Source organism: Seriola lalandi, unplaced genomic scaffold, assembly GCF_002814215.2.
Source record: "Seriola lalandi dorsalis isolate HSWRI2012SDOR001 ecotype SW California unplaced genomic scaffold, Sedor1 jcf7180002054927, whole genome shotgun sequence".
NCBI classification, from domain to species: domain Eukaryota; kingdom Metazoa; phylum Chordata; class Actinopteri; order Carangiformes; family Carangidae; genus Seriola; species Seriola lalandi.
The window spans coordinates 2,463,613-2,529,082 of NW_019525479.1; the positions used below are offsets into that span (position 1 = coordinate 2,463,613).

At 39.0% G+C, this 65,470-nt stretch overlaps 4 protein-coding genes across 13 annotated transcripts; 1 reads left to right on the top strand and 3 right to left on the bottom strand.

Annotated features, from left to right (window-relative positions):
- Positions 1-22,100: 22,100 nt before the first annotated feature.
- On the bottom strand, positions 22,101-29,910 carry znf217 (zinc finger protein 217). Of its 4 annotated transcripts, XM_087170082.1 has the most exons (6): positions 29,795-29,910; positions 25,785-27,166; positions 25,481-25,588; positions 23,963-25,354; positions 23,707-23,830; positions 22,101-23,554 (listed from the first exon to the last, which is right to left on the bottom strand). In XM_087170082.1, exons 1-5 carry the CDS (start codon positions 29,893-29,895, stop codon positions 23,718-23,720), a joined length of 3,096 nt encoding a protein of 1,031 aa, XP_087026208.1. In that variant the 5' UTR covers positions 29,896-29,910; the 3' UTR covers positions 22,101-23,554; positions 23,707-23,717. The 4 variants fall into 4 exon arrangements, with proteins under 4 accessions (XP_087026208.1, XP_023248746.2, XP_023248744.1 ...); XM_023392978.2 differs by having other exon boundaries at positions 22,101-23,830; XM_023392976.2 differs by lacking the exon at positions 29,795-29,910 and adding an exon at positions 29,135-29,253 and having other exon boundaries at positions 22,101-23,830.
- A 4,278-nt stretch (positions 29,911-34,188) lies between these two features.
- On the bottom strand, positions 34,189-48,531 carry bcas1 (brain enriched myelin associated protein 1). Of its 7 annotated transcripts, XM_087170069.1 has the most exons (16): positions 48,424-48,530; positions 48,216-48,296; positions 47,861-47,945; positions 46,671-46,984; positions 41,517-41,696; positions 40,448-40,507; positions 40,090-40,125; positions 39,565-39,780; positions 39,341-39,421; positions 38,118-38,156; positions 37,814-37,855; positions 37,584-37,649; positions 37,231-37,269; positions 36,544-36,666; positions 35,818-36,033; positions 34,189-35,361 (listed from the first exon to the last, which is right to left on the bottom strand). In XM_087170069.1, exons 2-16 carry the CDS (start codon positions 48,252-48,254, stop codon positions 35,281-35,283), a joined length of 1,617 nt encoding a protein of 538 aa, XP_087026195.1. In that variant the 5' UTR covers positions 48,255-48,296; positions 48,424-48,530; the 3' UTR covers positions 34,189-35,280. The 7 variants fall into 7 exon arrangements, with proteins under 7 accessions (XP_087026195.1, XP_087026196.1, XP_087026197.1 ...); XM_087170070.1 differs by lacking the exon at positions 40,090-40,125 and having other exon boundaries at positions 48,424-48,531; XM_087170071.1 differs by lacking the exon at positions 39,341-39,421.
- LOC147817638 (uncharacterized) lies at positions 42,109-45,513 on the bottom strand. The gene has a single exon (XM_087170068.1). It carries the CDS (start codon positions 45,477-45,479, stop codon positions 42,351-42,353), a length of 3,129 nt encoding a protein of 1,042 aa, XP_087026194.1. The 5' UTR covers positions 45,480-45,513; the 3' UTR covers positions 42,109-42,350.
- Positions 48,532-50,163: 1,632 nt separating the features above from the next.
- pfdn4 (prefoldin subunit 4) lies at positions 50,164-56,578 on the top strand. The gene is made up of 4 exons (XM_023393052.2): positions 50,164-50,268; positions 51,707-51,814; positions 52,467-52,607; positions 55,250-56,578. The coding sequence occupies exons 1-4, from the start codon at positions 50,179-50,181 to the stop codon at positions 55,379-55,381; spliced, it is 471 nt and encodes a 156-aa protein (XP_023248820.2). The 5' UTR covers positions 50,164-50,178; the 3' UTR covers positions 55,382-56,578.
- Positions 56,579-65,470: the final 8,892 nt, after the last annotated feature.

The following is a 65,470-nucleotide window of genomic DNA, read 5'->3' on the forward strand; positions in this document are numbered from 1 at the left end:
GAATCATCTTATGTCATGAAAGTATGTGAGCGCTGAAATTGTCAGGCAGCTCCCACTCCTAGCTTTCATCATCTCTTCCCAAAGCATTTCGATTTAATTTAAGTGTGCCGGGAAGTGCTTTCATTTTGTTTTAATGAAGTTTTAAAAGTTGGCTGATCTGTAATGTAAGCTGCTGCTGCTGCTCCAGTCCAACTTTCACTTACCTATCATCTGTTCTCCATGTGATTGTCACAGAATACAATGTGTTGACCTGTCAGGCATTACACCGTGTGTGGGATATTCCTGAGTTCACCCAGGAGTCAATCACTGCTGCAGAGGAATATGTCTGTCCTGCAGTGTCTCTGCTGTGATGAAGAGTCTTACACATATCTATCTATCTATCTATCTATCTATCTATCTATCTATCTATCTATCTATCTATCTATCTATCTATCTATCTATCTATCTATCCATCCATCCATCCATCCATCCATCCATCCATCCATCCATCCATCCATCCATCCATCCATCCATCCATCTAAACCTACCTACCTATTATTTTCGTATCATTTCAAAATGACTTTACTTTTGTTAAAGCTAAAACTGCAAATCCAAACTACCCACAGTTCATGTCAGCATCACGTCCGTCCTGACGATCCTGGATCTGAGCACCACACACTGTGGGAATTTGGCTCTTTAAGTCTCGCATTGCTGAAAGTGACCCAAGATTATGTGAAACAAAGGCACGGTAAATGCCGTCATCTACACAAAGACAATGAGATGTTACGTCCAATGTCATGGCATTATGTCGGAGAATTTCAACAAAGAATTGAACCATAGACAATATCTGCTTGGAAATGGAGAAGGGTCTTAGCTGCCACATCAAAATGGAGAAAAAAGGCATAGCATTTGAAAGCCTAAAGGCTTAAACTAATACAAAAAGTCTAATCAGACTAGCAATCCCTGATGTTAATGAAGGTGTCACACATTGCACAAAGAAAGTTGTGCCTGGCAATCTTCCATTTTTCGGCTGCCTACACCAGTGACATTTCATCTCACATTCAAAGAGCGCTGAGGCCCCTTAATGAAATGCATAATTAACATATTCTAATTGTGCTGAGCACAGTGATGGTTTTGACAGAGCTCACTTTCCATGTCTAATTCAATGCTAATTTAATCTGTTCTTTTCCCGCCGACATGACCTTTCTTGATTGAGTTTCACCGCAAAGAATTTTTTGATGGATTGATTTATCAACCTCTTGGAATGCAACAAAAGTGCCAGTTTTAGACAGACGAGAGGGGAAAATGACGAAGACAACGACGGCAGACGAGAATCAGGTGACTGTGGAGAAAAACAATTTGATATTTTAAAATTAAATGAAGCCGGGGCGAAGCCATATAGAATTATGTCCCGTGATACATTGTGGTATTAAGGCTCTCCTGTACAAAACATAGCATTTTGAATCCTGCAGGTCTAATGGCATCATTTCTCAGTCACAAGCAGAACATTGCTTAAGCCATTCAGCTGGCGTACCTTTAACACGGGGATTAAGAGGAATCTAAAGGCGTCTTTATGACAGAAAGAGCAAAAGATACCAGCACTATTCATGGATCTTTTTAATCTGAGTATTTACCAAAGGTTGATGCTGAGTAGGCAGCTGAGAGTATCTCGGCCCACTCAGCTGTTGAAATTCTCTTTTTTTTTTTTATAATGGGAAAGAGAGAAAATTATATTCAACAGAGGAAAAGACACTGACTACAGGAGACTTTGTTTAGCTTTGAGCTTTGGGTCACAAATTGTAGGAAATTTGTAGTATGCAATAATTTACTTTCCTTGTTCCTTTTTAGTCCTTCAGATGTCAAATAATCAATTTTTTTTGCACTATTCTAAATGGAAATCGAAATGACAGGAATTCACTCCAATGTCTGATTCTATGTCCCAGTATGAGGCAAAAACCTAGGTAGTGAAATTAGGGGAGAAAGCTGGGGATGAGGAGGAATGTGGAGCTGTCAGTCAGTCAGTCAGTGGGAAGGGGGATTATGCAGAGCTCAGAGCAGTAATTGAACACCGTCGGGCCCGCCCTCATTTACATCTCTCCCTTCTGCTGGCTTTGATTGGCAGCTGTACATGAAATGCCACATCAGTTGAAAGTATGTTGTGAGCTGGCACTAACAATCCTGTGGCTCCGGGGAGACCTGCCATATTGTAATTTGGTTATCAGGCATGAAGGAAATAATTCTAAGTGCCAGGAAATGTGAGGCAGAATAAATGCTTCATTGCTGCAAGTTGCCCAGGGTGACAGTTCTTATTTAATGTACAAGAGCGTCCCGTTGCCTGTAGATTTGGGGAGCAGAGAAGGGGAAGGGAGATGTAAACTAGGAGGTGGAGGATTTTCACAAAGGCAATGGGTAAATTGGAACCTGCAGAGAGCAAAAATACAGATAATCAATAAAAAAAAAAATCATTATGCATAATTTTGGGGTCAAGTTTGTATTCTTGATAAAACCAACAACAAATGCAGACTGGAATATATTTGGATTCAACCCCTATTTTTAGTCTCATACATGGAATTTCCAGACAAAAGGCATAAGCACAGAAGTAATGCAGATTTGTGCGTGCTGTTGCATCATTTGGTTGACATGTAGAGAAAATGGGTCCTGAACGCAGCCACTTCTCTTAAGTGGCTTGGGCCTTATTTGTTTTGATGCACTGTTTTTGCATGGGGAGTCTTTTCTCTTGAGATGGAGCTGTCACATTGTAAAAAAGAAGCCCCTGATGCTGGCAGCAGCCCCCGGGCAAAATGAAAACAAGTAAGTGGCATAGATAAATCATGCCAGCCAACGTCTTGTTGATGAATCAGATAAGACCAGAGCATCTCAGGAACACTGGGCCTAATGGAGGTCCCAGTGGCAGCTGTGGGTGGTTTATAATGACTGTAGAGTGTTTCTTTTGTTTACTCGCAATTATAACACAGACACAGGGTGAGATAGATAGATAGATAGATAGATAGATAGATAGATAGATAGATAGATAGAATTATTTGCAGTAATATTTGAACCCCCCCACATAATAACACAATAACTAAGTCAAATCAAAACACACACTGCTACCATCAGCAGAACTCACATTTTACAATGGTGGCATTGTTTCCAATGTCCATCGAAGATAAACCCTTATAAATCCATTTTAAAGGTGATCGTTACAACTTAGCTCATTATCATCGGATTCTTTTTCTTTTTCTTTAGTATCAAACTGATCCAGGTGATTGTCTGTGCAGTGTAAATGCTAGCAGCTAAAGCTAAAGGCTATAGGCATAAAGCATAGAGGTGTAGACAGTTTTAAGTTTGATAATTAGACATTTGTCAAGGTTGAGTTTTCATCACTTTTCCCCATAGTCTGTATATAAAGATGGCCGTAGCCTCGGTTATGTCACCCACAAGTTTCTGAAATACGATTTTGAAGCTTGGAGTGGACTGCTTTGCCGTCATCATCTTGGCAGTGCCTGACACCACTTTAACTCCTGGCTAATCCAGAAATGGGCGTGTGTGGAGCTGTGACCTGTTACTCAAAGCAGTCACACCCTCGATTATGCATAATTTTAAGCCTTTATAAAATTGAAATGGGTGGGTGATATACAAATTCACCCCTGTACAGTTATGAAGGGGGAAATTAGCCATAGAGACTAAAACCGTTTTTTGTACCAGGTTGTCAACATTATTTCTGCTGTAAAGTCAGGCATTTTAACATGGGAGTCTATGAGGATTGACTCACTTTTGGAGCCAGCCTCAAGTGACCATTTGAAGAACTGCAGTTTTTGTTTTTCAGCCCTGGAGGTTGCTCCCTTTTTTCCCCCAGATGAGTAGTGCAGTGCTGGATAAAGCTTGGCTGATGTTGCACAGCTGGTATTTTTACCCCATGTTTCCAAACTCGCACTGTGGTGACTCCGCAGAAGAAAAATGATGAGCTGAAGTTTAGGACAGACTGTCTTAAAAGAGAGCCAAGAGAGCTTTTTAGATTTTCATCAGTAGCTTTCTCATTTTTTTCATAGACACTAGAACAACTTCACATTCATCTTGTAACCCTGTCTCACAGAAATTACATTTATATACTACTAATTTCCTTTCCTAATTATGTTGTTGTACAAGTGTTTCTTTAAGGGAAGGAAGTGCTAAGTTTACATACTGCACAGAAGTCACAGAGAGGTGGTCAGCGTGGGTGGTGGTTGCATAAAGTGCAGGATTTTGACTCCAGAGTTCTTGGTTTGCATCACAAGTCCAGCATGTGGTTAGGTTTAGGTGGCAAAAGCACTTTAATTAATGTTAGAGAAAGACTGTGGTTTTGGTTAAATGTTAATCAAGTAAACACATTTTGTTTTGTGCTTCAAGTCAACTCAAATTATTTTCTTTATTAAACCAAGACCATGATCTTTCCCTAACCTTAACCAAGTGCTGAGAGTTCCTAAATATAACCATGAAAAACTCTGATTTAGTTGCTATGAGTGGATATCACAAGAAAAACAACTGGAATTTGTCATTAGTGAACACTTTGTGAATATGTTCATTAACAATGTTTCCACATTATGTTGATTAAAAAAACTTTATGTTTCCTCCAAATTGTTTTGTAGAGGTAAATTAAATTGTAAATTGGTGGAGACAAGGATGCATCTAGGCCTCCCCCTTTCATATATATAGGGTTAGGGTTATATATGTATATATACATGCAACAATGCAACTCTGACAAGTCTTCTCCCCAATGTTAGAAGGTGTTGGTTAAAATCATAGATAGATAGATAGATAGATAGATAGATAGATAGATAGATAGATAGATAGATAGATAGATAGATAGATAGATAGATAGATTGTATTCATTGCCACAGGGCTAATTATTCATAAGATAATAGCGTTAAGAGAAAGTGGCCTCTGCCATCATCTTTCATGTGAACGGACTGACTGAGAGACATGATGGCTGACATCTCCTGGCAGAGTGGGGATCATTTGTCCGCAGGAACAGGGGCCACTCAGTTCCAAATGCCATGGTGTGGGGTGCCCAGACAATGGGCTCAATGCTGGGCTATTATCCCCTGTGTCAGCAGGGATTGGCCTCCCATTTGAAGAGGTCCACTCGTCTGCATCCATGGCACTTTGAGGAGCATCATTAGGTGGGCCTGTCAATTTCCAACCTAGTGTTATCTGGATGCTATAAATACCGTGCATCCTTCCTCCATATATTTGCCTTCATGCCATCCATCCAACTGTCTGCAGTTCTGAGTAGATGGTCTGCTTGGTGCCAGACACTCTCTACCATTTGTTTTTTAATCCAAATGAACAATATAGTTAAGTCCACAGCTTAAAGAGAGCACAATATTTTTTGTCTTATGTGGAAAATTCAGCATATTACAAATCAGCATGCATCTTTACTTAGAGAGGTGTTTATTGCTCTCTCTAAGCGTCTCTCACTCTCGTAATTTTAGTGCATAGTCCAGCATAAATGGAGTGACAGGTGACAGGTGCGGTATTGTGAAGCTGATAAACATCAGTTTAAATAACACCTCTGTTGATCATCTGCCAAACTCATGATGCGATTCAAGCAGGTAAATACTGCTGAATGTATAGTGAACTTCACGTCACACTGGATTTCTACTGTACCTGATCAAACGGGCCTGTGAGGGGCCAAGACAGGCTTAGACCATCATTAGTCCATGGTGAGGTTGCAGACTACTAGTAGCTATCTCAGCTCATGGCCAAATTGGCTGGATGTCAGTCTGTCTGTGTCTTGTGAGGTGTTAAGAAGCCTAATGATGTCTGGTCTTGGCTGCTCCATTGTTTGGATGTTGATCTTCCTCCTGCAGGTGAGGTAGGCAGCTGAATGTTACTGGACTATAATCCAACACAGGGTGAATATAAGTGATAAGAGTTTTTTTTTTTTTTCTTCATGTTATATGACATGCCAGTGCGACATATGGATGCGCCTCAGTGGATAAACATGAATGCAAGAAAGGGCAATCACTGGATTTACAGTGACGCCTCAAACATTTCCATTAGTGTTTAAATTTGGTAATTCAGAGAAATGAGCCAGAGCAGGAGCGAGAAGGTGAGGGAGGATTTGAGTTTGTAATGTTTTTGTTTGCGCAGATTTATATACGGTGCTGTCTTCTGACACGTCTCTTACTCACGCTTTTGGCTTGTCTTTAAACCTCCCTTTGGCATTGCCAGACTAAGTTATGTGGATTGCCTGTGAAGACGTGATATCTTGGAAGCACTCAGACTGCCCCCAGAGAATTGGCCTGTAAACCATCATTAGCGAGCGGAGAAGTGTAAGTCTTTAAAACGTTAGATTCAGTTGACGTGCCATATAACCCTTTTTATTCCCAGTGACAAACCAAACCATCTAAAATCATGTATAATTATGGCGAGGTAAATCCAATTTACCAATTCTGAATGCAAGGTTTTCTGAATACCATGAATTATAGACTCAGAAACATAAAGCAACTGCAGGGTTTCACAAAGAATATCTCTGGATTTCCCACTTGCACATGTGTCGTGCAAATAAAAGATTAAATTCTAAGTGATTAATTGATTTATTTGATTTTAGAAGTGATGGATACGGCCCAATAGATAGACTAGTGGGATTTGTAACGTGTGTCTGATCTTATGGACTTAAAAAAAAAAAATGCCCTGACTTTTGATGCAGTCAGGGCAAGACGGAATTTCATATTTAGCTTTGACATCTTGACAATTGGGGGGAAAGAGAGAGAGAGAGAGAGAGAGAGAGAGAGGCAACCTTCACAACTTTCAAGCGCACATAAAAGTTAGATCAGTTGTATTTTTAAAGGTGCAAAGGGAAGTCGCCATACTCAACCGAATCAACATTTCAAAGTCTTCACGGAGCCCTTGACTTTTGTGGCAGATCACAGAGAAGTGGATTGGCAAGACTCATTTACATTGTTCAGAAATCTGCTGCTGGTCTGTCTTGAAAAGAAAGATACCCTTTACAAGGCTTAAATATAACCTTTTGTCTCATATCCCGCTGAGGGAAAAAGTAAAAAAAAAATACATAGTCAGGAACATAAGAAACGATATGAAATAAATAAGTGACGTTTAATATATACGTGCATGCAGTAAAACAAGAATAGGACAGATGCTTCTGTTAATGTTCTTTAATCTTTCCTCATTTTCATGTTGTAAAAATTGTTTGAGGGCTTAAAATAAAGAGAAGTTTGAGTGACTCCTTCAGCAAGCCAGATCTGTGGACCTGTCAGTTGATTAGTCCTCTTGATTACCATTTATAAGAGGCCCCAGCGCTCTATTATTTGCATTCCTATTTAGCCATGATTTTGCGGAGGGCACACCGTGATTAAACTTGTCAAGAGGCCTGATTGACAGGGTCAAATCTTCACATTCCATTCTGCTGAAATGAGAAAAAAAAAGAAAGTAAAATAGACACTGGATGTGTCAGCTTCCCTTTCCTTTCCCTTTTCCTCTCCCAAGCTCTCAGCAGACCACCCCCCCCCTCCCGCCCTCTTCCCTCCCTCTCTCCCTCCCTCTTTCCCTCTTACAATCTCGGTCAGGAATGTTTTAATTTTAGGGATAGATTCTGCCTGTCAAGCGAGGCTGGATGGCCTGTAGTTCAGACGATGAGATGTGATGGGTGTAAAACAATAAAAAAAAAAGAGCAGGAGATGGGAGAGAACAAAGAGGAAAAGAGCTCACTTTATTGGACAGATTTAATTACACTGAATAGAGATTAAGGCAGGCAATCCACTGAGGTGTGAAATTAACCCTTGATTACTGATGAAGCACTGAACAGAGGCTGAAAACAACAGTTAAAAAAAGATTGACCACTCAGTAGTGGTAATTATTTCAGATATCAGTTATAAAAAAGAAAAAAAAGAAAGAAAGAATCTGGATAGGTAATGCATAAATGGACGAGGCTAGGTAACTACATTATTAACCAGGCTGAAAATGCTAACAGAGAAAGGCTTGACATGATCTGAAATCTAGCAGCTTGCTTGCATCAGAGATTACTAACCTTTCTGTTAGACTGGGCTCTTTCCCTGAAGGGGAATGGGGGCAAAGAAGAAGAAGAAGCAGAAAAAAAAAAACAATTAAATATGCAGAATGAGTTGATGCAATCTGCTCACACTAAATGATGTTGTGGACTTATTTTCATTAAGTCTGAAATCCTGTTATACATTTTAGAAAATGGACACATGTGAACCGGAGATACCTGAAAGAAAGGATTTTATCATTTTAAAATAAATGATTGTGAAAGGCTTCAAATACTTGGTTCATTAAATATTTAAATATGTCTGGATAATTTGGTGCAATTCACAGAATGAAAAATAATAAACTTTATTCATACAAGGTTGCTTCACCAAAACGAGGTAAAAATAGTCAGATAAAAGAACGATAACTTTAGCATCTAAAAAAATTACAAAATAAAAGAATAAAACATACATACAGGTTAAGCTAGTAAAAAAGATAAGGGCTGATTTATGAATGAAGCCAGTGATGTTTATTCACCTTATCACCACCACACATTATCAGCCAGTCATCTGGGAGGGAAATGGGACATCCTCTCCTCTCGTTCAGACCTGATGTTCACAACTCAGAGACAGCCAAATGCACTGCCCCGCCAAGGCTAGCTGTTCGTATAATTAGCAGTAATTAATGAACAGGAAGCGAAGACTCGTTTGTATTTTAAATGATCTTAAATGATCCCATTAGCACTTGTCATAGTCCTGTACACTAAACAGCGTGAGTTCAATTAGATTTTTTGTCATATTTAAGTGCTTTCAAGATGCCACATTTGAAGTCCTCCAGTGTTGCTTTTTTTTTTCTTCAAATTATCTCTAAAATGGCTGCAACAAATCTCTCCCATGCTATAAGGTTTCAGGCCTGAAATTACAGATTTTGTGGAATATTTATATTATCTGGCTGTTTTCTCGAACACACTTTGCACTGTCTCTTATGACCAAAGTGTTTAGTGAAGTGTATTATATTGGGTAGCTAGACTATACCACCACTGCCTACCTCTTATCCCTAACTGTGCGTGCATGACAGCATGCATACAATAAAATATGTACCCTGTCTTGTACATTTCATTCCCGGTGCTGAACGGACAAGAGAGGAGGACAGAGAGGAGAAATAAAGTGCCATAATGAATCTAAAAGGCATAATTCATTCTGATCAAACGCACTCAGGGATGAGTCATGCTCCGGTGAACCCTTCTGACCACTGATGGGTCTACAGCAGAGAAGAGGATGGGGCGGGATTGACGAGCACACATAAATTCTAATTATTCCCAATATATGCGATCCTGCAAATGGCCGTCCTCACAGTGGTGGCCGATGACGGTTCTCTCTAACAAACCCCCCACCCCCTCCCTTCTCAAAATGTCCCCTCAGACTTTTTATGAAGAGCTCTGGCTATAAACCTGGGACAGGAGCTCTAGAGCAGAAGGAATGAAAGCAGCGGGTCGTGTAGTTGGTACAGAAGGGAGAAAAAAACACACCAGCTCCAGCTCTGGAGCTGGGAAAAGAAAGGTACGATGATCAATTAATCCAGGCAGTAATTGGATGAGTGTGTATGTAATGCGGTAATGCTGTAATGAAAGTCATCCATTGTGCACATTCTCTCTCTGGCCGGTGAACCATCCCCCTCATCATCCTCTGGATCTCAGGTGCTTAGCCATGCAAATCTGTCTGACAGCCCAGTACATCTCTGTCTGCCTAATTGGACAGTATAGAGTTGTTTATGGATATTGCAGACATTTAGGACTCAGTTGGGGGCTGCTCAAAAATCATTAGCAAACGGCCCCTGTTACTGGACTGTCAACTTCACTTCACCGACGTCAAAGCACTGCGATAAAAAAATGTTTGTCTCTGTCAACAACAGGGAAAGGCTCTTTTTAAATGGAGCAGTATACTTGCTGAACATTCAAACATGTTATGAAATGAGAGTATCTGGATTCGAGCAGCTTGTTATATCACTCCTGCCACTAGTTTTTGATGTGTAAGCGAGGTGGTGTTTTTGTTAATTAGAAGAGCACTCCATCTGTAGAAGTTACAGTGGTGGATATTTACATGTATCACAGATGAAAGGTGTAACTTGCATTGTAAGACTTTCCTCCTAGTATTTGGCTTCACTGCTTTGCACTCCCTTATAATCAATATTTTTGTGGTCTTAAACTTAAAGCTGCTATGATCAATATTTTTAAATGGATCAATTGACAAAGCATACATGTATGTGAAAGAAGTCACTCACCCACAGATAAGTGTCACCCAACTCTGCAGTTTCCCTTTCCCAGTTTTATCGTCTTTAAGCTCATTGTTTTGGTGTTATGGCCCGTAGATTGTTTTGGTTGACTCTCAGCAATCTAATTAGCATTCAGCAGAAAAAACTACCACTTAACTACAAAACCAAGACACACACTGTTAGAAACTAACTAGTGAACTCAGTGGAGCATTTAGCTGCTAAAAAGCTAGATAGTTCCCTTAGGAGTTGGTGGAGACAAAAACAGAGCTCAAAGGAGAGCAAAGGTTGGACACGAACGTGACTCCAAATTATTGCTAATGTTGCTCTGCTGGATGTGTAAATAGGTAATGGTTAGTTAAAAGGTTTGCCACATCAACTTCAAATTTGATGTCATTGTTTTGATGCCAGCTTGTTTCTGGTTTTGGAAAATATTGTAGACAACAACAAAACAAACAACTATTAAACAATTAATTGACAGCAATCCATCCAATAGTTGTCAAGATATGTTTCACACAAAACAAAAATGTCAACATCATGGTGGTGCTTGATAAAAGTTTAGGGGATTATGATTCATAATTATTATCATTCATCCTCTGGGGACCATGCATGTTCGTACAAAATTTCATGGCAATCCAGTCAATAGCTGTTGAGATATTTCAGTCTGGACCAAAGTAGTGGACTGATTGACAGACCGACATTGCCAAATTACCCCCAAGTGGCTCTCAATGAAATAAGCAAATACATACAGTAAGTAAAGATACAAATTTAAATCAATGCACATTTGGTTTAGAAAAGAACAAAGCATTTGTCCACCTATGCCGCACTCCTTTCACCAATATATGAAAGTTGCCCATTCTACATCAGGCAGTGCTGTGCCCCCTCCAAGCTCCCACTGGCTCTAAACACAAGCTGCAGGTTCGGCTTATGAATGTTCACATTGAAGGCACTCTGATTTGCATGGCTGAACATGGTGAGGCAGGGGAACAGGTCAGAGGGACTCCAGACTCAAGCTTTTAGAGGGATGAGGCTGTGCCAAGCTGCACGGAGGTGATGTGCTCAATGTGCTGATGTGACCTCACACACAGTGTGAACAAAAGTGGAGCTTGAGGGCTCTGCTAAGATCACACACCTCACAGATAGCCGGACGTACTGTAAACATTACCGAACACGCGGCGATGACTAAGATTAATCATCAAAGTTATTTATTAACGTTCATTAGCACAAAGCCATTTCAAAGACAAACCCCTCAGCCAACGGTAAAGGTCGTGTCATCAAGCGGTCGTCCATTTTTGCAGAGGAACTGTTTTATCATTGCACTTATCGCTGTCAGGATGCAAATGTACCGGACGATTGATCGGAGTGACCACAGAGGAAGACTTTACGCAATGCACAAAAACTGGTGACAAGACAAGGGTAAATTCAAAAGGTGGTGCTCACCCTAACTCTTTTTACCTCTCTCATTCTGTCTCCCCACTCTTTCTCTCTCCAGCTCTTTAAACCATTCCATCTTTATAGCTGAGCCAATCAATGGCAAACCAGTGTCTATTGTCTGTTCTGTGCTCAGGCCGCTGCCCTCCTCCAGCACCCCCCATTACAGAAATGTTTCTTCCCATCAGTGCCTTTACTTATCACTTCCCGGGTGACATTGAACTTCCTATGCCCCGGCCGCCGAGACACATCTCTGAACTCACACAATTACTCTTCATCCCCACTAACAATTTAGTAATGAAGTATTGATTTCCAGATTCCTCTCTTATGGATGATATTAGATTTTGTTTGATAAACTGTGCCTGGGCCTCTAATCTGCACTGTCCCTTTTCCCACTGTCTGTAAAACAAAGTGCCACTGGAGAGATAATGACCAGAGAACATCGATGAACTCATTTCATCAATTTGTAACACTTGACAATGAAAAAGGGCAGGCATTTTTCAAGCAGCAATGTCAAAGTTTATTGCTCTGGGTACGGTCTTATTGGAAGCCAGACATCTTGAGCAGCGTTCAGCTCTAATTTATGGGCCCCAGTGTGCCAGTTACTTTTAAAGGAAATGTTTGGATACTGGGAGGATATTAGTGTTGCACCTGGGTTGTCTGATTTCCAGGGCCACCGGGGATTCATGTGTCATGTTAGAAAATACAAAAACAGCAGAGGAGAGGCTGAGACTGTGGCTATTTGCAATGCAAGAAAATGCTGCTTAGGACATAAATCATGCTGAGATGTTACATGCGAGTCACATGTGCAAGGATGCAAGAGCCACATAAATGCTTGAATTCCAGTCGTCTTGCTTAAACTGTGTTCTTAGGTTATTTAATGCACCATTACAGATAAAAACAAATAGGTAAAGGTTAGAAGTTAATCTCTATTCATTTGTGTTGTGTATTTTTCAGTATCTCTTAGCCCACAAAAAAAACACGTTAAAAATACAGTGCTTGTGGTCTTTACAAACTGGAAATAAATAATGATACTTAGCCTTCAGCTGAAATGTGTTTCAAAAAGCAAGTTTACCAGTTAAACCGGTTATTACCATACATCAGTAAATCAGGTTTATTTCCCCTGAAGCAGGTTTAAATAACTCTGGGCCAAGCTACGATGGAAACATATCCCTTAGTTCAGACTATCTCTGGTCCTGGTAAGGATAGCTTTCAAGTGTAGCTACACCTCTGTCGCATTGTGAATCAGTTTGCAGTACATGTCAGTCAGATTCTGAGATGGGCAGTATTTACTTAAAATCCAAGCTGATATCTTTTTAAAGTATCTGCACAGTATTCGTATTAAAATATGTGCTTTTAAATGCACTACAATTAAAATAAGCGAATAAAAAACTCTGACCACTGACTGTAGTGTCAGAGAAAAAACATTTTCACTGTTTTGTCATTACTATAAAAATAGACTTTTTTTTGTTAGCAACCAAAATATGTATATTTAAATTCATATTCATTCATTCATTCCATAGCATTACTAGTGGTCAAATCTTCAACAAGGTGCCTTTAAATACAATTAAAGACACAGACACCCAGAAATCCATCTATTTAACAGAGCTTTCAACTAGCAGAGTTAGAACTAAAGGTCCCTATCCAACTGATGATAGAAAATGCTAACTCTCTTATTTTCTTTCTGTTAAATAAATAACCTGGTTGGTTGGAGAGTTTGATACGTCAAAGTTGTTCAATGTCACATTGCATCTTATACATCTTGCACATTCATTTTCAACACTTAATGATACAAATACAATGCATTACTGAAACCGGGATTGAACCCACAATGCTACAGAGTAGTCCAGCTGCACTGAGTTCATCTAATTGTGTCTATGTCTGGGCTCACTGCTGCTCTTCAACATGCTGCCAAAAGCACTTGTTTACTTTGGTAATCGCTGTGGTTTTGGTTGTTTTCCTTTCATTTTCTTATTCTTCATATTATATATTAGATATGTGCTGTTCTTTGGCTGCGATCATGGCAGCTTGATCCATGTTCATTGTCTTGGGTCATGAATGATGGATCGCCATGCAGACATTCATGGTCCCCAGAGGATAACTTAACTTTTCATCATGCGCCATCATCAAGTCAAAACTTCAGTTTGTCCAATTTTGGTTTTTGATGAAATACTAACCCAAACTAGTGACATTCCCATCAGCCTAGTTGTACTTTGTGCTAATCAGGAAATGTTAGCAGCAAGCTAACAAGCTTATGTTATACCAGATTAACATCAGCGTGTTAGCATATTGCATGTAGCATTTAGCTCACAGAGCCACTATCGTGGTAAACCAAACCAAAAAAAATCCACGTTGAGAAGTATCACCTGTATTTGGGTGATGAGTGAAAACAAACAGCGGAATTGTTGCTTCTGAATTAGTTTATGTCCATGAACATGATGGGGACAACTTTACACAAATCATCCGACAATTTTGTTGATTTTTATACTTGTATTATTGTATTAAATGTACATGTGTGGTGCACCTCTGTATGCTCAATAACCCTGGCATTGGTTTTTTAAACTACTGTGTTCCTCCTGTGCAGACAATTTATCTGGTGCAAAGTCAAATTATTTATTTCCCCTCATTCATCCTGATAAAATGAGAGACCTGAGGAACAACAGCCAATTTAGACCGAAAATCCCAGTTCAGCTCAGGGTAATCTGATTTCTCTGCTCCCCAGAAATCTACATGTATAGTGCTTATCAACTGGATTACTGGCAGGTAGGAAGAATAACCCAATTTGAGGTTACTTGTTTCTCTGTGTGTAGTATTCAGTGTCACATTGCATTAGAGGAGGAGGGCTATTGCTTTGTGGAATGGATGCGTAACTTCCTCGCTCCTCCTTTCCCAGATCTAGCTGCTCATTCATTCCCATGTTGTGTTTTTTTTCTCTTTTTTTGCATTGCACAACCACATAGAATAACAAAATTATCAAATGTAAATGTTCTGCAATCAGATAATGGCTTTAAGAGATGCATTTAAAAGAAAAACACAGGCCTGAGCATCAGCACTTCTTACTTTTTTCATTTTTCTTTTTGGAGGGCAACGGTGTTTGTCTTCCTCCTTACTACCAAGCATGTGGTGGAAGTGACAGAACTGAGATGGGTTTTCTGGAGTGGTCACAGGGCCAGTAGGCCACCTACTGTATGTGCTATGACAATGATAGGGCTGCTCTCAGACCTCCCACCCCTCCCCATTTGCAGATATTACCCAGGGTCGAGTATGGGTTGTGGTAACTGATGATCACCGTCCGCGTACCCTCATCACCACAGAGGTCAGTCTTTCTCGAACAAGACCAGCGCTCCCTCCTAGGTGATTATTGATAAAGGATGACACGCCAATGTAGACACAGGAGAAATTATACTCTGGGGCCAATCACTGCTCCTCTCTTGTTTCTACAGAGGGAGACCTTGCTTAATGTATAAATACTGTGGTGGGACACTATTCCCTTACCTATTGAGTGACTATAAAAGAAACGGAGTGGAAACCATCAGGGATGCAGGGAGCCATGTCAGCTTCCTTTAGATACAGTCCTCCTAATATCTTTTAAAGGAAACAATCATCTTTCCTGATGAACCAAAATGTCCTATAGCAGCCAAGGTCAAATACACCGAGACCACCCACACACACACACACACACACACACACACACACACACACACACACACACACACACAGATACAGTAAATGCATCATGTGTTCAACTGTGCATTGTGTCTCTCATTTCACCCTTTAGTCCAATACAGGGTATGTTGCAATCTCAAGGTGCTGAGAGGCAGATGCTTCACAGTGGTGGCTAGATATATTTTACATTAACATATTTAATAACATAGCATACAGGTTTAATACATATGATAGATTCTGTTTAAACCTGGAAATAGACAGTTTGTCATAGACTACAGCCGATCGGGCCTATCTATTAGAAGTATATAAATGATTCATAAATGTTTTGTATCACATTGTAAACAGCTGTAAACACATATATTTAAAGTGTATATTGATGTCTTTGTTAACAACTATAACTCATTATAGGCTTTTGTAGTTGATTTATAAACAGTTTTTATTAATAAAAATGTCAGACAGACAACATAACAACATACAATGATATGAAACATAAGAGGTTAATATAGCAAAACACTGAAAACATCATACAACGTAAAAATAATTAAAAAAATAAATAAGCCAGTAAAGGCATCATTTTAGTTGTCGGTTAATGAATGTTTGATAACACATTATAACATAATTGTAATCATATATATAATCTTATATCTTTATTAGTTCCAAACACATCACTAGACAGTTTTAAATTTCCTTGTGGGTGATCTGCACATATACTTTATAAACTTTAACATTCAATAAACAAGTAATTTATAATTAACAATTTATACTTAAGACTTCACTTTAGGTTTTGAGGAGGTTCAAGGTTTTTTTAGAAAAGTTATACAAATAGCTCAGAAAGCACGCTTATTGGAACAGGCCCTGCTTCTAAATATATAACACACCGGTATGATCAGTAGGAAATACACACTGATTCTGCTGTATAAATAATCAATGTATGGGCATGCTTTATTATGGTTTGAATTGATCACATATATGAATATTGAAATAGAAGACATACAAATAATAATTCATAGTTCTTATTAAACATTTCTTAACTGCTTTTGCACACCTAAAATTTAAATTTTTTTCCATGTCCTGATATGGGTTTGATTTAAAAAAAAGTTTACAATGTGCTATAAAACATTTATCAAACCTGTAGCAAGTTTAAATCTGTTTGTAAATGTAGGCTAATACTGATGATTTATGATTATATATGATGTTTTATAATCAGTATGTGTTATAAACACACTAATACTAATACACTTTGTTTGTTTATATGCTGTACATAAATTCACAGACAGAGATCTAGATTATTTAATATGGAGTGAAACAAGTATTTCATATAGATAGTTTAATGGGTAATGAATGCATCTGAGACATATCATTGGTAATAAATACACTGTATTGCATATATGATCAAAGCTGCAAAAAAACAGTAATTTCTTGGATGACATTGTATGCATATTTACTGCATTGTAGCTTGTTGATGAGAATTGTAACATGGGGAAACTCAGGAAAAAACAGTTGCTTAGGAGGTGCCATGTCCTACCAATCACTCTCCCCTTCTAAAGGAGCTCCAATGGCACCTGAGGGGGAATCTCATGGCTGTCATCCCAGAAAGCCTGCTGCACTGATGCCTGCTTACCATCTGCTCCCCATATGAGCAAAAACAGGCAATTGTCTCAGAGAAGGCACCTCAATCACACTGTCATTGAACTAATATACTTTAACATGTTTTTCGGTAGCTTTGGACAACATCTTGGTAGAATCTGCAGTGCTGGAAGTCCCTGTATGGTTTGTGGCGATAACATTAAATGATTGTGTGTGCATGCGGTGTAGGTCGAGTGCATTTGAAATGTATATCATAGCCTTGCCCTGTCTCAGCATGGACTTGGCATCTGACAGTGAAAAAGGCAGAACAGTGGGACCCTGTCAGTGTTACACTTCCTGTAAATAACCCCTCCATGCCTTTGGTTTTATCATTCCCTGCAAATGATTCCAGGCCCCTCCAGAGTCGACAAGAAATAGCATTATTTTATGGCATGGAAAAAAGAGGAGATAAAAAGAGGAGCCAGGGAGAGAAAAAGGGAGATGGGGCTAAAAAAGGTCCTTCAGGGAACATGGTGTAAATGAAGTTCCAGGAATGACACAGGCGAGCAATGAGGCGTGGATGGAAAATATACGCTGCACATCATCGGATAGAGATGCCAGTGGAAATGGCTTCATTGAAGTGTCAGCCCTCATCCATCAATCAATCATCCGCAAGAAACAATAACGCTGCGGCGATGGGGCAGCTTTTATGGGGCTTACTCATGGGTATCGGAAACAGCACTTAAGTGTAGTTCTGACACTGGGAGAAAAACAGAGGTGAGGTGCTCGGCTTATTCCACATGCAGGTAGAACAGATAGGGAGGGGGGAGGGAGGGACTAAGTATACAGTGCCCCCCTGGCAGGAGCGCTCTGGACAGAGGAATTTTTATATCCACCACACCAGTGGATGACTACTTTTATACATCTCCTTTCTCCTGAATCCCTGATATTGATATTTTTGGATATACAGTACATTTATGTTGCATTACAGTATGTACTGTACTGGTGCTCTGAGCTAAACGCTAACATCAGCATGCTAACATGCTCATGATGCTAACAAACTGATGTTTAACAGTAATGTTCATCATCCTAGTTTACTGTGTTAGCATGCTAATATGCACTAATATGTACTAAACACAAAGGAGAGCTGAGGCCTATGGGAATTTCATTAATGTTGTAGGTATTTGGTTACTGTATATAGGCTACTGCATTTTTGCTCTGAGCTAAACCCTAACAGAAACAGCACTTAAGGTATCAGCATGTTTAGCAGTAATGTTAACCATGTTCACCATCTTAGTTTAGCTACTGTGTTAGCATGTTAACATTTGCTTATTTATGCCAAACACAAAGTAGAACTGAGGCCTACGGGACTGTCATTCATTTTACAGGTATTTGGTTAATGTATGTACTGTACTGATGCTCTGAGCTAAATGCTAACATCAGCATGCTAACATACTCAAAATGACAATACTAATATGCTGATGTTTAGCAGTAAAGTTAAACATGTTCACCATCTTAGTTCACTGTGTTAGCATGCTAAGGTTTGCTAATTTGTACAAAACACAAAGTATTTGGTTACTGCATGTACTGTACTGGTGCTATGAGCTAAACGTTAACATCAGCATGCTAACATACTCACAATGACATTGCTAACATGCTGATGTTTAGCAGTAATGTTAACCATGCTGACCATCCTAGTTTACTGTGTTAGCCTGCTAACATTTGCTAATTTGTGCACATACAACAGAAAGTAGAACTGAGGGAGACAGGAATGTCATTAATTTTGTAGGTATTTGGTGGTGCTAAAGAAAAAGTTAGGCCATCAACAATGTCCATAAAAAATTTCATGTCAATTCATCTAATAGTTGTTGCAATATTTCTATCTGGGCCAAAGTACTCCACCTACCAGCACTGCCATCCAGTAGTGCTGAAAAAAGATTAGAATAGAGAACTAGAATACTATTGTTTCCCATATCTTGAAATAAGTCTTTGTACATTGTTTCCTATTGTCTTCTATTTCCTTCATTATTCCTTTAGATCAGATATGTCTTAGTTTCAATAAACCGGTGTTTGGTTCACTTTACTAATAGAGCATCTGCTGTGATATCACGTACAGTATAAGGCTTATATTTAGTAGCCAGCCAGAATCCTCATTGTGTTTACTTACACATAACCTCAATTGACCAAAGGCACTGAAAATAGAGCAACAAATCCTTCAAGGCTATATTTACATATATATGTTCAGCACTCTCCCACCATAAAAATAAACAAAAAAAATGCTAAATGGCCCACAGTCGCTTTTGCTGTATGTGAGCCTTTTGATTTCCCCAAACCAAATCTCTTGATGGCTTCTCGGCAACATGAAACATGACACGTCATCCATTATTCTGTACATGTGCCTTGCTATCTCAGCCTGCTCCATATGGCCCCTGTTGTCTCCAGACACCCAAATCCCTTTCCTTAGGCCAGGGGCTGTTTTTGTGGGAAACATTACATTGCTCCTCTTCCTCAGAGGAATGGGGTGATGATGATGAGCAATCACAGCCAGAGCAGACTTTCTGCCTCAAATTGTGACAGGATATTCAACAATTGACCGTATCCGCTTTGTTGGCCCAATTGCTAATTCATGCAAGTTGACAATCTGGAGGCAACAATTATGACTGACGAAAGGACTGAAAATAAGAGGAGAGAGCACTTAAGGGGAAGGAGAAAAACACTAAGTTTATTTCACAAGGAAGGAGGGAGGTAGGAGATTTGATATTCACACTACAAGAGAGAAAGAGAGTGGAACAAACACATCCTTGGCCACAGTTGAATATATTCACAACTCTTAAACAACATAACCTCTTCTAAAACCACACACACTAAACAGGTGAGTGGATAGCAATGCAAGCATGAAATGCCATTTGTGTATTGAATTGTGCGTTAAAATGGCTACTGTGTGAATCCTTATCAACACACAAAACCTAATGTGATGAAAGAAACTTGATAAGGAGCTGTGAAGACCTCAGGTGTTTCGTGCCAAAACATTTTGAGAGAAAAAAAAATACCATGTGAATTTGCATGAAACTTGCATAGTTGGCAATGAGGCGTGGTATTGAGGGATAAATATTTAAGATGTGGTAAAAAAAAAAAAAATAAAGAAATGAATAAATTTCTAATAGGATCAATAAAATCTGTTTTCTGTAACTTGTAAATAAAGAAAATATTTGAGAGAAACTCCATGTTATGAATCTATAAATTAACTTCTATGACATTACTGTATTAATCTAAAATTATTTTATGTTTCCAGGCCATAGGACGGCCCAGAGATGACGCTTTATTGAAAGGAAGGCCCACATTACCATACGTCTGCAAGGTTTACAAATGTAAGTAAAGGTAAGGACTAAATTCTGGCAGAAATGCACAAATTACTCTTAAAAAACATGTACAAAAGGAAGCAAACAGGGAAAATTCAATCTTTGCCCATAAAAGGGGCTTTTGACATGAAAACCCTCGCAGCATTCTGGACACGGGGGATAGAGAGTAACAGGACGCATGTCATAAGCTGTTCTCGACTTGCGCTCTCTGCCATGCGTTTGCACTAAGTTTGCCACAGTGTGGGGGGAATATGAGGGTGATGCTAAGTGAAATGCTCATTTTGCGTTTGTGATTACCAAGGCCCATGGGCGATATGCACTAATGTGAGCTAATGCAATAGATTACACAGTGCTGGCCCAGGGGAACAGACAGCAAACAGATGTGGTCTACTCAAAAAGGGAGGAGGGAAGAAGAAAAAAAAAATCAAAGTTTAAAGTGTTCAATGTGCTGAAGATTGTCCCTTGCAATTTATTGTTTACAGAATGCACAGCTATGATAGGCTTTGTCAGTCTTCTCCTTTTATAGAAATGAGGAGAGTCAACAATAGTGTGCTCATGTCTTGCAGATGTAGAAGCGATTCCCAAACTTCTCTAAGGAGACTTTGTGTGTGTTTTTTTAGGTCTACATGCTTGCTGAATGACAAAGAGAGAAACTGCTGCTGCTCTGCTCTGTTTGAAACTTTCTATCATAATGAGTGACGTCACAGCAGGTGTGTTGGCTTTCACAGCTGAATGGCAACACCTGTATGACATCACCAATTAGGGTGTGGTCACAAGTGTGTCTTATTACTGAACTCAAAAGATCAGTACAGCACCATGTTTTAATCCTGAGCTGGGGGGGGGGGGGGGGGGGGGGTGTATTTTTTTTAAAGTGAGATGATTGCGTATTTTAATATCTGTATCAGTATTGAGGCTAATAAACACTACTTTAGTTTTATAATTCCAATTTCAACCTGGCCACAATGCAGTTTTATCAAAGCTTACTGCACCACATACACACTGTAGATCTGCTTTTCAGACTGAGCTGTCAAGGCTCTGAAACCTGCATCTAACAAAGCTTTAATCTAGACCTTGTAAATACTGCCCTCTAGTGGTCAATCTGAAACATTGTCAGGGACAGGAAATATATGCCACATACCCTTCAGTCCAATGTCCATTCACATTTTTAACCAATGATAAAATCTCATGCCAATTATTATAACAGTCTTTTTGTGTGAAGGAGTTTCCTTTTGTTCATGTTGTAATGGAGATATATATGTGGATGATACTTGTGGCCTAAATCGTTTCCTGTTAGGACTGAAGATACTGGGAGAGTATTAGTCTGAAATTGTTACCGCAACAGCAAGTATATTACAGGTCACTGATGATTTAGCTGAAAACTTGAAGAGATGTAAAAGTTGGAAGATTGGATATGTATAAACAATCTAGTATTGAATGTATCCAAGTCACTCTCCAATCTGTCATCGCAGGGTGTCCCGTTGGACCAAGTTGAAGAAACCAGGGTATTATGTGTCATTTTGAACCAACTCTTGGTCTCAGCACATCATTTGCTCTAACCCACTTTGAATATTACTCTGTAGTCTATAGAGAGGTATGATACAACACCATAAAATGGCTGAGTTGTATGACAACAAATATTTCAGCTACAGGTATATATGACCTGCAAATGTCAAAATTAAAAGACAGGTTTGTCATACCAAACACTAACAATTACTGCCTCATTAAGTGCAGGTAAGGCCCTAAAACTACAGCTAAACCTGTTTTTCTGTGACATCCAACTGTGCCCAGAGAGTGGAATGTGGGTGACCAAGGAGCCTGTCAGTGAAGTGACAAATAATGCCAAAGAGCGCTTCGCATCTCACTTTATTATTCAAATGTGTCATACAAATCTCAAACAATATTTTAATTTTTACATAAGTACACATGTAATGTGAATACCAAACAAAAACAAATAACTTAACCAAAGACTTTCAAAGTGGCAAAATACTAAATTAAACAGTAGACTAAACTGCTTGTAAATATGAGTTAACCTGAGACTTTTTTTGTTCACAGTGTATAATTAATTGAGCCATTAACCAACATAGCTGCTTTTGTTTTTTTTTTTCCCCAAACCACACAGTAATACAACATCTAAAAGGCCACTTGATGATCAGCCGGGACCGACTGCTGTCACTTGAAACAAAACACCCCTTTCAAGACTGCATAGTAAAAGCAAGCTCCTGAACAGTGACTATATATGCAGCCTAAAAAAAATACAGCATGACTATTAAACACACAAACAGAACTCCTTGAAATTTGGTATATTTTACAGCTTATGGACTTTAGGCACCACTCAAGCAGATGATATCCCTTTGCCGTTTCAAAAGGATAAACATTAACCACGAAATCTGTTCTGTGTTTAAAACTGGGATTGTAAATACCAAGTATATCAGAGAAATCCACAACCCAAATTGTGTTAGTTAATCATGTGCCATCGGTCGATGTGGCCTCAGTAGTAGCTGCTTTTTGTCACCAGAGGAGCTTGTGTTTTATGTGTTTGACAAATACTGTGATGCCCAACAAACACAGGTCCATCTAGTTATACTCAAAACATGTCTGTAGTCAATAGACAACTAGATAGAGGTTCAGCTGATATGATAGCTACAGCAGCTTAACAAGAATAACAGTGTCTGGAGCACAACATGAGGTAGACCACTTCAACAAACAAAGGACTTGTTACTGTGGCCTTTTTGTAAACCACTGGGCCGAAGCCATCAAGTTATTCGACAGAAAATCCCCACCCTCCAGTGCTTTGGAAAAGGAAAACAAACAAAAAAAACTGAATAGTGCTTAATTACTGCTCGGACATCAACAATAAGTGAACCTAGCAGCAATTTTTCACACAAATTATTCTTCTTAGGTTTTTACTTAATACAATTTTTATGTACTGAAAGCTTACAGATATATTTATGTCAACCCACTAACAAATTTTACTGTTATGTCATAGACACTTACAGGTATCTGAATATTAGTGTGGGTCAAATATGGACTAAGCAACAGTTTTGAGTGGAAACAAACATCACAGTGCACACCAGTGGAATCATATCTTCAAAGAGAGATATCCTGCACTTTTTCATTCAAAAAAGAAAAAAATATACACGGAAAGCCTGAGCCCTGAAATGTCTACGCAACATAAATTTTCTTCTATTGAAAAAATATTAAATTAGGGGAGCCTAGACACTTTCTGAGCACAAACCATCTCTCCTCTTAAATCTGTACATTGAACAAATTTCCAAAATAAGGTAGCAGCACAGTTCAATCTAGAGAGAGGGAAAAAATGCATTTCACATATGACTTGATTCATTTATATCAAGAACAGGGTAAAACTTTTCAAAGATTTTTGTCAGAGTTTGAAAATCCAAAAAAAGGAAGCCCTGCTGTATGCATTTCAAATTATTTTTCAACATTTTACCTTGGTGCACTTTAGGTACTTTTGTCAGTAGCCCCATAGCGTTGATTAGGAAACGGCCCTGAGAGGTCTCTCCTCTGCAGGTTGGGCAGAGTGGGTAAGTGTTGGTACAGCACAGTTCTGCCCCCTGAGAAAAAAATCTTTTATGTTAACTCTACAAACTCCTAGAATATGCAGATTGTAAAATAGCCTATTTTAAATTTTTTTTAAATCCTACCACTGTATGCATCTCCTCTGAAGCAGCTAACCTAATACATACCTGCTCTTGGGTTGGACAATCCTCCGTGACTGGGGTTAGCTGGTGTGCTGTGATAGAGAGATGCCAGGTCATTGGTTGTGTAGGGCCGCAGAAGGTTCATCATGCTCCACTCAGTGTCCAAACCTCCTCCAATAGCTGTGGTTGTATTTTTTACAGGACCCAACATCTCAGGAACTGTGGATGGACCTGACCCTTGAGATGTGGTTTTCACACTTCTCCCTGAGATAATCATCCTGCTGGATCCATCCCCTGCTGGTCCTCTAAAGCCAGGCTTCTCACCGATGTCAGCTTCCCTGCCTGTAGGTACTGTGTACTTCAGTCTCTTGCTAGAGGGTTCACCAAAGTCCATCTGGGGGAGGCTCCCAAATCGGCTCGACAGGCACAGCCTGGCAGCTTCTGAGTGCCAAATGACACCACTTCGTGCTGGGTAACCCCTCTCTCCAATTCCAACTCTGTCTGGGGGGCCTGGTCGGTCCATTACAAACTTGCTGCCTGTGTTAGATTTCTTCATGAGCTCTGTGTACCTGGGAGATTCCTGACTAGGATGTGAATCAATGTTCTGTCTGTAACGCTGAGTCTCCTGGACAACATTGTGTAGGGGTGCGTGGATAGGGGACCGCTTAGGACCAGGAGGTGGGTTAACAGGTGTCTTCTCTTGTGGTTTTGAAGGTTGGGGGGGTGGGGATTTGGTTCGACGAGGGTGGCGCCTGTCAATCATCGGAAGTGGGCTGACATCTTTCCCATCAAGTGCAGGGGGGCAGCCTGTATAACGTTTTTGTTTCAAACTGCCAGCAAATCCATTCTTTTTTGTACTCTCTGACTTGTCTTTATGAGTCAGCTTTTTGTGCATTATCAGAACCTCTGGGTACATGGTTTTATATGCACAAAATGAACAGGCAATTGGACTTAATGCATTTCTGGGTTCTGCACTGGCAGGGATGGAGAGAGACACTTTTAAGGACAGATTTAATGGGGCCTCAGAGTTTTCTTCTTTTATCTCCTCCCTTTCTATCTTCAGGTTAACAGGTACAGGGCACTTTATGAGCACATCATCAGTCGGGGAGTTAGCGGACTTAGCAATTAATTTCTCATACTCAGCATTCATCTGAACGAGCGGTTTGCCAAGGTTGCTACCTACACTATCAAATCTGTCCTCTGGTGTTCCACTGGTGCACGATCTGGCTCCAGGAACCCAGAGTTTGGATCGATTTGGGGCAGGATTTTCAATGTCATTTCCAAGTTTTCCATCATTTGGAGAGGGCATTGATGGCACGGGTCTGCTGGGGATCTCAATATATGGTTTGTTCTTGTGACGACGATCCAGGTGATATTTCAGTGATGTTTTCTGGGCTGCAGCATAGTCGCAGTAAGCACACTTGAACGGTTTTTCACCTGAAACAAACAGTGAAAAATAAGCATAGTTATGAATTTCAAAACACACAATTAGACCTACTGGATAAAATAAATAAAGTCACATATTTATACATAAATTATTCAAGTCAAATGTATTGAAAATACCTGTGTGAGTCCTCAGATGAACTGTGAGGTAATAACTTGATCGGAATGATTTACCACAGTAACTGCATTGTTTTGATCTGACTTTTGATCGATCAAAACCATCTTCACCTTCAAAAATAGACACAAATACATAAAATTAATACATAAAAAGGAAGATGACAGAATAAAATCACACAAGATGTGTTCTCAACCCATACCAGCAGAGGGAGCAGTTTGTATCAGAGTTCATTAAATAAAACAATTCCTATATCACAATCAAGACAGTATGGGTCAAACATGAGTTTGAAATGATCCCTAAATTTACCTGCACCGAGGTTTTCTGTCAGTGCTGCCTCCTCGTAGCCCTCCTCAGAGCCTTCCTCTGCGTGCTCCAGTGGGCTTACTCTTGACAACTTCCCATCCAGAGAAGAAGTTGGGCTCTCCTCACCGCCTCTCTCACGCTTGTGCACCCTGGAGTGAAGAACTAACTGGTGGTATGTCCTGAAGGTTCTGTGGCATTCCTCACAAGTGGTTGGTCTTTCTTTGTCCTTATCTTTTTGCATTAGAGACCTCCGCTGTGGTCCTGGGTTTTCTGCTACAGTCTGCTGCTGAGACCGGAGCTCTCGCCCAAGGACCTCTTTCACAGCCTTGTCTCCTTGGCCTTCAGACCAAATATTATTCAACTCCTCCTTATCAGAGTTGCAGTCTTCATTGTCTGTGCTGGCTTCCTGGCCAATATCTTTAGTATTATTAGGACCAACTGCTATCTTGCCCTTTGTAGCAAGCTGCCAGGCCTGATAGGTGTTGAAGGGATCTAACTGGGGAATCCATTTTGATGATCTCTCATGTTGCAAACTATTTCCTGCAGGGCAAGGCAGAAGGTTTAGACTGTTGAGAAATGTTTCTTGTTTTGCAAGGGATTCAGTAGTGGCATCCATGTTCTCCTTGTCTTTACCTTTCCCATGCTCCACCTCTCTATTATGTACTTTACTATGTTCAACCAAACTGTCATGGTCAGGGAAGAAAAACCCACAAACCATGCACATTTTGTAAACAGTGACTACAGGCTCTGAAATAGGGTCTTGGACGATGCCATTGACTGTGACCGGGGTCTCCAGGTCTTGCTGGGCCTTGCTCTTTGCCCCTGGTTTTACATGCATTTTCATGTGGTTTTTAAGGAACCATGGCTCTCTAAACCGTCGTCCACAGACATTGCAGCAGAAAGTAAAGTAGTCCTTGTGCTTCCTCATATGGGTCTCCAGCTCACTGGCATCTTGCGATACTTGGCCACACACAATACAGCTGTGAACCTCCTCTTTTTCAACAGGGAGGCTGCTTGGTTTGGGACGGGGTCTCTCTCCCGGGATCCTGAATTCTGCTTCAACTCGAAGCACAGCGGGTTCAAAGAAAGTGGTGGGGTGCTGTGTTAATACGTGAGGTCCTAGTTCATCCTGATGAGTAAAAGTCTGATCACAGAACATACAAGATAGCGGTGCACTTCCTCCAGATTGCAACACAGCCTTTTCTGAGTTGGTGGTGTGTGGCGTCATGCTGGAGCCAGGCCCTGGGATGCTTGCATTGTTACTAATCAGAATGTCTTGGGCAAGTCCATCTGGGCTCTCCACAAGCGGCAGCAACGAGTGAGTTGGCATTGTCTTCTGAAGGTGGAGCAACAATGCTATATACAATGTCCAGACTATTAGGAACCTGGGGAAAAAATGGGATAAGTATCTTAAGGTTTTGCTCAATATCAAAATAGAATCAGGTAGTTACTACCTAATTTAAGATAAAATCTGTTTTAAACACACCACTGAGAAAGAATTGCCTTCCCTCACTGACACAGGAAATGTATCTTTTTAGCAATCAACTGCACAGACAAGTCATTTCCTCTATATGCAGGCCACTGATAAAAAGTATGAAAACAATGTTTTTCCTTCTCACAAGCATTATTTTTTTATTCTTAGTATCTATATAACCTTTAGCGTGTGAGCAGTCAACTAAACTTTAACAATCATACTACTTTAAAATGGTTAATATCAATGTTTAGGTTAATACTGACATTCCTATTCATATTTTTTTTTGTTAAAAACAAAAGATTTTGTAAAATACAGTACTTCAAATTAAGAGTAAATGGTTATAGCAGAATACAGTACATTGCAGTTGAATGAAAACACTAATCAAAGAGTAATACAGACTAATATGTTAAGCCATTATTGTAGTATCTGGCATTTTTTCTTATACAAAACTTAAAAGTATTATCTATGATACTTGGTTTGAATGGAATTTAACAGGATTAAATAACAGACAGAAAATCAAAAGCTTTTGTTTAAGAAAAAAAGTTATGTTACCCTATCCTACAATTCTTGTCAGCCAGGTTGACTCACATTCACGTGTGTAATTTTCTCTTTTCCTTTTGTTTTGTGACCACTGGGACTACTTCCTGGCAAGTGTTTCAGCAGGTGTTTCAGTATGTATAATGAACTTCTTATGTATAGAAAGAAAAAGATTAGGAAATTCAAAACCACAATATTACTTTGATTGGCTGAAGAGTGAAGAGTCACTGGACCAGCAAGTCCAAAGACTGCAAATGAAAGTTTTTTTTGTGAACATAGCATATAGCAGCCCATTGTAGCATCTATACATTATTCAATTTTAATTTCCCCCAATCGAAATTGTGTTAACAATATAATATTACAACTAGGCAATGTAGTTGATAGGGTGAAAATCCCAACTGCAAGTTTCTGGTAATTCCTGTAATTGAACCCTATTCTCCTCGGTAATATAACCTTTCATAGCCCGGTACCAAATTTACTATTTATTATTTTTCTGGCTGAAAATTACCTTGCCTGTGTGTTATTAGGACATAATCCAGGTGAGCACAGGCAACTATCGATAATGACAGTGTGGGTTATTTTAAAAGCACATACACGCTTTGTGTGAGGCAGCGTTAGCCACCTTGTTATTCAAGCAAGCACAGCCCTCATGAAGACCATTAACCTAATTTACTCGCGAGGGGATGCTCAAAGTACCAGCACAGAGTTCACAAAGTAACTTCACGTTAACTTCATCAAAGTCCTTCGTAAAATTTAACGGAGTAGTTATTACATTTCTATGTGTGCATAATAAGCAGAACACGAGGAATTAGGTTCTTGGCGATACAGATCGATATCAATCAAGTTACTGTTGCTGGCATTAAGTCTAATTGGTAACGCTTCAATTCATAAAAAGCTATCGTTTAGCTAGCATTAACTGAACTACCCGCACGTTCCGACAGCAATAACGTTATTTTCATGACAACAATTGTGTTGCAAAATCAACATCAACCATACCGTGTGTACTTACGCTGTTGCTTATTGATTTGTTTAAATGCCAGTTATTCAACTTAAACCTAGATGAGTTACTTAACGACACGCTAACGTCGCCAAATTACGTTAAACCACGAACTTCACAACTCGGTTCTAACGACATTAACGTTAGCTAAAAAAAAAACTACACTTTCTGTTGTCTCTCTCGACTTCGACCAAACTGTAGAAACTCACCAAACAATACCTACCAACTGTGAATTTCCGGATTAATAATGATACTGATACTACGAGCGACTGAAGTCAGTGAGCTTAAGCTGTTTGTGTGCTTGGCTTCTTCATTTCACAACGCGTTTGCTGGCGTACAGCTCACCTATTCAATTGTTTGAATGTGAATCATATTTGTTCAACTTGGCGAATCCTCACTGTGCAGCTGTTGAATCCTCACGCGCGCGCGCTCTCACACACACTCTCTCTCTCTCTCTCTCTCTCTCTCTCTCTCTCGCTCGCTCTCGCTCTCAACGATTCTCGAGGGGGAAGATGGGGCGCGTGCACGCCAGCCCCCAAAACCCATAGGGCAAGTCACGTGGTCGTGAGTACCAGAAAAGGATTAGTGCACATAATCTTAACTAAAAACACGCCTGTAAAAAAAAAAAAAAAAAAAAAAAAAAAAAACGTGCGTTGCTTTATAGTGAATCTGTCTAATGTATTTTTAAATGACATCCTTTTGAATCCCAGCTACTCACCACTTGTCTGAACAGGTATGCCCAGTCTCGGTCATTTAAACACTGTCATGTGGGCTTCCTTTTGTGTTTTATATCACCCAGGTTTACACTTCCATTTGTATACAGTGATGTCTAATATAGTGTTTTCCCTCCCGTTTAGTTTACTGGCCTTGGGCTAGCCTGTTGATAATACCTCTAAATGCTTCTTTAATAATCTGTAAACTGCAACAGAGCTGGTTAGTGTAATGTTTTAGAGCCACGGACTACATAACAACACCGTGTGATATGTAATGCTGCACTGAGCCTACCTAAAAGTGTAGCCCTTCTTCTTCTTCTTCTTCTTCTTCTTCTTCTTCTTCTTCTTCTTCTTCTTCTTCTTCTTCTTCTTCCACGCTCTCACGTCATGCATCAGCTACCATGTGGAGATGGGGGAGGGGTGCCTCAAACTTTTCACAGATACATGAGGTTTTTTTTTTTGCAGAAGCTGCTTGGTTGAGTCATAAGAAATTTCAGGTTCTTCCTATTTCCTATATATCGTGAAAAAAAAATACCCAGAGTAAATCCATTTTATATCCAGTTCGATTTTTCACTCTTGATAAACCCATATACTTCATGCTGTTGTATGTAAATGTGTATGTGTGATCTTAAAGAGAGTGGAAAGCTTTCTATTGCCTAGTAAAGAAAAAGTCTCAACAATACTATATATATATATATATATATAAAATCTTACTTTAACAGGGACACTATAAAGTCACAAATGGACACAAAAGAAAATATAAAATTAATACCCTAATGTTGAGAGATAAAGGCCATCACCTACAGTAGTACCCACTGGCTAATGTGTAGTTAAATAACAGCTCATCCTCCACTCTTAAACCCTTGCAAAGAAACAACAGGCAGTGCTGGAAGCTTAAAACCATAGTGTACACTGATTATTGAGACACACACATAACCTCCCCCTGAATGCCAGCAATGTCTGAAAGAAAAAAAACAACAACTTTATCAGTAACCACTCCCAGCTAATGGAACAGTGAACAAAGACTGGGAGACTCCATTTGCCAAAACCATCTCTCACATTAGGCTGGGCTGTTGCCTGATCCCTCTCTCTCTCTCTGTTTAAGTTATTTTGTGGTTAAATTAAAAAGTTTTTTTCTGATCCTTGTTGTTACCAAGCAGGTCAGACAAATGTGGTGTTCAACAAGTAGATCTGCAGGTTTGGCAAGCAGATGTCATCAAAATGCATCTATGAAGTAATGCATGTGATTATTGAGTCCATGCCAGATACTAATAAAGACATCAAATTGATCTTACATAATACATATTCTATTCATAAAAAACAATTTGTAATGTTTATCTTATCTTATCAACTCTTCTAAAACTGTTGGTTACAACCTATAATACAAAACAAGACAACTCTGTATGTGTTTTGCATTAGTACGACTCAATGACTTACATGTGCTGCCCTAAATTAAAACATTTTTCTACCCCCATTCAATACTCTGATTTAGTTTTTGGTATTCTTTCCTCACCCCGAGATCCTGTTACACAAACAAGTCTAGTATGTTAATCAAAGGCACCACATGTGACACATCGAGGCCTCCCGCTCATTTCCCATTGTTCTGTGACCACAAAGGCTGTGTGAAAGGCTATCAATCTGGAGCAGCGGTATGATGCCTCTGGATGATGAAATTGCCCAGAGATGTTGAGCTGATCATAAAAAAAAAATCTCTCAATGTGGATGGAGATGGTGTTTAAACTATATAAATATTTCTTTAAGTTGATGACAGTTTTATCATAGATTCTATTGCAGTTATTTTAGCGTTCATCATCTGCAGTGGCAATGACAGAAACAAGTGGGCAAACATAGTTTACTTTTAACTGATTTAATTAACTTTGTCCTATTGTTTGACTTTATGCTAATGTAATTTCTCTTCCAAAATCTTCCAAACTCATTGTCTCAGATTGTTTCTTCACAAAACATATATGTATGCATTCATCATTAAACCCAAAGCAGTAAATTCTAATTAGAGATAAAGCAGCATTTTTTGAAAAAAAATAAAATAATAAAAATTCTTGAATGAATAATGATGTATTCAGTAAAGACAGACAGCCTGATAGGAACTGAATCAACGGATGGGAAAAGGCTGTGCTGGCTTGTTTTTGTCTTGACGTGTCAGGAGCAGCTGACTGCATTGTTCTCCTCCAGATTCACAGCCTGGCTTCTTTCATAATCCTGGTGTCGCTCCTGAAAGACACTGATAATATATAATCTCCTCTCTCACCCCCATCGCCGGTAATGTTTATTCAGTGCAACCAGCTGTTGTGTTGCTGATCATCAGAGAAAATTTTATCAGTCACCGAAAGCATTCCTAGGTGCATCTTCTCTGCACATGTTTGAAATACTTTTGATTCTTTCCTGAGGAGAAATTGAGAAAAAGAGGAGTCTCTTTGTTCTGCTGCTGGTGTCATGCTGCTTTTAGGTATAAACTATTCAGACTTTTTTTTTTTCCAGACTTTTCAATGACCATACATAGATAGAAAAAAGTTCAAACAATATAAAGTAAATTGAAATAAGTGGGCAGCAAAACGTTTGGCAAATACAATATAATCAATATGAAAATGATACAAAAAGAAACAAATGAGCAAATAGTCAATAGATACTTTGCCATCATTATGTTTGTAGTGTTGAATATTTTTTCATATTTAACAGTACTTGGATTAATCCCGTTGTACAATTTGTTCTACTTCTTTTTACTTTTCAGGGGCCAAACTAACCAAATACAAAAAAAGAAAAAGACATTTGCTTTAAAAATCTTTTTTTCAGCACACCCTCGACCATATTATGTTTCAGTTGAGGTTAAATAATTTAAATATCAAGCAAACGTTTCAGTATTTTGAATGGCACAGTAAAGGTAGGACACGCTTTGTCCCCCAGGCAGGATGTAAAACTCCCTTGAAAAACCATCCCTGAAAATCACTAGAGAGCATCTGCATTAGAAAGCCTACAGCTAACACATATAAACATGCATGTTGTGCCTGCAGGACCTGATGAGTCACCCTTGGTTAAAGTGAATAAGACTTGTCCTTTAGAGGCTAGATCACCTCTATTAATTTGTTATCAGATCAGAATCAAGCAGAACAGACCTGTTACTAATGAGCGGTGCCGTGATGCACATTAGTCCTGACAGCAGGCCTCCTGTCAGGCCTCCCTGCCCACTGTTCACTTGTTCCACCCCCTCCGAGCTTTAGTGCATTCACACAGTCACATGCATTGTCCTGGGATGAACCGCAGCAACATGGTGGTTGAGCAGATCCTGTGCACTGTGTACAGTTATATCCATACCTATAACTGTTTCCATTTTCAAAACAGCCTCTTGGTTCATTATTGTGCAGAATGGATTGACCAGCCATCGTGAAATTTGATTGCGTTCATCATTTTACACAAAAGCCTTTCTCTTTAAAAGCTCACAATTCTGGCACAGTGCATGTAGGGAAATGCAGCTGTTATCTTTGTCTGCACTGTTTTCTGTCAGGACACACAGATACATAACATTTCTGAATAACAGTATAAGTAAGTGAAAACATCAGAAACTGGTGGTGAGGTTCAGTGTGGGTTCAGTGAAGATTTTCATTTCAAGATAATGTAGGTAAATGTTTGTAATGCTTTTCGGTTTGTTGAAATATTGTGTGAGCACATTATGTTTATAGAATATCCCAATTGATTTGACAAGAATAGATATTTCAAAAGCTCCCAGTTTCACAGCCTTCTGCCATCAGCTGTTTCCATTCTTTATGTTTTATCATGAACATGAGCTCTTCACTCATACCAGCAACACTTGCGGCAACAACAATCCCACTGCATCTTTATTTGAAACAATCCTCAGGGGGGAAAAAAAGCACAGACAATCGACCACATGCCTTAACTGTGCAAGTAATACCTCACTTTTTCACCTTCAGTGCCACGGCAATTACTTTGATGCACAATTTAAAATGATCACACCTATTATAGACGGTAATACAAGAAGAGTGTCTCTCATTGATAACAAAGGAGCAGTGTGAGTTATGCCTTGAGGGGGCTGAGACTCATCACTTAATGGCGGGTGAATGGTGGGTCTCAGACATTGCCATCTAAAACACATCCTTCCAAAGACTGCACACTGTGCCATCAATCATAGAAATTACACCATAAAAGGTAAAAGAAGATTTGAAGCGCTTCCTTAGCCTGAAATATACAATTCCTTAGATCTTGTTTTACATTTTTAATCCGTAAGGCGTGTCTCATCGACTCTAAAAATGTAAATTAGTATTAAATATTGATATCCAGCCGTCATCTCTCTGTCTGTCAGAGTTACATGGTCCATTTTCTTTTTTGTGACTGTGTCTGTCAGATAACTGTCACCTGTCTGTCAGTTCTACAAATCAACACATAGATGAGTAAGGCTTACAGTATGTGCCTCTACACCCAACATAGCAAAGTGTGACTCATGTGTCACACCTTACTAGCTCAAGTTTAGTACATTAATTTGTGTTCATGAAAATGATTTGTCTTGATGATTTATCAGTGGTAAAAGAATGTCATATTTAGTTTTTGCCAAACTTTCTGAGCCACATCTTTTTTTGCAGTCTCTACAACGCCCAGTTCTTCATGATTGAGTGTCTCAGTTCCACTGTGGTTTTACACTGACGGACACAACGGACAAAATAAATGGTGAACATATTTAATGTCTTCAAGATAACTGAAGTTACACAAGACACGCGTACATATAGGCAAACACAAGCATGATATCATCTGCACACATGCCAAACACAAATGACAAACACCGTAAGACGTCAATTAAATGACCTGACACAAAGTGCTGCTATCAAATTAAAAGCTACGACTGCAAAACATACCACAAAGGACACATTTGCACACAAATGACACCTTTTTTTTGCCACCTCAGATGTATTTGTTAACATGAATACTTTACAATCAGTTCCCCACAGAATACTTAAGATTGTGATTTCCTGAATGGCCCAATATATGACTGTTACATGTACATATACTCTACATATTGCTCACATTGAGTTAAAAAAAATCTGTAAGTGCAGTTTGAACACGCTCCTTTCATCAGCTCTAGTAGGAGCTGTCTATTTTAATGTCATATACATTTAAGTACTTTTGTCAATATCGTTTCATATTAACTTCCGCATTGCCACAACTGCATGATTTTCCTGATATGAACTGTAAAAATAGAGCCTATGTGACAATGTGTTGTCAGACAAATTAATTGCTAAAAGCGAAGTGTGGTACTGTATATTGCATAAGCCCAGTGTGTTAGGTTGCACGATTAGAGAAAGGTCACATTAAATGTCTGTAGAAAAGGTTTCACACTCGCATTGCGATACTTGTCAAGACATTTTTATGACCAAAATTATATATATATATATATATATATATGTGTGTGTGTGTGTGTGTGTATGTATATATATATATATATATATATGTGTGTGTGTGTGTGTGTGTGTGTGTATGTATTTCAACAGCCTCACCATCAAGTCAGTCTTTCACCATTTCCAATCACCACTAGTTCATCTACCTGCTCACTGCTCTTTTTCACTTGCTTTTATCATTTTATCCAGTATCCTTTCCTCTCATATTGTAACTTCTAAACAGTAACAAAAACAATTAAATAAAATAAATGTAGTTAAAGTAATTCAAGGGTGTCGAAGGGGTGATGAGAGAGAGAGAGAGATAAAGATTGAGTAAGAGAAAGGGAGTCTGTACATGGAAACTTTAGTGTTGCTTTTGGTTTCATTTGGCTTTCTCTGCTGCTGGAGCGACAGCAGCTGCCTCTGTCTGGACTCCTGCGTCTGTGGAATGACGTTTCTGACCCTGAAATTTAAAGGGAGATTTTGTTTTTATTTACAATATTTACCATACTACTCTTGTATGGTGCCATGAAATCCAAGCCAAATTTGTACTTAGTAGACATTTTATTTGTCTCCTTTCACTAAACTTCATCACTTGCAATGCAGCACTAAATGTGTGTCCTCTGAATTATGTTACACTTAAGACTTAGGACAAAGTCAGATTTATTAACCGTAATTTCTTAATATCAAACTGTGCAAAACAATTGTCAGGAAGTGTAACATGATGATGAGACCAACACCTTTATTTTCTCAGTGCGATGCTGCTGCCATCTAGTGGGCATGAAGTGACAACATAGTGCATACAGTATATGCAGGAGCATTCAAAATAAACCTCAATAAACACTACTTCATTAATGTGCATATGTGTTGTCTGGGTTTCAAGAGTTGTGGGCAGTTGGAAAAGTGATGCCATCCTTACCAGATTTTTAAAGAACAGATGGATGGAGTTCCTCTTCTCCAGTTTTTTGGGAACATTGGCTGCATCGTCTCCAGCTTGGGAGGCCACTGAAGCTTGTTTGTTATCTACAACTACCTCTGACGACTTGGCTGCTGCTTTAGGTTCCTCCTTGGTTTTAGCTGCCTCTGCTGTTGTTGCTGCAGCGGGGGCAGGGGTCGCCTTTTTGGGTTCAGCACCCTGAAAGTGTTGAGAAGCTAAATTATTCCAGTCCTGGAGCAACGGAGAATAACAACATCTCATGTGCTCCAGTCATTAAGCGCAGATGGACTCTGAGATGGCATTTAAAGTGTCATTAAGATGTACATCTGCTGTTAGGATCCAGTCTGTCTTAGTTGGTTGCAACATTATGAGGGATGATCACAGAAGCACTGATGCGTGTTGTTATGGTTCTCAAATATAAAAACAAATAGGTTTTAATACCAGATGTAATTAATGAAATCACTCTGGTTAATAATGCACCTGCTCTCCAGAGGTAATTTTACTGTATTTACCACTCCAGTCGATCTCCTGAGGAGCCGAACTCCACTTGTGGAGGCTGCCTGGACTTTTGTGGTCATGTGGTCTAACAGTACCTCAAATTCACATGAATCTGTTACTTTCTGTTTAGTAATTCCAGCACAATGCATACTCTGAGATGTTCAGATATTTCAAAGGCTTATAAAAAAAATGAAGTGAATAGGTCCTTACTTTAGGCTTGAAGAAAGAAAAGAAGGAAGATTTTGAGGCTGTTTTCTTCTCCTCCTGAGCAGGCGGTGGCGGCTCTGGCTTTGCGGCAGCCTCCAAGGTGCCAGCTTTTGAGGGATCCACTTTCTTTTATCAAAATGGCAGAGAGGAAAATACATATCATGAGCTATTTACAAATTAAAGGCATGACCATCATTGAAGCTGACAGATCTGCCACCTGCAAGTGAAAGAAGAGGTAAAAAGGGGGAAAATATCCAAGATCACAGAAGAGAGGAGGCAGAAAAAAAGAACCCCTGCACCATCATCCACAGCAACAAAAAAGAAGTTATTTTCTGTGAAAGAAAAAAGGAAGAAGACTCTGAGATTGTCTTTCTTTAAAGGAATAGTTTGACATTTTGGGAAATACTCTTATTTGCTTTCTTGCAAAAAGTAACATAAAAAGATTGGTACCACCCTCATATCTGTCCATTAAATACAAAGCTAAAGCCAGGAGATGGTTAGTTTATCTTAGCTTAGCTTAACTGAGCTTAGCATAAAGACAGGAAGCAAGGGGCAAACAGCTAGCCTGGTTCTGCTAACAAAATCTTAACTTGTTTTCATTTGTTTAAATTCATACAAAACCAAAGTGTAAAAACAAAAAAGAATGCATATAAGCATATTTCCCAAAAATGCTGAACTCCTTTAATTTACCTCAGCTTCTACCACTGGCTGTGGTGCTCCATCCACCATCTGCAGGGAAGGAAAAGTTATTTGTTTTCCCATCAATTCAAACACTATATGAAGACCTGACTCATTTGTCATGATGGAACACAGTTGAGTGCAATGTGAAATATTTAATTAATCAAACCATTAAAAACTGCTTTATTTTATTTCATTTTTTCTCAAACTGCAAATGTCAAGTTTGACGTTTTACTGAAATGCATGAAAGGTACTTTTGGTACAACATAATATTTAGTACATCTGTAACAACATCATGTCATTGGTGCCTGTAGAGTGAAGAAAAATTAAGAATTAATATTCCCAAGCACTTCTTGCTGATTTACCTGCTCTTCTACAACTGGCTGTGCCACCTCCTCTGCTGTCTCCTGAGGTTCAACCTTATTTTCAGTCTGAGTGAATGCAAATGAGTCAGAACATGTAAAAAAAAAAAAAAAAAAAAGACCCACTGAATTCAGAACATGGTGATGTGATATAATCAGAGTATCAGGCTTATTATTATTCCACTCCCTAAAAACAACAAAACCCCAATGTTGACAACTCTGCTTTGATTTACCTGGAGTTCTACAACTGGCTGTTGTACCTCCACTAGTGTCTCCTGTAGATTGAAACTGCTTGTTTATTCTGAACAGATGCTAATTTAAATAAGCATGCAAAATGCTGTAATTTACTATACAGCATGTCTGTTATGTAACACAGACTTTAGGCTTTGTAGATACTTGTGATAATTCTGTTCAAAGCAAGACCTACTGTGCTAGTGAGAGGTTTGAAACCCCTGCAGGTTGATTCAAACACACCAGTATATATTAATATAACAGTCCCTGAACACAACTGAAGAGGCTGAGCAGACTCTAGTTTACCTGTACTTCTACTGGTGGCTGTGGTTCGTCCTTGATTGTCTGCGGGACAGGTGAAGGAGTTTTTATTGTTAGTAAAAGTCAACAAGAGAGAAAGCAAATGTCCTCAGAACCTCAAAAATGCATGGAAAGATTAATATGTTAGTATGGCAGTGTATGACAACTAAAATGAACTGGTCAAAGGAACAGTTTGATATTTTGGGAATCACTTAATCACTTATTCATAGTTGGATGAGAAAATCGATGCCACTGTCAAATTAATATGGATTAAAGGGGCTATTTGTTCGTTTTCTCAGCTTCCTGAACGTGTTTTTTTACCAGGAGCAGGTGATGGTGATTGTCGTTTGACAAGAGCTTTGGCCATAATTGTCTTCATAATATGAGAGGTTATAATATGCCCTCTGAGCTGCGCTATGTCTACAGGGCAGATTGGCGGCAGCAGTGAGTTGCTAGCGGAAAGTGACGAGAGGGGCCGGGGTTAGCATGCTAACTTTAGTAGAAGAAAAGAAGTGATTGAGACAAGAGTTAACATTAGCATTGATTTCCACCGCTGGAGACAGTTGTTGGCGAGTAAGGAAATTAAGTTCGACACTAAATTCACAACGTTTCTTCTGGTAAGTTAACAGCTGTTAATGCTAATGTTAGCTATGTAGCAATAGCAAAACTTACAAATAGATCTTATAATTTAAGAAGATGTAACATGAGTGAGTGAGCTGTAGAGGTGCTTGTAGGCTTGTATGTTTGTGCTTGTATATATGTGCTAAGCTAAGCGAAACTAATCGCCTCCTTGCTCTAGCTTCAAAATGTGCACAGACATGAGAGTGGCATCGATCTGCTCATCAAACTTTAGGCAAGTAAACAAAAAAAAGTGCATGTCCCAAAATGTCAAAAAAGTTTTTTTTTTCATTTAAAGAAACACTCATGCCCTTTTCATGAAAAATGGACCGTGGTAGAAACACCGGTGCTAATTTTAAGTCTATTTTCCAGTGAAACCTTCTGACCAAAGTCACTATTATTGCATGTATAACTGAGGAGTCACAATTGTGACATAGTAATACAAAACCTGGTACTCCTGGGATGAATTTCAAAACAGGAAACAAATACTGCTGTTACAATTAAGAAACAGCAAATTGTTCAGTTTCTGCCACCTCCAGACAAATCAGCTCTTGTTCAGTTAGTACCAGGATGAGCCATGGTCAGTTTGAGAATATGATAATCTACTGTACCGCTGCTGCAGTCTTGGCCTGGGCATTGGCTCCACTTGCTGAGGCACCCTTGCCTTTGGATGCCTTCAAACCTAGCAGTACCTCAAATTCACATACAGCATGTTTCACACTATGTTATAATCTGACACCCTGTGGAACATGCACTCACTGAAAGTCTACATGAATACACATCCCTTAAAATAAGCATCTTATCTTGTCGTCTCCAGTTGGAGCTGTTTATTTACCTTTGGGCGGAAGAATTTGCTCAGAGTATCTTTGGCTGATGTTGCTTTTGAGGGCTCGGGTTCCTTTGCAGCAGCTTTTGGTTCTTCTTTTGGCGTGGGTTTTACAGGTTTGGCAGCTGGTTCTCCTTTGACTTCCATTTTTGGTGGCTCTGGAGGAGGTGGTGGTGGGATAGACATTCCTTTGAGTGCTGCAGGCGGTTCAGATACTTGTGCAGCCTATTCGAGAGGGAGAGAGGATGTTGAAATAATGGTTTGCTGAAGAAAAACCGCAAGTAACTGTCCACACTGTCACTCCAACAGTAAATACATTTGATCAGCAATTACATTTTCTTCCAACTTCAAATATTAAAAGTTTAATTAGTATGTAAAATGCAATCAAAATTCAAATTAAAATAAGTAAAGAAAATGTCCTTTCTAGAACTGATGGCTGAACTGAATGCAACCATGTATTGGAAATGTATGCCTTTTTCATGAATTGCAGGATCTGTCATAGAAATTAAAACACTTCATGGGCTATATGCTCACAGTAATGGTTGCTGCTGGTTGGGTCTCCTTCTGGGACTATTTGGCAACAAAAAAAGGAAGCAGTTAGAGAGGTAAAGTTAAACTGAAGCAAACAAAGATGTGCAAAAAGCTTTGTGTACATGTCCTGTAAATGCTGGTCCCTTAGAAAATAAAATGTACTTTTTAAAAAATCTGGAATATCCTCAATTTAAGTCACAAACAGAACAGAAACAGAAATTCACAGATATGGATGCGAGTTACAGCAAATTGCATCTGCATTTTCCAAACGTTATTGAATTCGCAGATATGGCTTTGAAAATGGAATTCAATTTTTTAATGTAATTTTATGTAGTGTAATGCTTTATGAACATCAGTTCACCTGCTCTTTTGTGGCATCAGGAGTAGCTGTTTCCTTTTTGGATGTTTTAGTGGAAGTCACCTGTGCAACAAGGGAAGGAACATTGACTGTCTTCAATAACTCTTTGCATATACCACACAAAAATTAAGAAAAAAACCCCAAAATGATTAACCTTCAAATGTTAAATGTGAAAGCATCATGGAGCAGTATGTTATTTAATGTAGCTGCAGAGTAAAATGTTCAGAAACAGAGGATGCAGTTGATGTGACAGGAACAGAAAAATAATTATTTAGATGAAACAGAAGCCTTTCATGAATGCAGACATAGGCCTTTATGGTAAGCTAACTAAGGCACACAGAGTGCACTCTGAGGTCCCTGGCAGAGCACATACAGTACATGTGCTGTCATTGTGACAGCTATTGTGCTCCGGAGATGGCGTAGGCCTGCCCTCGCTCTATCTTCACAAATCTCAACTTCCAACCGCACAGGCCTCCCTTGTGAGCTCACACTATGGGCCGAACAATAGGCCACCACATTCCCGCATGTTCAAAGACTTGATTAGCATGGGGCTAGGGCAATGGTAACTCTTTAAAACGGCATGAATCCAAAAGACAGCATGATGAAGAGGAAATACAATAGCTGCTTGTTGTGGGTTTTCCATAAGGCGCTGTCATTATGGCAGAATTTGTTATGGATACCTTTAAAACCCCCCTTTCACATACCTCGACATGCAATCAGAGGAATTACAGACGAATCAAAACTAAACATAAAACCTTCACTGTTTAATTTTTTTCATCACTGATCTCTTCTTTATCAGACAAATTACCAAATGTCTTGGCTTCAGTGGCTTTAAATAATAATTAGAACACACGCTAACTTCAGTTTCAGCTGTTTGCCTTCAGCAAGGTTCGATTTTTTTTTTCACTTTGACTACAGTAATTCTATTTATAATTATTGATTTGATTTAATTGATTTATTTAAAATAGTAATTAATTTTATTTTCCCCAAGCAGTCTAATTAAACATGAGAAGTAATTATAAATATCAAGAGCATATAAACCACAGTTGGTTTCTCAAATTGTGTCACTTACTAGTGTTTTGAAGAAGTTCATAACTGGATTCTCTTCAGGGTCACTCTCCTCTTGGTTTTCCACAGGCTGACTGTCTCCGTTGTCAGTTTCGGGAGCTTTTTCTTCCTCTGGACGAGGGTCTTGAGTCACACTTTCTGGCTCCGTTAATGATTCTGATTCTTGCTTTAGGGTAGCTGTCTCCTATACACCATCACAAAGAATTAGCCTTTGAGAATTATGTTAGAGCAGAGCGGAGCTGATATGCAAGCAGTGAGTGTCTTAATCGCAGCATTGAGATGGGAGCACAATTCCAACCATGCCTCTGCCTACTCGGGGCATTGTCAACAATCACCCTTTTATTAATGTGTGTGTCCCACCCCTCACTCATTGATATTCAACAATGTGTGAGAGTTATGCCCTGAGAAATGTCAGAAAACTAAAATACCTTGCTGTGCCCTTATGGTGCATATCTTTAAAACATAAAACTGACCTGATTTTAAAATTACTTTTTAGTGAATCTACTGTATTCTGATTTGACTTTACTTTTTACTTTGATTCTAAGCAAGTATCATTTGTCATTAAACACAAGATAATGCAAATAAATTAGGTGCAAAATCATGAAGGAAAATTAGTTTTCATTTTTCATTTTATTGGAAAATGTTTGAGTATTTTACAATGTGAACGTTTTGTTGATGCTATATACAAATAGAGGCACTTCGCATTATTATAAGACACAAATCATTTTACAACCCAGTTGCAATTCCTGCGACATATTATAAAGCACATGATATCCTAATGAGGTACAGCAATATTTTTTCTAGAGAAAAACAACATTCAGATAATTCTTTCAACATTTTATTGCTGCTCCGTCTTTGGATCCACATGGATGGTAAATGTAATAGTGTATCCCAGTAAAGATGTCTCTAAGCCAACAAGTCTATAGGCTGATTCTTCAACAACTGATGTACAAGCTGACTGCAACCTATCAAGTAAAGCTTCTATGTCTATACTGGTGACTGAGGTACCTTCACTAATTTCAGCACTTTGTGAGTCCACTGTTGAATCTGGTGTGTTCACACTTAATTCATTCTCTGCTTTCTCTTCAGTCTCTTCAGTCTCTTCAGTCTCCTCAGTCTCCTCAGTCTCCTCAATCTCTTCAGTCTCTTCAGTCTCTTCCTTGGCAATGATCTCTGGTCCTACCTCTTCTGAAGTCACAAGGTTACATTCAGCTTCTTCTGCAATGATTCCTTCTACAATAGTCTCAAGAACAGCCTCAACACACTCTGCCAGTGGCTCATCTAAAGTTTTAGTTTCAGAGTTTTCCTCAATCGTGGCTGAAACATCACCAGAATTGTCTGTTTCATGTATTATGTCTTCAGTAGCTTCATTTTCAGTTGTCTCGAGGATTACCACCAGCACTTCAGTTTGTGGTTGTTGCTCACTCTCCTCCGCGGGCTCTTCAGAATCATCAGGGTTGGTGGCAGTTGGTTCAATAGATTCCAAGACTTCCACATCAACCACAGGTGGAGCATCTTTATCAGGATTTTCGAAAAGAGCTTCAGCTTGGGCAATGTTCTCCTCCTCATGGACTGAAATGCAAGGCTCAGACTCTTCTTTGGCCTCCATTGGTGGCACATTGACTTGCTCATCTTTAGCTTCCTCAACTATTCTTTCAATGACTTCAAGCTCCTCTGAAATAGCTTCAATGACTGATTCTAGTGTGTTCTCCAAAACCAAAGCGATTGCATCTTCCTCACAAGGGCTTGGATTTTCTTCTACAGGTTCCTCTGAGATTAGAGGGATTTGTTCAGGTGTTTCAGTTTGTGCCAAAGTATCTTCAGATGCTTCAGTTTTTACCTCTGCCATGTCACTGTTTTCTACGGGTTCTTCAGAAATTGCAACCTCTGTGACTTCTCCTTCAGTGGATGATTCAGGTTCCTCTGAGATTATAGGAATTTGTTCAGGTGATTCAATGACTTCAAGCTCCTCTGAAATAGCTTCAATGACTGATTCTAGTGTGTTCTCCAACACCTCAGCAATTACGTCTTCCTCACAAGGGTTTGGATTTTCTTCTACAGGTTCCTCTGAGATTAGAGGGATTTGTTCAGGTGTTTCAGTTTGTGCCAAAGTATCTTCAGATGCTTCAGTTTTTACCTCTGCCATGTCACTGTTTTCTACGGGTTCTTCAGAAATTGCAACCTCTGTGACTTCTCCTTCAGTGGATGATTCAGGTTCCTCTGAGATTATAGGAATTTGTTCAGGTGTTTCAGTGCTTTCAGTTTGTGCCAAAACATCTTCAGATGCTTCAGTTTTTCCCTCTACAATGTCTACTACAGGTTCTTCAAAATTGTCAACCTCTCGGACTTCTTCAGTGGCTGATTCTTGGACAGCAATATCTTCCTCAACACTTTCGGGCACTGCTTCAAATTCTTTTGATAAAGCTTCGATGGCTTCTTCATTCATCTCTTCAGCAACTGTCTCATCTTTGGTTTGGATAATTGTCTCTTCCATAGGTTCCTTTGGAACGGTAAGGCTTACTTCCTGTTCCCCAGAGAGGGGCACAAAAACTGTTGCAATAACCTCTTCTACCAGAGGGCTGCCATTATTTGCTGCAGGCTCCTCAGGAATGGTAGCACTGAGTTCAAATTCTTGAGAGAGAACAAGAATTGCTGCCTCTGGTATCTCCTCATCACCTTCACTTACAACAGCAGGACCTGAATTTGATTCTTCAACTGTTTCTGCTCCCTCATCAGATGTTGCATCTTCACCAATCTCAGCATTATCATCTGTAGTGGTGACTTCAAGAATTGACTTGGGCTTGACTTCACCATCAGGAGATTCCTCAGTGGTGATAAGCTCACTGGAAGATATCTCCACAATGATAATTTCTTCCTCAGGGCAGCTATCGCACTTCTCTGAGAGCTTGTCATCTGTAACAGGGCTGAGTTCATCTTGTTGACTTATCTCTGGTACATCGCCAGCTTCAGCAGCATCATCAGTGGTGATCTCTTCATGAGTAGATTCCTCCTTAATTAGAATCTCTGTCTCGAGAAGGGCAGGAGGTTCTTCTTCAGATATGTCTTGGTTTGCATGTGTTGGATTTGGCTCCTCATGAGAAATCTCAAAGATTGTTTCAATCACCATTGTCACTGACTCTTCATCTAGGGAGGGAACACCATTTCCTTCTGCTGACTCTTCGTCTAGGGAGGGAACACCATTTTCTTCCCCGGCCTCAGGAGTGAAAACATTAGGCTCAGGTTCAGCGGTTTTAATCACCACTACATCGGCTAACATGTCTCCAGCTCCTCCACCGTTGTCTTCAGTAATTACTTCATCTACTCTTGGCTCTGACATGTTTACAGCAGTGTAGTCAGAGGATTCAGAGGCAGCAGCGAAAACCATCTCAACACAATCTGCCACTACTTTAGGAAGGCTGGAAGAAACCTCCAATGGTTCAGTTTCATTGCTCTTATTTTCCTCCGCAATCATTTCATTTTCTGACTCTTTAGGGATTTCTGGCTCAATTTCCTCAGGTCCAGTAATACTCTCTTCCTCAGGATTGCAGTGACGTATTTCAAAATCATCAGTAACTTCCACCCACTCCGCTCTGAACAGTATATTCTCATACACATTGTTCTCTGTGATGACAATATCGTCACTGATGATCACGGCTGTCTGATTGTCCAAGGGTTCCTCATTTTCAGTCTCTTCAACAGCTTCCTCAGCAATTACAACAACAGATTCATTCAGTTCATCTTCTTCAGTATTTGCTGACTCTATCATGACCACTTCCTCCTCTGGGCCCTCAGAATTTACAGTTGTATCGCCATCATCACCAGTTTGCGTTGAAATATTGGTTTCAGATTTTGTGTCCGTTTGTGTTGCTCTTTCAGCTTTTTGATGTGGATATTCAACCTCCTCTTGGTTCTCAGCGATGATCATGGTGGCAGCCTCTTCTCCACTTGAGTTCAAATCCTTTATCATGAAAATCGATATTAATGTTTAGATAAAATACATTTGGTTTTTGCCTCTGGGACACAATATAATAATGTTCTTGATCACATTATGAATACACTGAGACAAAAATAAACACCCCTCTACACTGAGAAAAACATTTTCATTTGTTGTTTAGACTGTCTCAGAGAGATGTTGATTAAACTCTATGGAGGTGGTAGCATGTGGTGTTGTTGTATTGGATTACATTATAATGTAGGGTGTCATTTATTTTTTCTTCTCCCTAAATGAGGGGGACAAAATAGTATAAACACCTTTCAGTATAATGCTGTCCAACAGAAAACCACCACATATATACCACATAATTGAGTCAAGATACTCCTCAATGTATCTATTGCAGGGCTAGTGTATGGCAGCGCATTACATTTTACAGATGTGTTTATTTTTGTGGTCTCTCAGTGTTTTGAGATTACACAAATTATTATTTCTTTTTCCTTTTGCAATATGTTTTGGAATGGTTTATGCACTGTTAAAAGTGAAATTATTAAGAAAATCTAATTCTCAGTGATTTCAAGCATTTTGACAGGCAGATTGTTTGAGATTAGTGCAAAAAAAAATAAAGGGTAAGACCAAAACCAAGAATTTGTTAGTCCCTCTCTTAGTATTTTATGGCGAAAATACACTGACAGAGCCCCATTTGCATTTACTGAAAATGTAATTCTTAAAGATGTGTCACAAATAAAAAAAGTTATATTTTTTACAGGCTAAATTTATTTTCAGCCTTTTAAAGGCTTAATAATTTCCTAAAACAGTTGGGGACTCTATTTTTTAGCTAAAGTTACTCAAGCGGGAGGAAACATTGGTTGGGGATTATTTTCAGTTGCAGATTAACGCACATTTGTTTAAAGTCAATATTTCAGGCAGCAGGACAGTGTATGTGGGATTGACTCATAATAGACTACAGGGTTCATTGTAATAAAAGAGTACGTCACCCAGTGTGATTATGTGGCTCACTGATGTGTTTTAAATGGACTACAATGGAGCTCTATGGTAAAGAGGAAGATGATATACTGTATCAGGCTTTGGCCTCACAGGCAATACTTGTTACTAGAATCAGTTCTTTGTTGGTTTTGGTCTTTTCATGGTAGTTGTTGACAATAAAAGAAATTGAGAAAATCACTGGACTTATTCTTTAAAAATAAACACAAAAAGTGTACTCACCAGCTGTGGATCAGTGGCAGGAGGACTTACAGTCTTTTGATCTTCATTTGATGTCTCTTTTTCTTGAATGTTCTCGACATCAGTTGGAGGTTCTGCTTTCTTTTTGAACATTTTGCCAAAAAGATGAACTTTTTCTTCTTTACTTTTCTTGACCTCTTCCTTCTGGATGGTGGGTTCAGGGAGTTCCAAAATGACTTGGGCCTCGGCAGGTTGACAGTCTGATTCAACTATCACAAAATCAGGCTCAGTTGATTCTGTGGCGAAGTTTAAAGAGAACGGTTCGCCATTTTGGTGGACTATGGTCTCCCCGTTAACTGCAAAAAAAGAAAAAGGTGTGAGTAAGATATAAACAAAAGGTTTAGTTCATGCACCAAATTTCAAAATATAGGATTGGACCTGCTGTCACCAAACTGACTGACAACTCTTTTAATACACAATTCATTTATTAGTCAAATTGTATATGTAAAAATGTTCTTTATATTGTCAAAATGTTACTGATTGGTACTTAAGATAAGTTTTGATTTCTGTAATATTAAGTTTGTGCTGCAATAATTGACTTTATTTAATAACATATGTGAGACCTGTGCACTAGTTCACAGTTGTTATTGCTGTTAGATGTTAAGCTCTTTGTATTCAACATTAAACCCATGCATGATATCTACTTGTGCCATGCTCCATGAAGTAAACATGGGCTAGTCAATTGAAGAAGGTTACATTATCTCCAGCGTCAACATGAGCTCTTAGACAAACTCAGGCGCCAGTGAGAATCAGTATTAGTATTATTGTCACTGCAGGGACACAAACCACATCATGACAGGTCAAATAGTGGCTCCCTGTCAATGTCTGAGACTACGCCTATAGTTTACATTGGAAAACTCAAGATGCAGTCCAACTGGGAGTTACTGTGTTTACAGAGTATTATAAGAGTCCAAAGGACTAATCCAACATGGACATAGAACAATCAGCTGATTTTGTCTGTCGCAGACTGATATACAGTATTTTCCCAAGAAAGATAAGATACGATTAAACAGAATAAAGGAGAGTGAAAACCCATTCTCTCATACAGAGATACTACTTAATTAGTGACCGCATTTATGTGTTACCACTGTTATTTTACAGATAAGTCATTATGATTTATTACTTTCCAGTTATTTATCTTAATGAGAAAAGGCAAAAAACATATCACTCACCAACAACCTCCAATCCATTAGATGTGATGTTCGCGGAGAGGCCATTCACTGATCCATTTTCATGCTTGTCATGAATTGTCCCATTCTATGAAGAAAATAATAAAGCAAAAATAATGTATTGTCTACGAGGGGGATTTCATTTCAAGAGAAGCATTGGTTTTGACTGTAAACAGACACCTGAACGATCCAGCATTTTGGAAATCTTTGGGTTTCAACAATGCAAGAAGCAACTACCATTTACTTTTTCCATGTGTGCCATGCGACTGATTTAGAGACAGTAAAGCTATAGATACTACAGTTATAGCATTACGGGTTAGTTATAATATATAATATAATATAATATTCATCACTTTACCTTGGTTATCTCTTTGTTCTTGGAATGCTCGTTTCCCATATTTTCCCCAGATCAGACCTACAGCTTTCAGCTCAAATTCAACTTAAAAAAATTACAAAAACAGAAACACGGTTTTGTTATGTTGCACTGACAAGCAAAGATTTACAAGAAATAACGACTAACTTACATGTGACTATGGCTCTCTCTTCATATGTTGGTTACGTCTTACCTTGTTACACCTCTGCAAGTCAAGCAGGTAATATCCTCCTCAAGAAAAAAAAATATGGAAAGTGTCACTGGAGTCACTGATCCTGTCCAACTGTGTACATAGGCTGTTGTTAACAGGCTATTATATGTGTGCTTTAAAATGGGTGGGACTGTTTTTAAGTAATCAATTGGATTCCCTCCAGTGAAAAGCCCGCCATCCGCCCAACAGACTGTTGGTAAAAGCACATGATTAGCTCACAGTAATCTCTCTGTGAACTCTCTGAAATTCACCTGACAGTTATAATGTGGTTACGCTCCAATCAAGGACACTATGATAAAGTAGGGCATCACACTTTTGTTTACAGTTGTAGCTGAGAAGTAACAGGATGTGTATTAAGGATATTGGGCTGACACACTTCCACACTGCCAAAACAAAAATAAGTGTTTGTACTTGTAACCCTGTCCCTTAAATTTTCTCATTGTAGTTTTGAGAGAAAACTTTTAAGCATTTTTATCATTTAGGTCATTACACTCAAAGTTGTTTTAAGATTCAGATTCAGAGTTTGTTGAAAGAACGCAATAGAAAATTGAATCAAAGTGACATGTGCCTCAAAATATCCACTGTATTACTTTGATATTATTTGATAAAAACCCTTTTTTGAGTTGCAAGGAGCAAGCATCTGCTTTATTATCGCAGTTAATCAAGACAGACAGAGAGTGCTGTAATGAAATCATCTATCTTCAAATGCCTCCACATGGTCACATTTAAATGCCTTTGAAGGCCTGTCAATGTATCAATACACACAGACCTATCTGAGAGGCATTCAGTTATCAAAGACAAACTGACAGAGGTCCGTCATTTGCTTTATTCCTTCTGTTATTATTCTCATCTTTATGTTTTGTTTGTTACTTTTTTGAGTAAATGTGCAGTGATCAAAGCTCCTTAACACTCATTTTGTTTTACTCCTTATAACCTCAAAAGAACCCAAGCCTGTTTATGCAAATCAACCAAACCACAAAGTGGCCCTATCTGTGTTTTACCCCTGCTGTATTCATTGAATGTATTATGGCAAGGCTTGGAATCCTTGAACACAATGTCCCAATTGTAGCCTATAGCTTTGCACATCGAGGTGGGAGTTGGATTCCCCTGTTTGGATTGTGCACTTCTGACTTCATGCAAGGCCTGCAGCTGAGAGACGTCAAGCAAACTCTTCATGATGTACCAACGCATAACAGCCTACTAGTTTTATTAGTGGCATGACCCTTCACAAAAAGGCCATTGATTTTTAAGACTTGTAGGAAGAAACAACATATGAACTCAGGTCAACACAGTATGATTTCTCATTATACTGCCCAGCTGCAGATACTGTGTAACAGCACTTACCTATCTTTGATGATGTATTCAGTAAATATTTGAAATTGGGTGCAGTACTGTTTGCTGTAGAAATATTTACAGAGCAGCAGTTCCGGTTGATATAATAACTAGTCTGACATATTCTAAGCAAGGTTGCACATTTCTTTAGATAATTAATTATAACAGTAAACTAAACTGGCTGAATTGTCACCTATGGTGCAATTGATAAATTGTCTTAGCTCAGTGGGTGTTCAGCTGTGAGTTAAGGGACAACTTCCATACTATATTAAACCTTGTTTATTTGAAAAGCAGCTATGCGATCGAGTGACAACAAGAATATGCAATTAAATGGACAAAACTGACGAAATTAAGCATTTCACTGTCATATTTTACAGTAGCACTCCAGATGTTTCATACCGCTAGATGGCGGTACAGCTATATTGTCGTGTTCAGTCCAATTGTCTTTGTGCAGTCGAAGAAGCCAAGATGGCAGCCACTGTGAAGGGACCTGTAGTAAGTTAAAGATATATATTTAAAATAAAATCTATCTTTTGTTCGGGGCATTCCGTCGCTTTCAAGTCTGGGGTCGCAAATAAAGATGCGTACAACTGCATGTGGAAAAGAAACAGCCACAGTAAATGGCGTCAGTGATATTTAACGTCCCAGTCACACCCTCGTGTAGCTCAGCTCAATGATAGCAGCTACTGTTATGCGTTAGCTTGATAGCTAATGTAGTGTCTCTAGATTAAGCCTGCGATTAGTTGACTCTTTACTTTCTGACCTAACTGAGAGTTAATCAGTCTATTGATAATGATGAGTAGACTAATGATAATATTAACGATTGGTAACTTGCTAAACGAGGGCAGTGATACTCGATAACGGTGACAGGAAGCCACTTGCTAGCTAAGGTTAGCTACACTGACCATTCATATTTAGTGAATGACAGGTTTACTGTGATCAGTTTAACCGGATAACAAGAACATTAACCATACATTTAATTCATTTCCTGAGGTTGAAAGTCACTGATAAGATTTACTCAAGTGCTGGACTTAAGTACAAATTTCATTTATATGTACTTTAGTCGAAAATGTCCATCTTATGGCCGTTTATACTTCTACTCCACTGTCTTTCAGAGGGAGATATTGTCCTATTTACTACACTACATATGTTAAACAACTTAAATTACTTGTTTCTTTGCGAATCAACATTTTTGCATACAAAACATGTGAAATACAATGCTTTGTTAAGATTTAAACTACCCAACAGAATAGACAAGTAGCTAGAGCACAAATGATTAGTTGATTGAATAGTCTCATCACAAATAAATACATGTGTTTTTGTATTGGGTTGCATCATGTGTTTCTGTCAGTTTTTCTGCCACATACACAGTACGTGGTGGACAAAATATTATGAACACTTCTCAGTACAATGCTGTCCAAAAGTCACCAAAGCGTACCACAGAATTCAGTCAAGATACTCCTCTATGTATTTTTTTGCTTTGTAAGAAGTTTGAGAGATGTTTTTGTAATGGTTTATGTGCTCAAAGTGAAATTATTAAGAAAATCTAAATTTGATTTCATGCAAAAATCAAACTTCACCCCCACACACTGACATGACTTGATTTCAAGCAATTTGGCAGTCACATCTTGCCACATTTTAGAGGAAATGTTGTACTTTTTACTCCACATGTATTTAATAGCTACAGTTTCTAATTACTTAACAGATTAAAGATTTAAAAAACCTGTTTTGAGAATATAAAATATGATGTATTGCTGTACAACCATCTATCTAAAATGGGTAAAATTAGCGTCACTGGAGCCAACTACAATGCTTATATACTGAATGTGAATGTGTTAGTAATGATAAGTCCATGGTATAATAATGTAACACAACACAAGCTATTTTTCCTGCATTCTATTACCCACCACAGCTAATTTCCTCTTGTTTGCAGGCGGTTGAAGATGTAAATGTCACTTTTGAGGACCAGCAGAAGATCAATAAATTTGCCAGGAACACAAGTCGGATGACAGAACTCAAAAGTGAAATAGACGCAAAGAAAGTAAGCACCATTTGTTGTGAATGCAGTAATATCACAGAGTCTGGTTTCACTGTGTGGTCAGCCGAGTTTACAGAAGTCAGACTTTGATAATCATAATGGGCTTTGGGCATAATAATTTGTTTAGACCTGATACTTCTCATACAATTCTGTGACTGTTTAACAGATTGATATTGGATAATGCACTTACATTCAGTTGCGTGTTTATTTTGGTTCACATAGATCGGAATAACTTTGTCTGAAGCACAGGTATTATTTTCCATAAGGGTTACAATGTTTAGTGTTTGCTGAAACGGTTAAAGAGAGGCATTGATTCAACTTAATGGTTATTTTTGTTAATTTCTTTTTGTGTAATTGTGGCACTGTTGAACTTAATTGCATTATTGAACGGTTTTTCTAATATTCAGCTTTCCCTCACTGATACAAAATACTGGAAAACACCTCTCAGAGTACAACAATAACAATATAATTCATCAGCATTGCAAATTACAGCCTCCAAAGTGACCATAAGGTTAAATCAACACTTCCTTTGTAACACAGTTTGTTCAGATGAGTCACAGTTACGTGTGGTCTGCAGAGTATTGCATCTGCTACATTACTAGTACTAATTTGTTCATTGAGACTCTGTAATGGTTCTGCTAATGTCTCCATGCAGAAATCGCTGCAGGACTTACAGGATGCCAGCGATGACCTGATGATGTTAGACGACGACGCTCTATTGATCCCTTATCAAATTGGTGATGTCTTTATCAGCCACACCCAGGAAGAAACACAAGAGATGCTGGAGGCTGCTAAGGTGGGTTTTTTAAATGTTTTTTTCATGCTCTTCAGACTTGTAATCATCAGTTAAATGCCCACATTAAGACAAAGTCATCAAGTTAAAGGACAGTGAGGGAAATTTAACATATAATGATAGATATAAAAACCAATTTGATGAGCAGTTAGCCTCAGATCACAAGCTGTGTTTTGTCTGCATCCTGGCAACGGAAGCTTGTGGTTTGTTTATTTGGTACTAACATTGTCTTAATGTGAATCATCTTTAATGTAATTGCTTTGAAGCAACATGAGCTCATGATCAATTTAAGCAAATGAAACATCAAAGCTATTTATTTAAACAAATACATTGTTTACAATAAGTTGTACTAAATAAAAAAAATAACAAGAAAGCTCTTTTCATGACCAAGTTGGACTGAAAAAAGAACCACACTACATGTTTTCTAATTGTTAAAGTTATATTGAGGTTATTTTGCATAGATTCCTGACTGGTGTAGGATACAAAAGAGTATAAACATTTTAAATCAGTGAGTAGCTGTTGATTACACACATTACAAGAGGGTCTAGGTGGTAGAACAGCAAACAAAATCTTATGTCATGTCTCACTGCGAGTGAGGTGTTCATGTAATTTTCTTGCAACCGAATATTTTTGAAATCAATGTGCTGTTTTTAAGCTGAAAAACTGGATTGCATTGAAAATAATAATTTTGGTCAAAAGAGTTACAGTTGCGTGTTATGTGAAGGACTTTGCAGCCACAAAAGGCTCTGAAATAAAAGGCGGTTTCACATGCTTCACGCGTCTGTTCACACACTATATTAAAATTTATTTTTGCTGTGCTTTTCCACTTGTGCTCTCATGGAGAGAGCTGTCATAGTCTTCCAAAAGAAATTCTGAAATAAAATAAGTAAGGTATGCACAACACTCCAAACCCAACTAGAATCTTTCACTGACAAATTTGGCTGAAATATAGTTGATAATTACTTTCATTGCAGGGACAGATACAGCTCAATGCTCATTCATTTAGACTTAATGCTACATTATTTATGATGATTTCCCTGCAGGAAATCGTGATCTGTTGAATTAAAAATGGTTAACACAATATCAAAACGTGTAATAGACTTTGTAGATTATAACAACTTGTTGCCAAAGTGAAAAACATATTTTCAGTCAAAAGTGTTTTGCAAAATATATTCACATTTGGAGATTGCTGTTTAGACCAATAGATACATAAGATCATAAAATGTTTTCACACACACACACACACACACACACACACACACACACACACATTCTTCATCTTTACGGATTGCATTACAGATTCAGTGTAAGAAAAACTCACACGTCCTAGCATTCAGTCCAAAGAGCTGTAATTGTAATTTCTGCCTGCACAACACTTTTGAACACCCCCCTAAAATTGTCTATATTAAGACCTTAGAAAAAGCAGGAGATTGTGAGTCCAGGTTGGCTCTGTATCAAGTACAGATGTTAAATTTGAAGGGAGAGTTCAACAGCTGTAGAGTCTTAAGCAGACAGAAATCACAAAGGTTAAGATGTTCCAATATTTCCAGATTTGCAATTGTGCAATATTTCAATTCAGTTCGTTTCTATTTGTATAGTGCCAAATCACAACATAAATTATCTCAGGGCACTTTACAGATTAAGGAGCGAGAAACCAAACAGCTCCCACAATGAACAGCACTTGGTGAAAGTAGAGAAGAAAAACTCCCTTTAACTGGAAGAAACCTCCAACAGAACTGGGCTTGTTAGGTAGAAATGAGAGAAATGGGGGAGAGAGGAGAAAGAAGGGGGAACATTTATCAGATGATATTTACTGATGGAAGCAGAATATGTACATACTGTGTATGTGCCCATAAATAGGTTTAAAGCTTCAACATTTTGTGAAAATTTCTTATTTGCTTTCTGGCATCCTCACAGTTACGCAACTAGACTTCAGACATCCGAGTGGTAACGATCTTCTCGTCTAACTCCTGACAAGAAAGCAAATAAGAGCATTTCACAAAATGCAGAACTGTTCCTTTAAGTGTACGTGAGGGTGAAATTAAGTAGAACAACAAAGTGCAGATTGTCAGCTCAGGCTTGGGCCTCGTTGTCAGAAGACATTGTTTAGGACAGATGGTCGTTTCCATAGAGGGGCGCTTGAGATCCTCCTCGCTGCACCTGTGGGAGAAGAGCTGGGCAGTGTCAGTGCTCCACAGATGTTAAATAGATATAGAGACGACGCACATTGAACAAGATGTATTTTAGATTAGACCTAGTCCTCCCTTCTGTCACCGCAGCACATCTCTGTTAGTCCTTGTGTTTACACCTTGATCACACAACAGAAACACACTGCACAAGCCTGTGCTTGATTGATGTGAAGTTGTCTGCTACACACAGTGAATGGCAAGTGTGTTGAAAACAGTTCACTCATTATATCTGCTGATTATAATCATGCACATTTCTATACATAGTCATTTTAACTTTTTTTCTTTCATCATAAAAGTTTTCTCTCGACTTTAGAATGTGTTTTTGATGATACAACTACTAAAAGTCATCTATTAAAACCAGTTTATGTAAATTTCTTAACCCTGTATTTTAGTTGCCTTCTGTGGGGAATTTGCAGTGGCTGTCGTATAATCAGAGTTTCCATGTTCTGTAAACAGGAAGCACTGGAGCAGGAGGTCAAAGGCCTTGAGGCGCAAGTGTCAGCGATACAGCAAGTGTTGGGGGATCTGAAGGTCCAGCTCTACGCCAAGTTTGGTAACAATATTAACTTGGAGGCAGATGAAAGTTGAGCAGTGAAACAGACATTGACAGCTGCCCCAGCATGGACTTTTTTTCATGCAGCTCTCACGTCACATCCACAGGACACATTTGCCAAACAAAGCGTCAACATGAACAGCTTAGGTTTGTAGCTTCTGGCTTTTGTTTACACTGATGTTGTGTGTATGCGTTAAGTTTTGGAAAATAAATTCACAAAGACAACAAAGGAGATTAAATAAATGCACATAATTTCTGATGTATTTTAATTGGCTCCTTATTTAATGTTAATGGAGTTTTGTTTGTTTTTTTTTAACTTGGTTGATCAAGATCAAGTAAATACATGAGGAACAAAAAACAGCTATGTTGCATTTTAACTTCTAGCAAATTTAACAGTCTGCAATATTCTGCCCAAGAACTCATTTCATTTGTGACCCTGTTGCATATTTGTCTACCCTAAAGGTTTGAATGAAATTAACCAAAGTCCTGTCTTTGACACAGCAGTGCTCTCTGCTTGGTGACTATGTTGCTTTAAAGTGAAAGTGTCAGAAGTATCCGACCTGCTCACCCTTGTTAAACATTGTGTGGTGTTAAGACTAATCAAGTTAACGTTGATTAAATTAGAACCCTTGTCACTGTTTAATTCATTTGGAGAAATCCTAAAAAAGTTTGAACCAATTAATATTTAGTCACAACCGTAACTTACATACATCCAGATCTCTTAAGGTAAGGTATCTCATCTTAAACTGTCACCACATTGTTTAATTATATGTGATTTGGCAAATGAAGTTGTAGAAACGTAGTCTAAAATAAATCTGAAATTACACATGCGCTTTTCTAGACTCGGTCATTTGTGCAGTTGTGGGTGAGATGGAGGCTTTGGTTTGTGGTGGACATTTTTTCTAGAGAGACAACAGTCAGTGAACTTCTTTTGAAATCTTCGCAGCTGAGTGGTCACAGGCACCTCATGCAAAACCACCTCATGACAGGCTGAAGGGGGGGGGGGGGCAGACGAATCTGGTGTTTTATCATGAATCTAAAACTGAATTCTTGAGCTGGAGAGTGACACGTGGGATCAAAATGAAAAGTCAACTTTTGTTTGTGATTTCAAACTACACTCATTTTACTGTGTAATTCTAATTCATTGCCATCCACGCTAAAACAAATGTGAAGATTACATGTAAGTGTTTGTCCTAAGACAAGTCGTTTATTAAACTAAACTGATCAACACATTTCCCGAAGGTTTTCTCTCACATTCTCATTGGGACTAATTACTCACCCTGTTGACAAAATCTTCATGAGTCCTCACATGGCTCAGATAAAGTGATGAGTTGATATCAAAGTCACCTTTAATGGTAAACTTGTGATACAAAGGGAGAAAAATGACTTCCTGTGTTCACATTAGATATAAATTTATCCAGGCTTGTGATTCTCAGTGAACTGCTAATGCTCACAGTGTATTACAGCTGAAATAATCAGTTAGTTGATTAACACAAAATTGATTGACCACTATACTATTCTGATCATCAGTTGATCATTTTTAATCATAAAAAATAAAAATCTGCTGTTTCCAGCTTCTCAATTGTTAATATTTCCTGGTTTTGTTCATCGAATGGGATATTTTTTGATTTTAGACTGTTGTCAGAATAAAAAGCACATCTTTCATTTTATACACCAACAATTTGCACCAGCCATAGAACAACAAATCACACACTAACATTTTTTTTTCTGATAGAGAATCCACTGAGTCAATGCCTTGGAAGAAGCATATAATTTCCAAATTTGTGTCTGACAACTGAAAATATGATAACCAAATCAGGCAGAAACACAGACTTGTAGTGAGAAATATGTTTATTTTAGTTGGAAAGTGATGTCGCAGCAATTCAGCAAATCAATCCATGGATCAAAGTAATGCTTAGTCACCTTAAAGTTCTTCTTACAAATAAAAGAATAAATAATTGTGGGGGAATTGTACACTGTGCTCTCTGAATATCTCTACTCCATTGTCAGATAATTCTCTGTATGCAGTGGCATGAATAAGTAAGCGAACCCCTGGGAATTATGTATAAATGTATTATTATATACATTTTATTTTCTAAACACGTGGTAAGATCTTCATCCATCATACAATTATGAACAAGCACAATCAATTTTAACTAATAACACACAAATTGTTGTATTGTATCTTGTCCATATTGAAAACATTCACACATTCACAGTTAGGTTGGAAACTGTGTGAACCCCTCGGCTAACGGCTTTGACAAAAGCTAACTGGAGTCAGGAGTTATCAAACCTGGTGTCCAGCCAATGAAACCAGATTGAAGTTGTGTGTTAGAGCTACTTGGCTCATTTTGAGTTTATTGTTCACAAGAAGCATTATTCCAAATGTAAGGTGGAGGGAGCATCATTGCTGCCTCTGCGCCTGGACAGCTCGACATTATCGAGGGGAAAATGATTTACAGGATAATGTCAGGGTGGCTGCTCATTAGAAGCTAGGTAAAGCAGCTCTGTAAGAAGAATGGTCCAAAATTCCTCCTGAACATTGTGCAGGTCTGATCAGCAGCTGCTGGAAGAGCTTGTTGGAGGTTATTGCTGCCAAAGTAACTTCGATCAGTTATTAAATCCAAGGGTTCACTTACTTTTTTCCACTTGCACTGTGAATGTTTAATGGTTGTTTTCAAAAAAAGACACAAAAGCTTAAAATGGTTTGTGTGATATTAGCTCTGGGACACTGTTTGTCAACATATGCGGATTAGATCCAAAATCACATGTTATGACCAGTTAAAGCAGAAAACAGGTCATTTTTAAAGGGTTCACATACTTCTTGCCACTGAATGCTGCATAGCTGGTGGAGCCCAAAAATATCAACAATGCACAAACCTCATTAAATTGTGCCCTCAAGTGTGGCCTGCATGAGCTAATAAAACATCTGAAAAAAGAAATGGAGAGCTTGAAGTTATAGCAGACACCTCTGGAGGATCAAGATCTCAATTATCAAGTTTCTCCTCCCGGTAGGTTTCCTGCTGAACATTCATAGCTATGATTAAGAGGAACTCCGCCCACACAGGCTTGTCTTTATGCACAGCTTGTTAAACCCCCAGCTCAGAGGAACACACATGGAAATGACTGGACTTATTTCCCTGATGGCCTTGTTTACTCTGTGTCTCTGCCCCCAACCCTCCCCTCTCTCTCTCTGTCTTTATCTGTTCATTTCTATCTGTCCTCTCACTCCCCTGCTTCCTTTGATGACACAGATGTTGATATTTATCCACTGTGCAGTTGGAGAGAGCTTTCAGAGCCTTTAAATTGGTATGATTTCCACTCAAGAAGCCAGTATCACTTAATTGTTAAATAAAGTGGGATGTAATCTGACGGAATATATTCTATATTTTCTAATTTCTTACAATTGCAGCAGTAGTAATGATAATAATTGGGCTAAAATATGATATAAATATATACACTGAACACTGTAATTGGATACTAAAGTGTATGTCAGTCGCTGCCCTTATTGAAATGTTAAGATATATTGGCTAAAGGAACAAAATTTTACATTTTATTAGAAAATAAAGTATATAAATGTGATATTCACTGATTCTTTTTAAGCCCAATCTGTCTGCAATGGCAGAAACAGACCAGAGAGTGTCTCTGTCTCCCCAGTAATATTACAATGAAGTCAAATAGCTTTAAGTAGCATGAAGAGAAGCTCTGAGTTTACTGGATATTTACAAATATGTCCAATGGGGTCAAGAATTATGAGTGAGATGAAGAGAAAATAACTAACAATTGTAAGATGCTTTTTTAATTATAGTAAAGAGTCACTACAATCATGTGATTTTGGATCTAGGTTCGGTGTGTGATTATTCCACAACCACGTTATTCACATCCAACTATTCCACTTTCTTAAGAAAGTATAACCTAGTGGTCGGCGCAGGTTTGGCCAGTGGGCGATGTCCTTCTCAAAGAAAGAGTTTGTGCTCATTTTGTCATTTTCTGCACTGGTGCTACAGGGAGGGATTGTGTTTGCTCACTGTCTCTGTATGTTAGCCTAAATGTCAGGAGAGTCAACCCTGAAGGTTTGAAAAATCCATAGCAGCTACAGCCATTCTTCATCGCTTTACAGCTGTTCTCTCTCTCTCTCAGCCAAGTTTTTATTCATTACAGGAGAAGAGCAATCATAACACTTCTCAAAGGCACAATGTTAACACTAGACCATTAATTGTATTTGCAAAAAAAAAACATGCATATTGGTCTTTTATCATAAGAATGCAGGTCTAGTTTCCCCACATGTTGATTCATTTTATTATCTTGCTTCATTGAATTATTAAGTCACTGTAAAGAATGACATGTGACATAAGGAAAGAGTTAAATGCAATGAAGACTGCATTGTCCAATTTCAACTGCATCGTTTAGCTTTGGGTTCACAGATTAATCGATATTGAACATTAGTTGCAGCCCTAGTCTCACACCACTGGGCCACCTGGATGCCATAGTCAGCTAGATTTGAAAACCCAGCTGAGTCTATGAGTGGTGGGGCAAGATATGAGGCTCCTTAGCCTTGACAACTTTAGTGCAACAATGAGAGAATGTCAAGTAAGATACAGTATATCATGGGGATTAAGAAGAGAATCCTAAAAAGCACAAAGCAAGATTGAGTGCAGTTTAGAGACCATGTGTCAGGGGCTGTGAGAGGCACAATGCAGCGACACATCATTTAGGAAGCAGATCTTTAACTGCAGATGGACCACAGGCCCGATAAGTTTTGTGTGAGACTTTTAAGACTGATTAATTTGTTGATAATGAATTCCTACCCTACACCTCCGATGGACAGGGACTCTGGGTTGCTCTGTGTGGAGGTTGCACACTATGCTGGGAAATACACTGTCATTCATTTCATTACTGTCCGTCAAGTTGATCAGCCAAGACAATAAAAGCACAGTTCCACTGCGGCAGTGCATGAATCATCTGAATGATGAAGACAAGTCTTTGTGTGGACTCATCCCTCTGTGAGCATGAGTGAGCATCTGTGTGTGTGTGTGTGTGTGTGTGTGTGTGTGTGTCATCAGTGTAGCAATCAGGACTTATAAGTGCTTTGAAAACAAATTGGTGTCCCAGAGCCAACATCCAGTGGTTTATTTAAAGATTTGTTTATCTTTCATTTATGAATTGCTGAATTGGAAATTAAAACATTCACCCGTGTTTCATTGAGTCCCTGTGTAGAATGCCTAAAAAATGTGTGGGAGTCCAAGCTTGTAAATTTCCATCACTTATCTACTTTAATCAGAGGCTCCTAAAACGCTGAGAATATTACTCCAGAAATACATTTCCATATCCAGCATGAAACAATGGACCAAATAACTCACTGTATGAAAGACAGTAGAATGCTTCAAAATATTTAAATGAATATAATTACATTGTAAAGAAACAGACACATCCATGCTGTTGAAAGACTGAATTGCTCTAAAATCTATAAGTGAGAAGCAACAAATGACTTAAATCTTACACAATATTTTTTCAGTGATGCTACATGAATTTTATGGAACCAGTAGACTACCTTTAAAACTCACAGCCACACTCCTGGTGGTGTTGCATACTTTGGTCCAGTCTCAATTTTCAAACTACCGAATGGCTTGCCATGAAAATTTGTATAGACATTAATGGAACCCAGATGATTAAGTACAGTGACTACAGTGATGCCCTTACCTTTCCTTGAGAACCACCATAAGGGTGTCATATTTAGGTTTTAATTAAACATCTCAACAACTACTTGATGGATTGCAAAGGGATTTGGTTTGGATACCCATTGGGCACAGAGGACGAATCCTTCAGACTTTGGTGATTTCTGACTTAGTCAAGCGCCACAATTAGGTCAAAAATTGTATCCACCTGGGTGGATCCTTCGTGGCCCAACCTGTCCCAAGATTCATTGCGCGCCGGTAATGAACGCAAAACAACGCTGACAGAGAACCGCTTTTAAATATAAGTATTGTGTTTCAGCTCAGTTCAACAGCTAACGGTACAACTATTAAAGCCAAGGGCCTTAAAACCTCAAGTTTTTTTTTTTAAATAAAAGTTGTTAAGGTTGCTAGGCAACAGAAGCCGCGTTTTGCGACGCAATGGCGGGCAGGACTGGTGATGCACAGCATTAATCCTCCACAGACCAGGCCATCTTATTTCAGTTCAGCCTTCACAGTCTTCAGCGGCTGCGGAGGGCCTCACCTTCGTAAACCGCGTCCTCCAAGGATGCCGTCCCTGAATCGGGACGAAGCAGTAGTGTAGTCTACGTGATACGCAGGTATACGCCGTATACCCACTAGAAAAGGTCCCGACTTACCGTACAACCACTAAAAAATGCGCAAAGACACGTATCAGTATGGGGTTTTTGACATAACGTTCAATTTCCCTTTAAAACCTGTGTCGCGAATTGGTCGCGAAGCGCGCTCTTTTGGACCACAGGGGCTTCCGTCAGGCGTGACGCGAAACCTACGTAAGTTGAAATTTTCCTGGCGGGAAAAAAAAGTAAACTAATGGGTGAGCATTATTGATCATCAAAGAAAAAGCAATGAAAGGAAAGAAGAACCAATTGACTCTGTTTCAGTGGTTTAATGCTCGTCCGGTAAATACTGCCGCCACTTCGGGGGATAGTACAGATGGAGCAGCAAACACATCATAATCATATAAATACAATAAGTCTTTCATGATCTCATGTTAATGCATACTTAACGCATTACCGAGCACGGTGGTTCTTGTTTGGGGTTATTTTGAAACAGCTGCTGCCGTATGGATGTGTGCGAGGGTGGGGCCTAGACTACACCACCGGGACAAAGTGTATCTCACTGGGGAACAGACTTTGACACAACACCCAAACTCTGAAAATTATGTTTTCATGATGTTTGTTGGAATACATGAAGAAGAAGAAGTTTCCCGACTTCACGTCGGAATATTCACAACCTGGAATACTTCTATGAAAAACGTTTTAAGCTTTTGTGAATCGGTGGACTCTTATGGACTAAAGGAATATTGACAATCCAGGAATGGACGGAGTCTAACTTTAAAGGTAGGGAGTCGCCGTCGTTACTCTGTTTTGCTGGTTTATGATGATGGTTTATGAAATCTGAATTAACGAAATCTTTGTGCTCATGTTTTCCGTAAAATGAACGGAACCGTTGAATTGTGGGTTAGAATCTGTCTGAGCTAACCGTGTGTAGTATGTCAATGTTGACAAACGTTTTGGCATTTATATATGTATGAACGTTGCTAGCTGCTTTGCACTAACTTTAAACTGGTCACTAGCAGCAATGTGGGTTTGGGGGGGCTTTGTCCGCTCATATATATTTTTTGATCCTTTCCGTTTGTGCTCCATGTAGAAAAATATCAAGGTCTACAAGGAACACGTCTTTTAGTAGGAATGGTTGGCTACCCTAGTTAGCAGTGTCAAAGTTAGCATGCTATGTGTTAGCTCAAAGTACTGTGTCAGAAGTATAGCCTCACAGCACTACTAGCATAGCTGTAGATACTTTGCCTTGTTGCTAAGAAGGTCTTAGAGTCATATTTTAGTTCCTGAGTAAGAGAGTGTTATTTTTAAACACACAGACCATGAGAAACCCCAGTCCAGTCCCACTGATGACCTCTGGGCAGTGGGACAATCAAAGTTCTGTGTGTTGCACAAATTACTCTAATGGCAATTACTGAAGACGGATGTCTCACATTCATACCAGTAGGATTTTCCCCAAGCAGACATTTAAACCAATGATCCTTCAGTCATATTAGTGTTGCACCGACTCAGCTCTGCTGTCGCCCAATTAGCTTCAATTTATGGTGCAACAACAGCGAATAACAGCACAGAAGATTTCATATAGTTATCCTTTAGGGTGACATTTCTGTGATGTCTTTAATCGCTCTGGTATCCCTCCCTTCTTTGAAACATAGGCATAGCTTAATTAATGGTGTAAAAAAGAAGGGGAATAACTAGGATGAATTATGACGTGTCTATTTTTCATCCGATTTAAATGTAATTTTTCAACATGCGGCCCAGATTTAAGCACAAACAAAATCAGCATCTGCATTGTGGCTGAACAGTAAAAAGGGTTCATCAAATCATAGCATTTCATTCATCTGCGCTGCTGAATTCCATTATAAATCCTCATTCACATGGTTTATGAATTCCATTATAAAACCAGACAATGTGGTGTATGTGGGTGTTGTTCACCTTGATCCTGCTGCCGAGTCTCTTCTATTAACATCTCAGTAGGTGCTGTGCTGTGTTTTCACTTTAGTTTTGGTTTCAACACTTCATCAGCTCCAAATGGCAAATGTAACTTTGATGTGTGCCAGTAAGCTAATGTCATCCTGCCAATAAATCGTCTATTGAAATCTTTCAATTAGGTCACTTGACCAACTCAGAGGAGAATACCATCAAAAAAGGGATGCAGAGGGATACATAATATTGCAGCACAATAAAGTCTAGCCCGATTGTAGGTGGTTTAGTTGGATAGAGCTCAATGGTTGAAAACAGTAACAATCTGGATTGTGTCATTGAACCACAAACACATACTACATGTAAGGCACTTGTGACATCTGGTGTATTCAATATGGTTGTATATATAATATATATAATCTGTGGTGTCTGGGGGTGGGGGTGTCATGCTCAAGCTCACGTCCTCTACCAGAATCCTGGGAGTTTGAGTGTTCTGCATAGTATAGCTGCTCAGAATGTTGTAACTGTAATCCGATGGGGCCACTCTCTCAGTTTTGGGGTCACAGTCCCTAATGCTTCTATAGCCACTGGGACCACTTTGGACTTAACCTTCCACATCTGTTCCAGTTGTTCCTTCAGCCCCCGGTACTTTTCGATCCTCTCTTGCTGCTTCTTTGTGTTGCTACTGTCAGCTGGGACTGCAACATCTATCACCACTGCCCTCTTCTGCTCCTTGTCAACCACAATGATGTCAGATTTTTTAGCCAGCAGCTGCTTGTCGGTGTCAGTGGTGTGTCCCATTGGGACTTGGGGAATTCTAATCTGTACGCAGTACAGATGTTCCTGTGCACTATCCCAGATATTTGTTATGCCTCTCAGTGTTCGCTTTCCTGGCTTGCATCTTACATCCTGCTGTGCTGGACTGTCTCATGGGCATCTTTGCACAACCTGCACCTTGGGTCCTGTCTGCTCTGGTCGACCCTCCATGGATCTGGTGCCTAGGGCCTGTTCTTGTGATGCTATGATCAGATCCTTTGTGCTGTCCTTCAGGCCAGTCATGTCAGCAACTTCCTTTATCTGCCAATGATATATCTCATGTATGCATTGTGCTTCTTCCTCCTTCTCTCTCTCTCTCTCTCTCTTCCCAATCTGTCAAGACAGATGCCATCCTGAGCCTGGTTCTGCTCGAGGTTTGTGCCGCTTAAAAGGAGGTTTTTGCCACTGTCACCAAGTGCTTGCTCATAGGGGAAATTGTTAGTCTCTCTGTAATAATGATATGGAGATTATGGTCTAGACCTGCTCTATATGGAAAGTGCCCTGAGATAACAAAACTGACTTGACATGGAAGGGCTTGGTCTTCCATGATATTTCCCCTTCTTGTTCCACACTGATTGGTGTGTGGATGTACATGACATCCACTTCTTCTCATGACTCAGCAAGAGGAGCTTTGATAAAACAGCAAAGCCAGAAATAAGTCATGCTAAATAAATAAATAAAAAGACAAATGGCAGAAAATCACATGTGCATCAGACCTGTTTGCTCATATTAAGAAGCTGATTTAGAAAATGCTTTTTCTTTAGGGCCTTTAATAAATTAAATATGACTTTATTTGTCATCCTTTCATGAAATACTGAGAAAAGACTCCCTCCACAAAAGATGCATTAGATTTGGGAATAATATCAATATAGTGGGTGTCCGTATAATTGTGACTGACAGTGTATGATTTATAAAGCCTGCTCCATGTAAAGGCTGAGTACGGTACCAGCAGAAGCACTGAAGTTGAGAAAAAAATTAATTTTCAGGAAGGAAAAGTATAAAACAGACAGAAAGGGTAATGCTATCATTTGATGTTTATTAGGCTGATTACACACAAAAATCATTGCCATAGAAACCGTGCAATACCTAAAAAGAAAAAAAAAAAAATTGCAGA

Bases quoted from the DNA above. Each gene is read 5' to 3' on its own strand.
- znf217 (XM_087170082.1), bottom strand. From the start codon at position 29,895: ATGCATGACGTGAGAGCGTGGAAGAAGAAGAAGAAGAAGAAGAAGAAG. The intron at 25,589-25,784 runs GTAAATTTAGGG...CTATTTTTGAAG, and splicing joins GACAGAAAACCTCGGTGCAG to GTGAAGATGGTTTTGATCGA. The intron at 25,355-25,480 runs GTATTTTCAATA...TGTTTGTTTCAG, and splicing joins TCATCTGAGGACTCACACAG to GTGAAAAACCGTTCAAGTGT.
- pfdn4 (XM_023393052.2), top strand. From the start codon at position 50,179: ATGGCGGTACAGCTATATTGTCGTGTTCAGTCCAATTGTCTTTGTGCA. The intron at 50,269-51,706 runs GTAAGTTAAAGA...TCTTGTTTGCAG, and splicing joins CCACTGTGAAGGGACCTGTA to GCGGTTGAAGATGTAAATGT. The intron at 52,608-55,249 runs GTGGGTTTTTTA...TTCTGTAAACAG, and splicing joins AGATGCTGGAGGCTGCTAAG to GAAGCACTGGAGCAGGAGGT.
- LOC147817638 (XM_087170068.1), bottom strand. From the start codon at position 45,479: ATGATAAAGGATTTGAACTCAAGTGGAGAAGAGGCTGCCACCATGATC.
- bcas1 (XM_087170069.1), bottom strand. From the start codon at position 48,254: ATGGGAAACGAGCATTCCAAGAACAAAGAGATAACCAAG. The intron at 41,697-46,670 runs GTGAGTACACTT...GATGGTGTATAG, and splicing joins CTGCCACTGATCCACAGCTG to GAGACAGCTACCCTAAAGCA. The intron at 40,126-40,447 runs GTGAACTGATGT...GTTGCCAAATAG, and splicing joins CTGATGCCACAAAAGAGCAG to TCCCAGAAGGAGACCCAACC.